The sequence below is a fragment of the Leptinotarsa decemlineata genome, unplaced genomic scaffold, assembly GCF_025532065.1.
Source record: "Leptinotarsa decemlineata unplaced genomic scaffold, Ldec_3_MD MMD2_tig00001019_RagTag_RagTag, whole genome shotgun sequence".
NCBI lineage: Eukaryota > Metazoa > Arthropoda > Insecta > Coleoptera > Chrysomelidae > Leptinotarsa > Leptinotarsa decemlineata.
This window is the reverse complement of record NW_027412557.1, coordinates 6,632,608-6,704,696: the sequence shown is the minus strand read 5'-3', so window position 1 is coordinate 6,704,696 and position 72,089 is coordinate 6,632,608. Positions and strand designations below refer to the sequence as shown.

General features: G+C 34.2%; 2 protein-coding genes across 3 annotated transcripts; one reads left to right on the top strand and one right to left on the bottom strand.

The window, feature by feature from the left end:
- Positions 1-17,650: 17,650 nt before the first annotated feature.
- Elp2 (Elongator complex protein 2) lies at positions 17,651-38,749 on the bottom strand. Its single transcript, XM_023161439.2, has 11 exons — positions 38,318-38,749; positions 37,965-38,262; positions 37,686-37,910; positions 35,327-35,635; positions 32,306-32,559; positions 31,363-31,561; positions 31,157-31,309; positions 27,642-27,807; positions 24,929-25,173; positions 24,294-24,540; positions 17,651-17,807 (listed from the first exon to the last, which is right to left on the bottom strand). Exons 1-11 carry the CDS (start codon positions 38,438-38,440, stop codon positions 17,654-17,656), a joined length of 2,373 nt encoding a protein of 790 aa, XP_023017207.1. The 5' UTR covers positions 38,441-38,749; the 3' UTR covers positions 17,651-17,653.
- A 3,105-nt stretch (positions 38,750-41,854) lies between these two features.
- Positions 41,855-52,236, top strand: LOC111506384 (peroxisomal membrane protein 2). 2 transcript variants are annotated; one of them, XM_023161440.2, is made up of 5 exons: positions 41,855-42,049; positions 42,098-42,193; positions 42,253-42,535; positions 44,011-44,125; positions 51,915-52,236. In XM_023161440.2, the coding sequence occupies exons 1-4, from the start codon at positions 41,961-41,963 to the stop codon at positions 44,113-44,115; spliced, it is 573 nt and encodes a 190-aa protein (XP_023017208.1). In that variant the 5' UTR covers positions 41,855-41,960; the 3' UTR covers positions 44,116-44,125; positions 51,915-52,236. The 2 variants fall into 2 exon arrangements, with proteins under 2 accessions (XP_023017208.1, XP_023017210.1); XM_023161442.2 differs by lacking the exon at positions 44,011-44,125 and having other exon boundaries at positions 41,861-42,049.
- The last annotated feature ends 19,853 nt before the right edge of the window (positions 52,237-72,089 follow it).

Below are 72,089 nucleotides of genomic sequence, written 5' to 3'. Positions count from 1 at the left end.
TATATATATATATATTATATATATTCCGAATTCTGAAGAAACATAACGTAAAGACAGTATTCACAGCCAACATTCAAATCTCCACTTTGTTAAGAACACCCAAGGACACGATACCCAATGAAGCACAGGGCATATACGAAATACCATGTTCAAACTGCCCCAGAACTTACATCGGCCAGACCAATGAAAAGTTTCCAACAGAGCCTAGGAACATGAACTAGCTGTTCGCAAATCAGATCCAGCATCATCTCTCTTCAAACACCACCAGGAAACAGGCCACACAATAAGCTTCGAAAACACCAAGACCATTAATACGGAGAAAAATCTTCAGGCCAGGATAATTCACGAAGCAATCGAAATTGAAAAACGCCCCAACTGCCTTAACAAGCGAGATGATTCGCAGAGACAAGTTACAATCCTCATGAGATGACTAAATTCGCTATTTAGAAATGTTTTATACTCGTACATCTGAACGAGCCATCTCCTTATACACTGAGTGTCTTTTAAATGAACTCCTAGTATTATTATTTTGTTAATGCATTGTACTCCCAAATTTGTTTATGACTGCGTTTTATGATATTTGCCTATTTTCTACAAGTGAGTAGAGTTATCAAGTATTTCAGTCTGTTTTATAGAAAATTAGTATACAGTACCACCATCTTACCACACTTTACTTTTTGTAGTATCATTTCGTACATCTCCTCCCAAAATTCAAAATCTCAAATTTTTCCAAACCGGGCAATGAGACAAATTTTGAGATGTCTGTGATGTTGAAGAGATAACAATGAATGAATATCAATGAATTTTTCATCAGACATTAATTTTCATACATAAAATTGGGAAAGAAAAGTTTTGGCTTTCTACTTCTCCATCTTTAAACAAAAATAAAATAAGGTTTCTTGAAACGAAAGGAAGAAATCAATTAATTTCAATATGAACTCTTCACAAAAATGTGTAGATCATGCAAAGAAGTAACTTTCAGACACAAATTGGAAGAAAAACCCCTCTCGAAACAACTACTTTCCTGTAAACACGAAAGAAAAAATACTTTCACATAAACATTGAATTGGGTATACAAAAAAAATCTCATTCAGTTCGTACTACGAACATTCGTTATGGGATTGAATCAGATTCATTCACAAGATTACTACACAATATAGTAAATGAAAGAGGAAAAATTTCACTTATATAGAACACTGTCATCCTCAATGGCGGGCATCGATGTTCCGAAATAAGACACTTGCTTTTTTCATCAATCTTTTTCGGGTATTTTTTACCTTTCACAATCTGAAAAATATAAAAATTGTAATGGAGAACTTTATACAAGTGTAGAAAAGACAAACTTCTTAGTTTACCCCGATAAGTTACTGCGTAAAATCAAAGTATTTTTCACAAAGAAAAATGTTCTATTCATTAGTAACTTGTCGTATTCAACAATTTTGCTTATCAAAAAATTGCTAAGAAATAATACAATACTTATCTTTACGTTTCAGAGGCCAAAATCTGCCTCCGTCTTCAGAAATGGACAACAAAAAAATTCTGAAATATTTGCAGTTATTCCTTTTGATTATTTATTCCTTAACTTCTTCGACAGATGTCAAAAGAATTTTGAAATATATTTCAAAACTCAATTTATTGATAAATAGAATATTTTTCTTTGTGAAAAATACTTTGATTTTACGCAGTAAACGGGTAAACTAAAAAGTTTGCCACCATTAGTTTTACAAAGTTGTCCATTATAATTTTTATATTTTTCAGACTGTGGAAGGTAAAAAATACCCAAAAAAGGTCGATGAAAAACTGATTTTCCTCCACAAAAAATTACTTTCGTTGAATAAGACACTTGCCTTATTACCTCTTCAGCATCAATCTGGATATCATTACGAGATAAAACACGCCAATTGTTGTTTCATTTTCAATATATTGTCGAAATAATTTGAAATCTTCGAAAGTCCGGTGTGAAATAATAAGTTCATATGAAGTTTTATCTATACTTATAAATACGAAAGTCATACTTATAAATACGAAAGTCACTCACTTAACACTCACTCATTCATCTCTGTTTCTCCGTACTGGTAAGTCCTAAGAAGCTTAAATTTGGTATATGCGCACTAAGAGAGGATTTTCAAATATTCCAACTGGAGCCCCCTCGCGGGGGTAAAAGGAGAGTGTTCACATGTGAAAATTACCTTTTCATCACTGTTTCTAAATCCCGCTAATGTTTCGGTAGCCGAATTTTTGTACGTAGGTTGTATATATGCAATATATGTAGGTTGTATATGTGCAATAAGAGAGGATTTTTAAATATCCCAGGGGAAGCTCTCTGGTTCACAGAGATAGTCTTGTCTGGCCATGAGTGGTGCCATCAGTACCACACTGTCAGCGGCCATGGAGATCCGTCTAGATCTACCTCCTCTCCACATTTTCCTGGAGAGAGAGGCTAGATGGGCTGCATATAGACTGGTGCACACTGCCAATTGCACAGAGAGTGCAACAGACTGTTAGTTGACACTGGAAGTCACAGCATTCTAGAAATGACCTCTGACTTTATGCCTCGAACTGTCAACTACGAACTGCCTTATAAAGTACTATTCCCGATTAGAGAAGACTGGATCCTCCAGGAGAAGTAAATATTAAGAGCAGATAGTTTTTGATTAACAGATGGATCAAAAACACCTTCCGGTTCTGGTGCAGGTGTATTCAGTCGCAGACGCAGGTCAGAGATATCAACCTATCTAGAAACCTATGCGACTGTATGTCAAGTGGAAATTTACGCTATTGAATAGTGTACGGAGAGATTGAAATAATCCAACCTAATACACAAGATACACATGTCAATAAAAATATTCTCGAACAGTCAAGCAATGTTGGAAGTTCTTGGCTCCTAAAGAGCAACGTCTAAATTGGTAGCAAATTACGAAAACGCAAACTGCGAAAATTGCAAATTGTGAAAACGACTCTCCTCGATAGGAAGACTCAACAGATTGTCTCTGGTCTAGATTCCTAGCCATACTGGCCTGGAAGGCAACGAAGCTGCTGACTCCCTTGCAAAAGAGGGTGCTGCAAGCAGCTTCATCGGACCAGAACCTGTCATTGACATCGCTTTAGCTTTAGGCTTTGCCAAACAAATATTGAACACCCTTCGAAGCTTGATACCAAACAGTTGTTGGACTACAGTAGGGATGAACTACGATGTCTAATAGGCCTTCTTACAGGTCACTGTCATTTGAATCATCATATGCAGAGACTCGGACTGTCGGAAGACAGTGTGTGTCGCCTCTGTTTGGAAAATAATGAAACAACAGAGCGCATACTTTGTGCCTGCCCCGCTGGGGAACGAATCAGGTTTTTAGAGTTTGGCGGAGCCGTACTCTTAGCATTTGACCTGAAAGACCACTCACCATACAAACTAATCGGCTTCGTTAAAAAGCTGGGTTTATTTGGCCGAGTATGAATAGATGTGAGCCACAATAAACCTTTGCTGGACCTAACCTAACGTAACCTATATATTCGAACTGAGGATCCCCCCTGGGGATGAAAGGGGCGCTTTTACATATGAAGATTACTTACTATATTTTCGGAGGCTAAAATTTTGTGTGTAGGTTCGTTTTATGTTGTGGATGTGCAATACGATAATATTTTCAAATATTCTAACTTGAGTGCCAGTTGCGGGGGAACAGGAGCGTTCATAAAATAAAGTTACCTTTTAATCAATGTTTCTCTATACTGGTATATTTTCGGAGGCTGAAATTTTGTATGTAGGTTCGTTTTATGTTGTAGATATGCAATAAGAAAGAATTTTTGAATATTCCAACTGAGGCGCCAGCCGGGGGAGAAAAAGGCGCTCACAAAATAAATTTACATTTTCATGACTGTTTCTTCGTTCCGCTATATTTTAGGAGGTTGAAATTTTGTATGTAGATGTACAATAAGAAAGGATTTTTGAATATTCCAACTACAGCGTCCCCCTGAGGATAAGTTTGGCACGTTCACATGTGAAAATTACCTTTTCAACACTTTTTCTGTACCGCAATATTTTTGGAGGCTGAAATTTTGTCTGTAGGTTCGTTTTGTGTTGTAGATGTGCAATAAACAATTATTTTCATATATTTCAAAATAAAGTCAACTTTTTATCAGTGTTTCTCCGTTTCGCTCTATTTTCGGAAGTTGAAATTTTGTATGTAGATTTGCAATAAGGGAGGATTTTTTAATATTCCCATTGAGGAGCCCCCTGAGGATAAAAGGGGCGCTTTTACATACGAAAATTACTTTTCATCACTGTTTCTCCGTATCGCTATATTTTCGCAGGCTGAAATTTTGTATATAGGATTGTTTTATATTGTAGATGTGCAATATAAGAAATGAGTTCCTACTGGAGCACCAGCCGGGGGGGAAAAGGGGCGTCCATAAAACAAAATTATATTTTCAACACTGTTTCTCCATGTTCTTAAATTTCCTGTGGATGAATTTATATTTAATATCAGCATTGCCCCCGTGCGAACCCGGGGCAGTTCACTAGTGTAGATATATGGCAATGTAACATATTGAATTCAGTAAATTACGTTCCTACATCCATACCTACCCTAAAACTAGAAATCATGAGGAAAGGTGGGAATTTTTTTACTCGGTTTCAATAAAAATTATGACAATGAATATTTTACTTTCAGATGGATCAGAGTTCATTTATCATGAAAAAATATATTCTCAAAAGGTATGTGAAGCGACGTTAAACACATTTATGATATACAAAATCGAGATCAATGTCATTCAGAACCAAGTTATGATGTGGAGTTTGTAGAAATAGTCGGGCCTTTCTATGAATGAAAAAAGTGTTATCTATGACTGTTTAAAAAACGTCAATAATGTGATCGTTTCCTGTTGAGTAAGTAGCCAAAATGACAACTTTAAACCAATCACCGCTGATGAGATTCATAACTCACAATTCTCAAATGATTTCTTGTTTCATTTTTTCACAATCTAAGCTAATAAGCAGTTGGTTTGAACTACGAGATGGAATTACATTTTTTCATGTATCAATATGTTTTGCAATTTCAGCAATAGCAAAGATTATATTTTATTCCTATAAAACTGAAGTGAATTGCATTTAATTCACTTTATCGTTCTGATTCTTCCAGACATCATCAAATTATATTCGAAGAAATAATGCCAATCTCAACAACTTTCCTTAATACAATTGTTCTATTTATGTAAATATAAGGGTTCTTTACTCATGCATAAATTTTTTAATACTTATGAAAGATTCCCCTTCAAGTTTAATGTCCGTTATCTGAGTTTTAGATGATACTGAGCCTTTAATAAATACTCACATTTTCTGATAAATCATTAATCAATAGGTATAGTCTATCCATTCCCAATTGGAACGGCAATAAACATTTCTTGCCTGTGGCCCCTAGTCGCCCAGATAGTTAGCTATCAAATGTAGTTGAGGAGTAAAGGCTCAGCTAGCTGGACTGGCTGAATACTAATTTTTTTGTCCGTTTCACAATATTTCTTTATCAATGCCGTGTGTTCGTGGGGTTAGGTGAGGTAGTGAGTGGTTTTGCAAACCGATTTTTGAAAACTTTTTCCAGAGATCAATTACCCTAACATCAAACTGATATTTTTGCACTCGACGCGCGATTTGCTAACAAGGTTAGCATCTTCAAGAGAAGCAAATTGATACTGAATCTAAAGACGAGGGTTAGCTGTTTATATGCCTAAAGTTTTTTGGTCCGATATGGACTTTCTTTGTTAAATGATGATTATCCTAATTGATTTTTCGGTAATTAACTAGTGGAACCCCTACCTGCAAATCAATTTGTCAACAATAGTTTAAAAAGCGGACAATTTGGGGCACCCTCAACTTAGAAATTTGAAAAACGGACCTGAATTCTGTAGTTTTTTGAGGATTATATACACACAATATCGTTTGATTGACGTTTTGCCGATATTCTCAATAATTTTGATAATCTGATGATCATCAAATTTTTTGAAAAGACCCTGTAAGGGTCCTTCCAGAAGTTTTAGAAAAACTTTCCTGTGGCTCTTGCGGTGTTTATTCAGGAGTGAGTTAGTAATAAGATACAAGTTATTGGTTGCTAAAAATTAGCCGGTATTGACCTCAAACTAAATGGATTCATTTTTACAAATTTTTATACATATAACACATATAAATTTCCTGAGGAAATATATAATAATATTCCAAAAACTGATAATGTTTTTAGTTTCGAAAGATGCTGCAGAAATGAAACTATCTATCTGATTTTTCTAATATCAGCTATCTGATATTATTTTGGTTAATTTTTCCGACTGAAATTCAAAAATTACAGTGTAGACTCAACACCAGCTCTTTTGTCTCATATTTTCAATGGTTGAAACCAGAGCCTTTAAACAAAGCATTCGTTATCCACGGGCTGCTTCAAGCTGCATCAAGAAGTTGATGCAAAGTCTGGAGACTTTGCTGGCTACCTCACCGGCCCATTATTTCTTATCCAATTATCACCAAACCTTTCAGTCAGGTAATTAGATACTCGTCTGGTAGTGTGCGGTGGAGCACCATCATGTTGAAACCGGTGTTGTTATAGTTTGCCAAAGGTAGATCATCCAAATAGTCTTCGAAAATCGACATTTAAAACTGGTGATAGGTTTCTCCATTCAAAATTCTGCCAAATGAATGAGGACCCAAATTCTATCTTTGTAAATTCCAGCCCACACATTATTACTAAATCGCCCTTGAGGTCGAATTTCTTGGAACTGCATGGGATTGTTCATGTTCCAAATGTGTTCGTTATTTTGGTTTAATATTCCACAATTCGTAAAAGTGCTTTCATCTGTCCAAATTACATTTTCCAGGAAAACAAGAAAATCAGGTCTTATTAGCCAATTACAACATTCTAATCGCCTTTCAGGATCATCTGGATGCAATTTTTGAGATATGTGTATTTCATATGACAAATATTCATTTCGGAGGAAATTTGACGTGTATATTTCCCCGGGTTCATCTGCAAATTAGCTGCAAATCATTAATTTTTTATTGAAAAGGACACAATGTCTAACTTACCTCATACATACCTCATTAATCAAATTTTCTTTAGTTTCCTGGTCCCTTCTGTATCCGTATTTTTCCTAGGCTTTTCAAATGAACCAAACTCATTTTGAAATTTTCATCCAATACCTTGACCATAGTTCGATGTGGTTGTCGTCTTTTGGGATACAAGTTTAAATACATTTCCGAAGTCCAACACTGTTTCTATCGTATTTGTAATAAATTTGTACAATGTCTCTTTTTTCTTCATTCGTAAAAGCCATTTTTCGCCAAAAATTCAATGACTTGTACAATAACAAAATGTCATTGAGTGTAACAAATTGGAAGTCAAATTTAGAAACATCAAACTCAAAGCCTATTATGATAAGAATGAATTTTGTTCAATATCAATCAATTTTTTGATTTGAAGAATGATAACTTAGGTTACATCATTGAAAAGGTAAAATCTGGTTATATTCAATACAGAAATAATCCAATGTAGCGCCCATAAAAAAAATGTTAATGATGTCGGACGGAAGACGAAACGTTCGGATGGCAAATTTGAAAACACCATTATGAAGCAGGAAAAAGTGTGGTGGAAGTGCAGTTTTTTTTCGAATCCTTCGAAAAATAAAACCAGAAAAAATGAAAACAATTTTCCGAAATTTCTGATTTTCCGGATATCTCCGTATATACTCGGAATTTCGTAACTTTCTCAGCGGCATATTGTTAGTCAGGTACATACGCAACTCTGCCTCAATTTAACCATCTACGTATCTCTCATAGTTTCCGAAATCCCAATGGTGAGGATCGAGTTTGAAACACCCTGTATAAACATTACTAATGAGAAAAATTAAAATAAAACTTTCTATTTTTTTTTACCACTTTCATTTGTTCAGTTCTGTCGTATATGGATATTTCCAAACTAATACAGTTGTATTAGTTTTAAAATGTCTAATACAATTGTATTAGTTTGAAAATGTCCATATAGGACGAAACTGCAGTAACGTTAGGTACAAATAAAAGTAGTAAAAAAACATGACAGTATTGTTTCTTTCAAGATGATCTACCACGTAGTAACGGCTACATTCCTTAATACATTACTGACAATACGTACATCGTTGAAATTTCAAAATTGAGAGTTGACAAAATGAAATGACACCTTGTATAGAGATTTTATCATTATATTCTGATATTCCAATGAAAGTTGCTATGGCGAAGTGTTGACGAATTTCCATCAAATGTAAGAATTTCCAAATTTTTTCCGTATATTTTAAGAACCAAAAAAAACTAGAGTACATTTTTTGGTATCATTCTTTGTAAATTTGCCACAATTTAGCGTTTACGAGAATCACATAGACTCGAATTTGAAAGCCCTGTAGATAGTCCAATAGAAAAAGAATGCAAAATTCTTTCTTCAGATTTGCCTTTTAGCTAAGATAGAGCTTTTCTCTATATTATATAGAGATTGAAATTGTCAATATTTATTGTTTCAGAACTTTGTTTCTAGTACTAATAGTTTCGGAGATATGGCATTTCGAAAAAAAAATCTCACTAAGTGAAAATTTGTCAAACTGACAACTTTAGATCGGGAGGTTCATTTCGGTTATAGCCTATTTGAAGGAAACAAAGGTATCCAGATAAAATACTGAAATTATTCACTCACACAACGCATGTACAAAGTTGGCCAAATTGGGCAGTTTTAAAAGGAAACTCCTGTTATCAAACTAGATAGATTATGACGAACTCAATGATGAAAACCGCATATCGATATCTATCATCGTTTCTGAGTTACAGCATGTTTTTAGAAAATGTGCATTTTCAAAAAGTTGCTGCAACTCTGACTGCCAAAAATTTTTTGTTTCTATAAAAACATTTCCAAAGCACTTTCTCATGTAGAACTTAATGGTATAAAATACTTATTTTTTCAAATGAGGTATTAATAGTTATTGATGAAAAACTATTTTTTTATGAGACATCATGTATATTCCTGCATATTTCGATAGAGATTAAAATTACCCTTTCAAAAATGTATCACACTTGTATGGAAAGCCGTTTTACTTTTTATTGTCACAAATATTCATTCCTCAATTTATTCAACTAGCGGAAGGTCATCTTGATTTCAGACAGGTTGGAGCCTGGCTCCCTTACCCTTTGGACTGATTATTCAACTAGCAATTTATTTGTTTGAATTTAATTGATTCATGCATTTGTTCGACACATTGTTCGACGATTGTTCGCAAAATTTGTTCTATTTTAAATGACACTTGATTTAAAATGTTAGGTACATGAATTGATTTGTTTGATGAAAAGTTGCGAACAGTTATAATATAAATTCATTGTTTGAAATTTTTGGAAGTAAATGTTTGTCATATATACTTTTTTTGTAACTATCGAATAATTTACTACAATTTCTGTGAAACATGAATAAAATTGTTTGTTAATAATTATAGTTACATGAATTAAAACGATTGTTGATAATTTTAATTCGGCGCTAGCGTTGAGCGGATAGTAACACAATATTCCGTCCGACCGCAGCGCCAAATAAAAATTATCAACAATCAATTTAATTCATGTATCACCTAAAAGCAACAATCAAAACAATTTATTTTTACAAAATATCAATAGAAAGTAAAACGGCGTGCCACGCCGTTTTACATTTCATTATTATTCCTGTGCAATGAGCTGAATTATTTTGTTTGTTGAATTTCAGTGATACATGAATTAAATTGATTGTTGATAATTTTTATTCGGCGCCACGGTTGAACGGCGTTTTGTCGTACTATAAATGAACTAGCATGTTGCCATATGTAACACTTGAAGTTCTTGATAAATCCGCTCGATACCGGCGCCGAATTAAAATTATCAACAATCGTTTTAAATGTATCTTTCAAATACAACAAACTTTGTAAATCATCAAAAAATTTAATTTTTTGTCAGGAATCAGCCTTTTAAAAAGATTGATGAAATAAAATGATACTTGCATATAATATAACATATAATGTTTTGCACAAAAGTTGTAACCAAATTTTAAATTGAATGCATTAAAGTGAATGTTGGAAATATTCAACACTTTCAATCAAATTGAAATATAACAATCTTTATTATTCATAGAATAATATTTAGTATGGAAAGTTAATTTGCTATATTTTCAGACAAACGAAGGTCTATTTTTATTACCTACAGTGTTTCATGGGAAAACTTTGACAGCCATTCAAATATATTCATTGAAATTTTATTTCCAAACTTACTTTTAGAAAGTGAATTTGAAGTTTCATTATAATTCAACAGTCATATAAATAACTATAACATTTTATTCAAAGGTCAAAATTATATGCGGAATTGAAACGTTTGTTAAATTTACTCGAATAATACATTCCATTGACTGTTAAATAAAAAAGTTTGTTCATTGCTGAGTTTAACTATATGTATATAGATTATTTTTCAACATAATATATAGTAAATTGGCGTTCCATTTTCCAATACTCAGAAACAATATTTTTCTTGGAAATCAAAAAAAGTTTCAAGTTATTTCATTAGTCTTTTTTATTCAAATGACAATTTTATTCATGTAACATTTTAAATCAAGTGTCATTTAAAATAGAACAAATTTTGCGAACAATCGCTTTTAATGTCTCCAACAAATGCATGAATTAAATTCAAACAAATAAATTGTTAGGTGAATAAATTGAGGAATGAATATTTATGACAATAAAAAGTAAAACGGCGTTCCATACACTTTTTTTTGCTGTAGACATTTTTGAAACACAGAGCTTTTAGGTTTTTTCATGTCGACTTTGAAATGCACACTTTGATCAAGTAGGCTTTGGACGACGTAGCGATAAAACAGAAATTGTTCACTATATAGTAGCTATAAAATGTTGAGAAAGCTTTTCACTGCAGAAATTAAAACGTACAGTTTCAATAAAACTGATTACAATTTATAGTATGTATATTTACTACTAGTAAATGAAACTTTCACAAATTTAATAGTAACATTTTTGAGAGGAAAAAAGTTAAAGTTACTCTTCGAAAATGAACATTTTTGAATAGCATGCTGTAACTTAAAAACGAGGATAGATATCGATATGCGCGTTTCATCATTAAGTTTGTCATAGAATTTGACCCCCAGACACAGACATCAGTTTTCATCTAGTTAGTTTGAAAACAGTAGTTTCCCTTCAAAATTGTTCAATTTGGCCCACTCTGTACTCAAGTACCTACTTTTCATTTAGTAAAAAATAAAACACCACAACACTTCTTTGCTATTGTAACGCTATTTCATATCTTAAAAAAATACCGATGACTATCCAGTTTTGGCTTGAATTTGAATTATATACCAATCTAGGGAGTTTTCAAGACAATGGCAGGGCATTTCGCATGTTGAACGCTTACTAACCATCCTAGACAGCATAATAAAAATTCAGAACTACCAGATCTTATTCTCTATTGAATGGACTAATATCTACGTCACATTTGCAATAAAAAAATGTATTATGAAAATGGTATATGATGAAATCATATTTGAATTAGTTTGAGATCATGAGTGTAGAATGTTAATATAAAAAGGTATCTGCATAAAAAAACTTCATCAGAGTTATTATAGCTAGGAAGTAGGTTGTTAGATTAGATACATGGCTACTTACTCGTGGGTACGCCGGACGGCTATCTATATAACTGGAGCATACAGAACCGCATCCACTAGGGCACTTTTAGTAGTAGCACGGATTCCCCCCATCCACATATATGGGCTAGACAAAGAATGGAAGAGAGGTCAACTGAGAAGACCAACGCTAACACGACTATGCTCGAAAGATGGCAGGAATGGTGGCAAGGAGAAGCAGACACAGGACTGTGGACGCGCAGACTTATCCCGGATATAGCTCCCTGGTTTTCGAGGAAGCATGGTGATACCACGTACCACCTGACACAACTACTAACAGAGCACGGGTGCTTCCAGACTTACCGCAAACGCCCCCATGTAAGCAATAGCGACTCATGCATATACTGCGAGGAAGGTGACACCGTGGAACATACATTCTTCACCTGTATGAGATGGCATCAAAAAATACAAGAAGTGGAAACGGTCACAGGTCAACTAACTACAGACAATATAATAAACAAGATGCTGGAGGATGCAGAAATTTGGACTAAGATAAGCTTACTGGCCAAATACATAATTGACACGAAGGAGAGAGACATCCAGGGTGAGAGAAAATAGACAGCGATGAGGAAAAAAAAAACTAAGAACAATAAGCATCCTCTTTCTGAAGTAATGCCCCAAAGCAGTTCCAGAAAGAGCCACTTGAATGCTGAAGAGGGGTTTTAGTGGGTAGGCTGTGACAGAGTCACTTCGAGCAGGAGCGTTCCCCTCAGAAAAAAAGAAAAAAAAAACTTACTCGTGGGTACACATTTTGAACTTCTTAATCACATACGCATTTCGAGTTGAATAGAAATGTCACCTGCTCATTATTTGTTTCCACATTTCACTTGAAAACGTACCGATCACTAATTTTATCACCTACGCACACGAACTTGCCCTAATTTGTAAAAAATTCAGCAAACTTACAAATGGACGCTACGCGAAAGAATTTATGAAGTGTAGAAAAATTCACTTGTCATTATGCCGTCCACAGTTAACTTAGCAAATAAGTAAATTCGGTGATGTCTGACATCAGCCATTGTTGAACTTACCCGTTATTATTCGCTTGTCATAATACCGTCCACAGTTAACTGAGACTATAATTCCAAAATAGTAGGCACTAAATTCTCATAAATGACTGACGTTTTTGCCTTAATCTGTTTCTTGCAGTGGCGTACGGAAATGATACTAAAAAGTTGTACCCATTAACGTATTTCACTTTTACAGTCTTATTTTCCCACTTCTGTTAACTCCGTTTGGTCAAGTTTTATTCTTTCATCAATACTCTTTCGCTTCGCGGAATATTTTAAATAATGATTTCTTGAAAGTTTTTCACACAATCAAAACGAAGTCGAAACATGAATGAAAGTTGAATAGTCTGTGAATCAGTGAAGCGTAACTCAGTCTATGAGGCTGAAACTGTTTCTTAAAAATTGATTACTAAGAATCAATGTCAATCAACTTATATAAGAGTCTGCTTGTCTGCTGAGTTTCATAAACAACAGTATATTGTTGAATAAATGTATTCAAATGTCTCACTATACCTATGACTCCCAAAGTGTGCGCCGCGGCTTCCCAGGGAAATTCCAATTCTCGAATTTTTGCGCCATCAATCGTGTGTGCTGACAAAATTTCAAGAATTTAGCAACGTTCGTGATTTTAATTGTTTTATTTCCTATCTGTATCCGAAAGTTTTCCAATTTTTCAAGAAAGTCAAAAATTCAGAAATAAAATCTGGAGCCACAAACTTATAATGATTGGGAATCTTTGCTCTATACAATGGCTTGAATGTTGGAAATTCAAACTTACTTTGTTTGAAAGTATCAAAAGATTCGAAACTTAAAAGTTGAGAAATGAATAATGGAGAAATATGTAAGAACTGCAAAATATTTAGGTCGATTTCTAAAGTTGAAGTGAAAATTATATAACAAAATTGATTGTTTGACAAACTGGGATCTTCCAAAACCCAATAGGTTTTTCATGTATTTCTTTATTCTTTTCTTTCAAATCTGTTGAAACTTTTGAACAATGAAAGCCTGTGTATACATTGTTATCCAAATAATAATCTCATAAGAGCATGAAATATTTCAAAAGTAGGTAATTCATTATGTTATCCTTACAAGAAGTATCATGATGAGGAGCAGCATTTTATGCTAACCTCTTTTCCTAATACTTACAGGATATCTCATACAAAAGATAGATCATTATTTTGAAATAAAATGATATTTTTCAAATATCTTCTCGATAATCGAACACAGCGTGTTATTATCAATAATAACACATCATCATAACTAAACGAAATAGATAGTGCACCTAGGGCTCTCTACTTGCATCTCTCCCATTTATTATTTAGACCTCTGGTTTTTCTGATATACTGAAGAATTTTCAAATGCATACCTATGCTGATGACGTTAGACATTATTTGAATAATGATGTGGATGATCTATTGAAGATATAAAGAAATCACTGTTTAAACGTCAACCCAAATAAATCATCAGCCATAATTTTTGGTAGAGGGACCAGAGTAGAGCCATAGATAATTTGTCAATGTTTTTCAATAATTACAAATTGGAATATAGCGAAATAATAAAATGATTGGGCTTGACAATAGATTACGATTTGACCATTAGCCACATTAACTCTCTGATTCCGAGAGCATATGGTCTACTGAAGCATCTGTACTCTCATAGACATTACCTGACTAAACATCTGAAGATTCAACCACGTAATACACTCATTTTATCAATTTTCAACTACGGTGATATTGTCTATGTGCCCGCCCATACCTTGATCTAGAAACTTCTACCAGAATCCAAAAAGTTCAGAATGCCTGTGTCCGGTTGAACAATCTTGGAAATATCACCTTGTATGCTTCATTCATAAATTATTAAGAAACCAATGTCCAAATTACCTCTCTATGAAAATATTCCACGTCACTTACCCTCCCGTGTCATTCTCTTATTCTTTTTCGAACGTTGTTCCTCTTATAGAGCTGTAACTGAGTACATCTCTTAACTTGACGAATCCAAATTGCTATCTTTTTCTGCGTTCAAAATTAAAACGAAAGTCATCTTCTTCAGTAAACAATGTATCTGACTAAATTGAATTAAATTAAATTGAACCTAATTGAATTTTACGATTAATTTCACTCCATCGTGTTTTTTTATTGATTTACCTAACATGTACTTCTGTTATATAATGTTGAAACCTAAACCAGGTGCTAGTTTCAAGTTATGATACCGAAAGTATTACTATTTATGTGTAAAAATAATCTTGCTTGAGTGGTAGAATATCATTATTAATATATAGAATTTGAGTATGTTACACTGGAATATTATAAAAAGTTTTGGAAAACTTCCTACATAATTTTGTATGAAGATGGAAAAGTAATACAGCTATTATAGGTATTTGTAACATACCAAATTCAGTTTTATAGAAAAAAAAAGGTTTTGGCTTTCTCTTCCCTACTTTATACAATATGTAGTTCAAACAGAAAAGAAACTTTCAGATACTAACTGGAAGGAAAAGCCCTCTCAACTACTTCCATATTAACATTGAATTACACGAAAGAGAAAATACTTTGGAAACAATTGATTTTACATGAACATTAAATTTTACAAAAACACTCATACAAAGGGGTTTATTTTTGGGAAAGAAGGCTTGTGGCATTGTTCCATCCATATACAAAAAAAATGTAGGAATTTTCCAAAGAAAGGAAGAAAGCAATCAATTTTAAAATAAATTCTATACAAAGATGTATAGCTCGTGGAAAGAAGTAACTTTCAGACACAAACTGGAAAAAAAGCCCTTTTGAAACAACAATTTCACTATGAACATTGAATTATACAATGTTTATATGTGTAATTCAATGTTTATATCAAAGTACTTGTTTGGAAAAGGTTTCTTTTCCAGTTTGTATCTGAAAGCTATTTCTTCGCATGGTCTACACATCTGCTGCTGACGGAATTTTCGGTACAATTCGTCGATTTCCTCACAATAGGGGTCTGCTGTGATGGTTTAGCCTGGTTGCAGAAAGTTATACCATAACCCCAACCAGTAACCATGGTCTATTTTTGGTGAGTTTTGGCCTTTGGGAAGTGCCTGGGTGGATTGGTGGTTGTGCGAAAGCAATGAAGAACAAACCTCAAAACGTAACAATTTCTGTCTATCGTACGAATCTTGGGCACCCACTTTTCTAGCTTTTTATCCTATCCAATACGTTTTAAGCCATCAAAAACTGAATGAGAGGTGACGCCCAGTTCTTCCGCCATTATTTGTGATGGGTCAGTCTCCACCAGGGTCTTCAAATTCTCGTCCTGGATTACTGTAGGTCACCCACTTTTGGGCTCATCTTCGAGGCTAAAATCTCTGGAACAAAATTTGTCAAACCAAACTCGAACAGTACTTTCATCAACACTTTCATATGCCTGGTTAATTTTTCAGGTTGTTTATGCAGTGCTTTGGTTCAATTTGAATTTGTAGCGAACAATTGACGGAATATTACTAACATCATACAGTAATAAGCTGAAAAAAGCAAAACTTACAAAGCTTTCTAAAAAACCTAACAAAATACAAATATTTATCATTAACATATCATACATAATGCATATGAAATTTTTACATAATCAACATTGTGCCCTTGTTCCGTGGGTTGAGCTACCTATCGGGCGCGTCCCCAGGTGGCGGATAGGGGAACGGCCAGGGGATTGGAGGCCCTGTCTGGGAAGCCAATGTGGCCTTACGGACGGGGTCGCCGGACTTCTGGTCAGTGGTAGAAATAGAAGGGTGACGGGAACCAAAACTCCCCAAAAGCCTTTGCAAAACATGCCACCGTGGACCAGCCTACTCAAGCTAAGGTGTAAGGAAACGTGCCGACAGCTGATGACCGCAGGGTGATATACGGTTACGAACGATCCCCTTGAGGAACAGGGGAAACCTCATTGTAATCAGACTACCTCTGGTAATGCGGGGATCTGCCATAGGTGACCAACTCTTCCCTTGCTACTCGTGGGAACACACATGAATGAAACAGAAACAACAAAAACCAATCCCGAGGCTGAACAGAAGTGCTCGCCTCAATCTAAGGCGGTGGCTGGGTTTGAACAGAAATGTCCTCCCCAATCCACCGCTTAGAATGAGGCTGGACATAGCAGTCACCTCGTGATGTGATACAAAGGCCAAGGGATAAGCGTATTTGCGGCGCCGAGGCCAAAAGGAGAAAGAGAGCGAAGGAGGCAGGAGTGGCAGTAACTATAAGTGCACCCTCGTCCTCCCCCACTCCACCTCCAACACCCAGGGCATTTTCTGTGGCGGGCGCTAAGAGCTCCGCCTTGAACAAAGGCAAGGAACCAGCTGCCCCTGCAGGAAAGCTTCCTCATTTGTGCACCTCCACGGAGGGAACTCCAAGAAGGTTGAAGAAGCCGCGCAATGACAGTAATGTGGCTGCACCCTCCAAAACCTTCGCGGAGGACACCGTGAGACACCTCAAGAGTGTGTGTTCGGCGAGTCTTGGCCTATACCTGCCTGCCAATATAAAGATGTCTCCTAGTGACCTGTCCACCTTCCTGGAGAGGACATGATGGACGATGACCTAGGAGGACAACTCCTCGGGAGGATGTACAATGGGTCACATGTGGCCTAAGTGCTGTGGGTCTACCACTCACCCTCCCTCTCTACAGATAAAGATTGTGCCCTTGTGCAAAAACAATTTACAATTCTACTAGAATTAATTGACTTCCCAAAATGAAAACTGAAGTATTTGTCACAGAACACCTAAATATTCTATGCCTGTGATATATAAAACCTTCTACTGAAAACCAATAGTTCAATAGTTCATCTTTCATAGTGAAAGTGGAAGTAAAAATGAGGATAAAACTTGATATGGCATAAAGCCATCTTCATAATTAGCAGTGGTTTTGTCATTTGATATAAATTTTTATGATACATGTAAAATCATGTGATGAAATATTAAATAAAACAACACATTTTTATACTTTGTCAATATAAATATTGAAAATTTTAACACAAGTATCGGAACTGCAACTTGCTAGTTGTAACACATTGTCATCACAATTTTTGTATCCTGTTCTTCCCAAAACTGGACGAAACACCAATTTTTTCACTGTTAGGTGATGAGCCATACTGAAAAAAAAAGTTGATATCAGAAAACTGCTATCATGAATTCATGACACATTATACAATAACAAGGTTTTCAAAGGGTGGATATTTTCGAGTTATATTGATCAATTCTTATATCTGCAAATTTACAAAAAAACAAGTGAAATATATGCCACCTGGAAAGCTGGAGTAAAACCATCAGGCACTTGTGCAACGTCTTCCGTTTTGAAAATTTGTTGCCACAAACTTTCTATATATGAAAGGCTGAGATCAAGTGCATTTGAACGGGATGACTACCGACAGACAGGACTCGGGAGTACTAGTCATAAGCTCTGCCTGGAGACAAAGTTCCGAAGCAATTCCACAAGCACATACTTCAGGTAGGAATACAGAATAATGAATTCGAGTTTCAATTATCGGAAATCATCGACTTTATGTTGAGGATAGACACTACCTTGCACTGACCAGTGTCCAAACAGCCTGAAACCGGTCTGCAAGTGTGTTCCAATAATCTAAAATCTATTGCGGCAGTTGTATCGCCAACAGCACATACAGTGAAGAATCCTGCAGTGACACCTGTCGGATATAATCCAACGCCCTTCGAGGTATTAGCCAGGGAAGTAATTGTTTTCTGATGGGTGGCATTCCATTAACCAAAGTGTAGGTGATTTGAGACTGGCTGAACGAATCGTTCTTTTAGCTTACCCATCTCAACCAAATGCAACTAATTTCAGCCTTTTCATATGCAGGATGTTTATTAAACATGTGACAAAAATTTAAGGGACTATTTATTCTTTGTCCTTTGATGATTTTTGAAGATACGAAGCGAAAATAATTTAGACAAATACAATTTATTACCAAAAATTAATAATAATAATATGTTTATCATCGCATACACTGATATACATTACATAGACTGCTATCGAAAATAAACAAGATAATCACAGAAGCCGTAGAAATATATAGCTTGTTCGTGTTAAGGATACATTGTAATTAACTGTATAAATACTTAATCTAACATTGAAAAATAGTGAATGATCAATAATTCAATAACCTTATTAACAGAAATAGTAGTTTCAGACAGAATACATAGTTATTTTCGTCTGCTCAACAAATGCTTAAGTTAAATTGCTGTGCGAAAAAGTTTGATTAATAAAATCAGAAAAAAAAGCCATTCAGAATGAATTTCTCTACTTCTCTCTTAAACATGTGAGAACTGTTGATATTTTTATTTTTTCTGGTAATATTTGGTATAAGCGTGGTCCGAGATATGTTGCATTTCTTTGTCCTATGATTTTGTCATATCGTGGTGCATTTAAAGAGTTTTCTTTATTCCTAGTATTGTAGGAGTGGATGATTGGTTCTATTTTGATGTTTACTTTTTTTACATTACTGAGTATGCTCATACAAAAAAGTTGTCGAATATCACATACACTCGCTTCTTTAAATAAGGCAGCAGTTGGATGAGTTTTTTTTTTCTATTAAATATAATCTTCAGTATCCATTTTTGTATGACATTTAGATTCCTAATATAACAATAATTCACTCCTCCCCAACCTATTATACCATATGATAGTTGGGATTGGACAAATGCGAAGTACAACGTTTTCAAATGTTGAATGTCAAGAAAGTTTTTCAAGTTATTGAATTTAGAAAGTGTACCTCTTAACTTTCTGATTATTTCTTTCATATGTAGGTGCCATCGAAAATGTCTATCTGAATGGATACCTAGATATTTTATTGACTCGCCTTCAGGTATGTGATTATTGATTATATTTAGGGGTCCCATATTGGGTAATGTACTGCAGTATGATGTGAAAGGCCAATATTTGGTTTTTTCGAAATTGATCGTAAGTTTATTGTGACAGAACCATTTTTCGATCTCAATGAAATCTTTTTCTGCAGACATTTTCAATTGGTTCCATGAAGAGTCGGTACACAAGACAGCCGTATCGTCAGCAAAGCTCAAAATTTTACCTTTTGTTGATATCTGCAATAGTTCATTCAAATATATTATAAACAGGATTGGTCCTAGAATCGTTCCTTGCGGAACACCATAAGTAACAATTTTGGGATAACTCATAATTCCATCGATACTAACTCTCTGTTCTCGGTCACATAGATAGCTTTCGAAAATATCTTAAGTTTTCCTACGTATTCCGCAGTTCTCTAATTTTCTCAGGAGTTTTGTATGACTGACGGTATCAAAAGCTTTGGATAAATCAACGAAGATGCACATTGCTGAATTTTTTTTGTCAAGAGCTTTGTAAATACAAGTAGTTAGATTTTGTATTGCATCTTCCGTTGATCTTCCCTCCCTGAATCCGTATTGCTGATCAGATATCAATTTGAATTGTCTAGTAAAATTCACTAATCTTATTTTTAGAATTTTCTCTATTACTTTGGCTATGTTTGAGATCAGTGATACAGGCCTATAGTTACTCACTATTGTTTTGTCTCCACTTTTAAAAAGTGGTTTTATTATTCCAATTTTGAATATTTTGGGAAAGCAGCCTTCCTGTAAACATTTGTTGATTAGGTGAGTTAATGGCGTTTTAATTTTATTGACAATCAATTTGAGCGTTTCTGAGCGAATTCCATCATGACCTGGAGATTTCTTCTGTTTTAATTCCATAATAACTTTGTAAACCTCCTCTTCATTAGTTTCTGATAGATATATTGAATTCTGTAATCTTTGTTCATTGTAATTGTAATTAGCCGATTCTTTAATTTTAAGGGCATATTCTTGACCAAGATTTGCATAGTACTCATTAAAATTATTGCAAATTTCCAAAGTATTTTTTATCACTGAGCCATTCTCTGATTGAATAATCGGTATTTTCGTTTCAGGTCTAGATTGCATATCTCATCGACACATTTCCATAGTTCTTTTGAGTTTTTCCTGTTATTTATTATTTTCTGAGCATATTTTTTCTTGGCAGCTTTCAGTAACCTATTTAATTTATTTTTTAATGAATTATATTCTTCTCTGAGTGTTTTGCTCCAGGGATATTTCTAGTAAAATTTGATACTTTTTGTTTTTTATATTTGAGCTCTGTTAACTCCCCAGTAATCCAGGATTTTTTTACTTTGTTTTTTCTAAGGTTTAGTTATAATTGTATTCTTTTCAATAAGATATCGTAATCTATTCACAAATATTGTTGCAGCATTATTGGCCTGTTCTGTTGTATACATTTTTACCCAGTTTTCTGATAATAGATTTTGTTTAAGTTTTCCGTAATTAGTGAATTTTTTTGTTTCCGTTCCTTTATCAATCTCTGTCTTATCCAAATCAAGTGTTATGGCAATTGTGTAGTGATCGGTTATACTCGTTTTGAAGATATAAGAATTAATTTGCAAGTCACTTTTGAATTGTTTCGCACATATACTCGGGGATCTATAAATGGCATCGATTTTTATTTTGTGTTGTTTCATTATTAAATTCATTTCTAAGACTCTGATATTTTCAATGTTTTGTACTTCACACTTATATTTAATACTTTTCTTGATATACATTATTACGCCATCATCATACTAATTTTGTCGAGGTCGTGTATCTTAAAGGTTTCTGTTAGAATAATTATATCAAATTTTTCATTGAATTGATTCAAAAATATCAACAATTCATCTATATTTTTTAATATACTACATATATATTCAAATGTAAACATTTCAATCCTTTCGGTTTAATTGAGATGAGTTCTGCATCATTTTCTATAATTTTAGCAAAAATCGGTTCATTTGTATATTCCCTAATATAAGGATCCATACTGGTATGAATCTAACGTTCTTATAATACCCTAAAAACAATGAAAGTTTTCTTTACACTAATCACCAAAGAAATCGTAAACAATGAAGATCTATTTGAAATATTCTAATGTCGAAATAATTGTTTATTAGTACGGGAGATAGCTTATTAATTTAGGGTTCGGGTTATTTATTTGAGTTTTCGAGCGAAAATATAGAACATATTAGATAGTGATACAATACTTAAATTATATGTTGGAAGATTCAAAAGAAGTGTCGAGTATTTATCTACCTCCAGCTTTACTATCGTTAGTATTACTTCTCTGTCTGGTTTTTGGTTTATCTGCTGGATTATCCGTTTTCGAGTTTCTTCGTATTTTTGGAGTATCTTGCAAAATAGTCTTTTCAATATTAACGTGTATTTTTTATGGTTATGGATTTTCAAACGCTAGTTCCGATGTATAGTTTGGTTCAGGATTGGGCGTGTGTGGTGCACTGTTTGGTCTCTTGGTATCTTCTTCTTCTGTTTGTTCCAGTTCTTCTATTGTATACGCAGTACCGTTTACGACAAGTTTTTTTTTTAATAGATGCTCTGTTGGTGGCAGTTTCCCTTGCTTTCTTCAAATATTTCCTCAGAATTTTACTTTCTTCTCTTTGTGCCTCCATTTGATCATGGACAAAGTATATTTTCGTCCCACTAAGTTTGCTGCAATTTCTAAAAATTTCTTGTTTCTTCAAACGAGATACTGGTACAACTTTAATTGGTCTCTCAGCGGAGCGATCTAAAGGGTAGATATCGTTAAAGTCTTGATGATTAAGGTTCACTTCCAGTAGGTCGTTGATGGTATTACATATGTTTTCAGGAGTTATTTCGTTGGATTTTTGCTTCAATCCAAATATCAAAAAATTGTTTTTTTCTGGAGTGTTGATCCAGAATTTCTACTTTTTTCCTAAGTTCTATGTTTTCTCTTTCTAATTATAGAACTCTTGAGTCTCACTCTTACTTCGCTTGCTTCTATTGCGTTCTTCAATTCGTTCTTGCTAGAGAGTATTTCAACGTTGAACAGTGTTTCAACGAATGCGTACACACCGTATTTTAACAAATGTGTTTTATACAAATAACTTTTCACTGTCCAAAGCTACATTTTTATTCCGTGCTAACTTCATATTGTCTGCATAAGATAATGAATGAGAAATATTATATATTCCAGCACTATTTAAGGTTTTCTATGGAATACCGAAACACACGTCTGTTCTGTACAAAGTGTAATACAAATTCCATGTAATGTTTCTTAATCTACAAGAACTGTTAAAAATGACTACCCCTCGCTCGGATGCAAGAATCCAATCTTCTCCTCACCGACTCCCGAACTCTTTCAAAAACACCAGGATCGTTTCTAATTGCGTTCCACCCAGCAATTATTCGAGTCCTCAAATCTTCCACATCTTCCACTGGAGTAGTATAAATTAATGACTTTAGGTGGCCCCATAGGAAATAATACAGGGGGTTTGAGTCCAATGATCGAGAAGGCTATAAGTGAGGTTTTTCTATTAGGCACATTATGATTAGGAAATCGTTCACTGTACAACTGCCTAGCTTCTAATAAATTGCTATCAGCGAGTTCATAAATGAAATGCATGTCAGCCATCTCTGCGATGGCCGATAGCCATTCATGATAGAGGACTTCGCTAACAAGACTTTAAATATTAAACACAGAAAATGCACGTTAAATAGAGAAAGTCAATCAGTTTCAACCTATTCGATGCATACAAATGATCACTTACGAGACATACTATTCAAATTGAATGTCTGCAGCTGTTTGTAGTAATCGGAATGTTGTTGATAGGTACCAACGGAATTGTTAGATTTTTCATTACATGGTAGGTCCAGTGTAGTACGCTATACTTTTATATTGGCAACGTTAATAATTTAAAAATTACCAAAATTGTTATTGTCGAAATTATTTTTCGCTCCGTATCTTCGAAACAAAGCGCCCTATCAAAAATCATCAAAGGACAAAATATACTTAGAATAGTCCAAGAAATAGTCCCTTAATTTTTTGCCGCATGTTTAATAAACACCCTGAACGGAAAGTTACTTCCAAACGGAAAACGTTGCACAGGTGCCTGATGGTTTTACTTCAACTTTCTACGCGGCATTAGATGGTTTAGCTGTCTTTTCCTGCCACACGTACCTACAAGCATGCTAATTAGCTTGCTTTGGAAACAGATGGAAACAGTTCCTGACTAATTGGTTTAGTTTAAATTAAGCAGTAACTTTTCGGAGTGAAATGTTCCGTTTACCTTTTTTAAGCTTCAGTAGATTATCTATTGATTTGGTTCAATTGTTTTATATTGTGGACTGTTAAAACCCCTGATGAACAGCAAAATACAGTTTTGATCAAAATTTGAAACTGAAAGATTCTGTTCATTTAATTGTCAACATCAATTTTATGATTCCTTATACACCACTGAGTTCATATTTCTATGAAATTAAACAGCATAACCTTCGACCAAGATGAATGAAAATAAAATTTTCAAAATATCTAGAAAAATGTCTTTTTTTTCACGCCAGTATTCAGCAGCCTGTATCTCTGAAACTGACAAGTTTTGAACAAATTTTCATAGGAACTATTTTTCTTATTGTACTACTACCCCTGAAATTAATGACAGTAGTTAGGAAACACTCTTTGTATTGAAAGATCTCACAAAGAGCTTCATGGTTATAAACATGAAATATCTAATCAATTATGCAATGCATACCTGTCTGACAATATCAAGATTTTATTCCATTCCTGTTGACACCAACCAAATAAATGAATGATGCCAGTTTCAAAACCAATGGCAATCAAATACTTCTCAGAAACTAGAGTTGGTGCAAAAGATACAGCTGTTACAGATTCATTTTTGAATTCCAGTGGTTTGCCTGAATTCTCCCACTCTCCCAGAACTGAAGTTTTTTCTTTTCCTCTGTTTATTGTCCATATGATTACTTTGCCATCCCTTGCACCTGAAAGTATCAAGTTTCAGAAAATAACAAAAATATTGTTACAACTTTGGATTGGGGGTTGGTGAGGGGTGAGGGAAATACAATTAGGGAAATACCAGAATAATTAAATACTAGGTTTATTGCCTAGGAGTTGTCCTTCCCCAGGTCTCATTACCAACCGTCTTATTATAATCTATGATAACATCATCAAATATAATACATGTTGACATCATCAAAGTTGTCAAGTTGAGGAATCAGCTACCACGGTCCCCTCTCGCTCCATACGCCTCGTGTTGGTCATAGTGACATTACGTCGCCATATCGATCTAAGGGTAGAGTCCTTGACCAACATAGGTCGTCATCCCACCATAATATATATTTAAAATATGTATTACCAAAACTGCCTCACCTGTAGCAAAATATTTAGAATCATGTGACCACGAACATGTCCAGATTATCCTGGAATGTATAGCAGTTTTTTTATCTGTTGTAGCTGCAAGTGTGAATTCACAGTCTTCATTCTTGCTGAAAATTGACCATCGCCTGTCTCGTGAAACTGAGAGTAAATGTTGAGAATTTGGAGAAAACTGTAGTTGTACTACAGTCAGACTGTGTGACATCAATTTTGTTATTAATTTCCAATTGGAAGTATTCCTGAAACAGAAATAGGTGTAGTTTCTGAGCCTTCTGTCCATGTTACATTTGAGGGATTTATTCTCTTACAGCCAGTAAAAGTAATTACTGAGCGAGAAAAATTTTTCAATATGTAGAAAATTTTCAACTCGCTAATTTGTTAGTCAATCTAATTTCAATATTTCGTTCATATCAATATTACTGTTTCAATTTAGTACCAATGGTGTATGAAGGCACAAGAACATAGCACTAACAATTTAAAAGAAGGTAATGACTATTTTAATATCTATATATATCTATATATAAATATATATATATATATATATATATATATATATATATACAAATATACAAGCTGTAACCTAATTATAGTCAATCTGTCAAAGATCTTTCGTTGGTACACGGTTCAATAGCACATACAATATATCTAAACGGATTTCTGAACCACAGTCCCAAGTAAGTTGCGTATTTGGGTATTTTATACACAAAACTCATGTATGAAAGTTACTGGTCAATTAGACTTTCTCTGCAGTAGTTTATATTATGCCATATCATCAGGTTGTTTCAAAAGTTTTATCAGTTTTTATTAGTCTGCTTCAAACTGTAAAATAAGATGAATGTTCAAATTTCGTGGGCGATTTTTTATTTTTTTTATGTACGCTCGTCTCGAACATATATTCACAGTATCAACTGTTAGCATGTTTAGTTTGTTGATGATAGGTATGAAAGTTAAAAGTGTTTTGCTTGTTCAGACTTTCTGTTATCGAAAAAATGAATTAAAGAGTTTGCATCAAATTTTGTGTAAAAAATGGAATTAGGTGATCTGAAACACTTTGAATGTTGACAGAGGCATACTGTGAAATTTTTTTACAAGTGGTGTAATCTTTTCACAGAAAGTCGAGAAGATGTGATACCCCAGCATATCAACAACCGATGAAAATGTAGAGAAAGTGAAGAATACGGTTACGGGGAATCATCAAATCACTATTAAAGAACTTCTTGAGGGTATCGGCATATCTGTTGGCTCATGCCACGCAATTTTTTTGTAAATTTTGGTCAAGAAGCATGTGGAAGCGAAGTTCTTTCCAAAATTGATCCAATGTCTCAATGGAATAGCCCAGTAGAGCCAAGACCAAAAAAGCACACCAAGTTCGATTAAATGTCAGGGTTTTGTTCACTGTTTTCTTTTATTATCATGGTGTAGTGCGACAGGAGTTTTTGCCACATGATCGTACAATCAATAAGGACTATTATCTTGAAGTTATACGTCGCTTGCGATAAGCATTAAGAAGAAAACGTGCGGTATTGTATTAAATCAATTCATGTCTTTTACATCACGATAATGCACCTGCTCACTCTTCATTGCTAGTTCGTAATTTTTTTGACAAAAAAAAACACCTTTTCATGCCTCAGCCACCGTATTCATTAGATTTGGCCCCCTGCGACTTTTTCTTGTTCCCAAAATTGAAGAGACCCATAAAAGGACGGCGTTTTGCGACAATTGAGGAGATGAAAACGGAATCTCTGAGAGAGCTCAAGAACATACCGAAAGGTGCAAAATCAGAACTGCTTCGAGGATTGAAAAAAACGCTGCCACAAGTGTATTATATCTGAGGGAGACTACTTTGAAGGGGACAACATAGAAATTGATGATTTAATAAATATTTTATGACAATAATGAAAATTCCCCTTATTTGTTGAAGAGACAGGGTATAGCCCATAGAAGTAGATTTTTTTATTGTTCACGTTATTCATTTTGTTAAAGCCATCTGATAGTGATGAAATAAGGGTCCTGGCTACCAGGGATTAGTATGCCGGATGTTGTCCCTGATAATACTTATACAATGTTCGCACTATAAATTTTATTCAATACGCATTGCATTGCACTATACTTTACTTTCATCGGTTGGACTGGTAGATCAAATTATTCTACAATGCCTCGTACCAGTCCAACTGATGAAACTACTGTGAATTGTGACACAGCTCAAATGAAATTTATAGTGCAAAAATTAAAAAAAAAATATGTTTTTCCGTTAATCAGTTGTCGCCCCCATACGAACGACAACTCTCAGAGGTTAGAAAATTGTGCGAGCTGAGGACTAACGAGGTCTTACCTTTTAACGTGTTCCTAACACGGTTGCAGAATCATCCCAGCTTCAACCAGATAAATTTTCTCGAGAAAAATATCTGGTCGAGGCGGGAATCGAACCCACGGCCTTCCGATCGTGAGTCGGTGAGGCCACCTCGGCCAATTCCAATTAATATCATGGATAGTGTTAATAATTTTCATCAAGTAATGGGTCAGTGTATTTATAATCTGCTGATGATGTCAATAACCTTCAGTACAATTTATCGAGGCAATAAAAATAATGGAATATGTGTGTGATGAATATTCTAACCCTTTAAAATTAGTGACTTGAAATGAATAACTAATAACTCAAATGAAATAATTTTCAGAGAGGAATGGGTTCAAATAAGGGTATTCTCACCATAATAAAATAGCAGCATGTTGTGGTTGAGTTGATTTACAAGCTGAAGCCAAATACTTTCCATCTGGTGATGCAGCCAAACAAAAGACTTCATATCCATGGCCATACAATTTCATGGTCTCTGGCCATAGGGTGTTCTGCATGAGTGTTTCTTCAGTGGGAGGTTCTAGGAAATTAATTTTAACAAACTGAAATTATTTAATATAACCTTTCCAAAAATGTCTTACATTAAACATAGATATTTGAATAAACGAGATGACATCTTCACTAATGAAGACACCATTTATGGGATTCACACAAATATTGAAGATAAACGAGGCTCAACAAGGCAATCTGTTGCTTAGGCTTATCCTTTACTAGCGACCCGCCCCGACTCCAAATAAATAGGTGCAAGGCTGATAGTTACTAAATAAACATATAAACAGGTGCAGTTGCTTCTAATAATAAAGTGCTGCAGGGAGTAGCGCGGCCTTTGACTCGCTATTTATAGGCACTCGCCGCCGGCCCCCCAGCCGATACCACCGCAACCGTTATGTCCCTGCATTTTGAATCTGTAATATCTTCAAAAATATTCATTTGATTTACATGCTGTAAAGAGCCGTATTAATCTATATTAAATGCACGATGTATTTAAGGTACTTAGTTGGATAAGGATTATTACTGTATTGCTTAAAATGGTTTCGTAAATGAGTCATTATTTCTGGCGGATTGTGGATTATCCTTAAGAGATAGACATATACCATCGCAGTCTTTTTTGCAGACCTTTCTAAGGTGTACAATACTGTAGTACATTTTTTATATCTCGTAGGGTTCAGTCAGCGTTTGCAATGTAAGCGCAAAAATGTTTTTATTTACGACATCACATTAGAAACCTCTAAAATCGTCAGTGTCTCTCTACTATATTATAAACCAAAAAGCACACAATGTTCCTATTCTATTTGGTAAACGAGTCAACTACACAGCACCTTTTCAAATATTACAGATGAAGAGAGAAGCAGAGAAGAAGAGAAAAGCAATCCAGTATAAATAGCTGTACTTATGAACCGGAAAAGAACAACCTGTTTATTTTAAACCAAAATAAAATGATGATATTGAAATGTTCATCACAACAAAAGTCAACAAGACCTTTGCAAGATTAAAGACTACAATGAGATGTCATCCTTCATGAGAAAAATGTTCAACATTTCAACATGGAGGTGGTTGTATGTACTCTGCATAAGAGCAATACTTATAGTAAAAATAATCTTTATTTGAAATTTGAAATAGAAATCCTAATATACAACAATTTTAATAATAACTATCACATAATTAATCGATTAAATGAATGAACATCATCTGCCATTACTAAATACAATAGTTTGTGAAACAATAATATATATATATATATATATATATATATATATATATATATATATATATATATATATATATATATATATATATATATATATATATGATGGTTATTTTTTATTGATGTATCCCAGAAGATTACATTTGAATTAACTCAGTGTTGCACTATTCTTGATATGAATGGGTAGATTATTATATTCAATCAATCCTTTGTGCAATAAAGAATTCATGTTTTTTTTTTGTAATTAGCTCTATTTACATGAAAGTTTGAACTTCCTCTGGTCTGGTAATTGTGAATTTCATTATTGAATGTGATAAATTGATTAAAAAAAAATCATTCATACAATAATTCATAGAAAATGAGGAAATGGTAAAGAAAAGTATTTAAGAACAATTTCCAATATCATGTATTGCGTGGCATCATCATTAACTAATAACCACACTCCACCAGCATGCAGTGAGCCATCATTGGGTTCAAGAATTATCATACTTGGCGAATCAAAAATGATAGCCTTCTGTATTTTTCTGGCTGGGATTTGAAATTAGAGAGTAATGGAAGCATTATTCCAACTAGGACTCCTATAATCAGAACAACCATTTCAACAGAGTGGTCTGAATAGAGGAAACACCAGCGTCTCTTCAATATCGTGAGAGTGCCGAAGGTGGTAGTAAAGCATTTTTTGGACCGCGTTATGTCAGTGGATATAGGCTGAGATCGCTTATACTGGAATTGCCGACTAAAAGTGCATTAGAGTATCAGGCGTCTCGTAACAGACTCTGCACCTGGTGCAGAGCCTGCCATGCAATTACGTCAGACCAAAATGTTAAAGACACCATTCTGACTTGACGCTTGACCTAAAGAAAGCAAATATCTTCAAAGAACACCCTATGCATCGGCTTATTATTATTATTATTGATTTGATCATCATCATTACAACTATTTAATTTTTTCCCAAAGTTTGAACTGGTCTGGCCCTATTCCCAAAGCCTCGACACATTCAGAAGGGCGTGCCTGCATCATCAACCAATGACCACTCCCTACAACGTGAGGTTAGTGATCTCTGAGTATCAGAATTATGTGCCCATTGTCGACACAATGAGTCCAGTCTGACAGCCTGATGCATTTGTCTGGCCAAGATTTCTGCCTTAGTGTGTAAGCCGGCATGATCTTGAGATTTGAAAGTAGATGAGACATAATTCCGCCAATAATCAGAACAATTAGCTTAACAGAGTTGTCTAGATCGAGTCTAAGGGGTTCAAAGAGAAAATCTCGATATATCAACAGGTTTGTCTCCTCTTTCGGACAATTTGTCTCATTTGGAGCTGAATACTTCACGACCAATATGGTCTTGCTCTAATGTTGGATGAACTACATAAGGCTCAGCAATTTTTTGAGCCTAAGGGTGGGAAATAGAAAGTTTGAACAAATTCGGTCAGGTGCTTTGATAAGGCGAGATCATCAATGTTGTTGAAGAAGACTCCATGCATCGGCTTATCCTTGTGTTGCCGCAGGAGTGAAGTGTATTCCAACTCAGTGACAGATTTGTGGTCACCTCATACAGTGTCAAAAACTAAACTCAGTTATCAATGTCTACTCTCATGGTAGCGGACCATGCAGAGAAAGGAATCTGAACTCCTGACAACATTACAGGCTCCATCTAGTACCATTGTCATGCAGACACTCCCAACTCAAAATGCCCATGGAATCCCTGTTATTAGAGGAAGAAAATGTAAAATACCCAAAGCAATGCCGATGGTCAGTTTTGGCAAAACCTAAAACTTACAAAACCTCCGCTGTTGGCTATCATTTGTTTCAATAGAATAACAATGTACCTGATGTGATAACTACATTTACTTCAAAGTCCCAATTTCTTTCTCAAATATTTTTTGCAAAACTTCTTTTTCAACTTTCTGACTTTTTTCGGTTCAACATATTTATAGAAAATAATGGAATTTGTAAAAGCATATCACAGAAACTAATGGAAAAAAGGAAATAAAATTAATCATTAAAAATTGCATTAATTGATATTCCTTGTCATCTATAGCAGTCTTTGTGCCGTTTTGAAAAACCTTGTCTAGAATACCAAGTACAAACAAATTTATGAACACCATATGTGGCAAAATCAAAATGTTATAATTTTCATTTGAAAATTATATAAACTTACCTATCAAATCTGTAGCTGTGAAATGGGATTCTTCTGGATAAGGATTTTTCTTATCCAAGGGAATAGTCAATTCTATGTTGTCCTCAGTATGCACAGCTTTATTCGATAGACCCAGTGATGGTACTGAAGCTCCTTTTGGTCTCATACACTCAGCTAGAAAGGAAAAAATTAGAAATAACGTTAAATGAAGTAATATTTTCACTCACATTTGATTAAGGAATCTAATTCTTCGTCTTCATTAATCCCACAAATCCTATGAAAATTTTCAGCAAAATTAGTTGGTGCATCAAATGTTCTTATTATTTTTTCTTCTGCACTGGAAGCAAATTTATACCTTGACAAAACAGCAACGGAGGTCATATCATAACCATGAATCTGAGGACGAGCTATTTCATGCCAAGTAACCTAAAATATTCAAATAAAAGAATTTAAGGAACAGATGGGAATATTGGATAAAAGTAACCTGCTCTATATATGTGATCAGAGTGAAAAAATCAATTAAATTGTATTCAATTTAAACAAGAATAGTCCTTCCATATTTAATGCCTAATTCAAGTTGTAAAATCACCAATATTTCATCCCAACAAAATAATGAAGAATTTTTATTTGAAATCTCATTATTGAATTTTTCTAACCCTACACTATAATAATGGTATAGGGGAATGTTATTTATTTTCATAAAATAAGTCAATCACCTATCTTAATTATAATGATAGTAAGAAAAGGTGATGACATGTTCCGCTACAAAGTCGCCATTTATGGGACCTACATAAGACTCAATGCACGAGATTCGTTCCCTGTCTTTCACTATAAGGAAACTATGTGAAACCAGACCCCAAAGACAAAGCATTCATAACTATAACTGGGAAATATCCAAACTTTGTGATATTTATGTGTCTTTCCTCAATATTGAGTGTTCAATTTTAGCCTGTCACATAAATTTTATTGACCAACTAATCACAGATATATACTCCACTTGTCTATACTTGTCAGTTTTCAGAATTGTTAACCATAGTTCGTTTTGAGGCTTTAACAATATTGAAAAAATAACAAATGCATCAGAACAAAATTCTCACTCAATTCATCACTTATTTCATTATTTTCAAAATATCAGTTTTATTATTTTCCCAGAATAGTTTCAAAACTCACCTCTTCATCTCCTTTTCTCCATGGTCCATGTATTCTTGTAGTTTGATCAGAACCAACAGAAATCAAAAATTCTCCCTTTGGTTCCCAAGCACAATCTACCACTTCTGAAAAATGTCCACCCACTGTTACACAAGGAATCCATCCTTCTGATTGATTGCTGTCCCTCCAAATGTGAAAAGCTCCTCGATAACTGTGTGCTAGGATTTTATCACCTTTAGGTGAAAATACGCCTCCATAAAATCCAAGAGTGTTACCTGAAATAAGAATGAATCTGATAAAATATGACATATCATAATTAATTATGGGAAAGTCAAGTTTCAGATGCGCTTCCCCAATCAATAAGATTGAGGTAAATGGCTGAAAAATGTTTTCTCGATAATTAAATATTATCAATCTGATTAGTTGTATTGGAATCTTATCATATATTCAATTCAATATATTCGAATGTATCAGTATGGAAATGTACTTAGATATATAATTATTGTCTTCATATTTCAATCATTTTGCCATTGTTGCATGATTTTCAGTTTTCTGTATTCTGTAAGTTAACCATATACTTGTGAATGATGAATTCACTTTCAGAATTACAACTACAATTTATTGCTATATTCTCGATTCCATATTCTATAGAGAAAAAAAGGATTGGAAATCTTTAGACCCTAGGACAGTTGTCATTGTCGAAAAGTCTGTAGGAAGTCCAATATATCTCTGAATCATATAAAATTTCATCTAAAAATATTAAATAGGTTGACAAAGTAACGTTTATGAATCGTTGATTTGTTAATTAAAACTGAAATAATGCATTATTTACCACGTTTGCACAGCACATTACAAAAAGATTTCTAACAACTGATGTTATTTAAACCAAAGTTAATTTCATCATAAAAAGTTATCAAACTAGTTTAATAATTTTAAACCCTTTGTAGAGACGATTTAAAAAATATGTTTAAAATGTTTTTTCCGTTAACCAGCTATCGCACCCCTACGAACGACAACCCTCAGAAGTCGAAACTTGACGAGCTAAGGACTAACGAGGTCTTATCTTTTAGCGTGTGATTCCTAACACGGGTTGGGCGATAGCAAGTGAAAATCCAGCGTTCATCCTGCGGCTTGAACCATCGACTTACACATCGGCTGATTGACTGCAAAGCACCCACGTTGACCGTCCGGCTACCAACCGACATACTTCAGGTGGTTTGATAATTTAGTGACATGAAAATTCCTGACATGTCAGAATGTGAAACATTTTTGAAATGATAACTATTCAAATGGGACAAAAGGCATAAAGATAAGACCTCGATGCCTGCTATGAAAAAGTCAAGTAATAGATTAAATTAGAAGAAACTATGTAAGAAATGGCTACTCAAAAACTGGCAAATATATGCAAACAAGTTTCAGAACGAATATTACTGGAGTTTCTTCCCAACATTAAATCGTTATTTTTAACACCTCGACACGTATTTCGATCACCAAGTGATCATCCAGTACTATTCATTACTACACCAAAGGTTCCAAACAGTGCATCACAAGTTTCAGAACATTAAAACATAAGTTTACTATGGATGAAGACATTTTTTGTTTCCTTTAAGAAAAAGTAAAATAAGAATGTTTGGGACAACTGCATTTTCATTTCTTTCCAGAATATAGCAACACTAATACAAAAATCAAAATAATACAGCCTCTAATTAATGAGAGCAATATCTGAGCTGATAGGCTGTGGTCAAATGGAATTTGAAATACCAAACAATTCATTTGCTACTGAGGCAGACATCATCAGTGGTATGACACCTGCCATTACAAAAGGTATTTCCTCAAAGTTTTCCATTTTATAAAAAAAAAAACTCATATTTCTGGCAGAGCATATTTGAAATTCATGAACAGTCCATTCAATGTGTTCATTATGTTGGCAACGATGGTAGTCAGGGACAAGTTTTATAAATGTAGATGTGTAGTTACACTTGATCCATGTGAATACTTCCCAGAGAGTGGATGTTAGAACAGCAATTGTTATAACAAAGGATATTATATGGTCGTGTGAACATAGTCACAGTTTTATTTTTGTATTGTATTGAAATATTACAAGTATAAAAGAAATTAATTATTTTGTGAAAGAAGACACAATATAATAGGTATAATAATAGCAAGTTGTTTTTATTGATGAAGAAAAAAAAAATTATTTCACCAACATATTAACTGAATTAAACTGAGAATAGAAATGTCAGAAGCAAAGAGAAGAAAGAAGTTCATCATCTCACAATCTCAAAACTGAGTAGAAATTAATCATTCAAATTGAGAAAATGAATTTATAAGTATTTCTTAGCACTGACATAAGAATTAAAGCAAAGTAATGCTGATAGTAAGAATTCGAACAGAATCTTATTGAATTTACTTTGAGGAGTATAATTGAATTATTTTCATATCAACGTTACTACATTCAAGTTTCAATAAAAGCACATAAGGTCACTTTCAGTTTCATGTCTGTCTCAATATTTGTTTGAAGGTGGTTGACAATAATCTTACCATTTAGTGTTATTTCATTTGGATATCAGACTTTACTCTTATCTTTCAAAGATGAAGATCTGTCAAGAGAAAAGAAAGAAAAACACCTTTTGGAAATAATTATAAATCGAAGATATCAATTCAGTCTTAAAATCAGGAATTTGGTTATAGATGAATCAAAACGAGTTTATGAGAGACATAATTGCTATGAACAAAAATGAATTTGCCTTATGTATAGTATAGTTGGACGGTAGCCGGTCGGTTGAGGTGGGTGATTTACTCTACTCACACTGCAAGGCCGGGCCATTGATTTTCACTTCCTATCGTCCAACCTATGTTAGAAATCACACTTTGGTAGGTAAGATCTCGTTAGTTCTCAGCTCACATAAGTTTCAACTTTTGAGAGTTGTTGTTCGTAGTGGGGCAACAGCTGGTCAACAGAAAAATAGATTTTAAACAGAAAACACTCCAGAAACCTGTGTTAAACTCTCATTTACTAGCTACTACATATAATTAACTTACCTCCAACTTCTCCTACCCTCAATTTTTCCTGCCACACATCCGAACCGGTATCGAGTTCCCAAATAATCATTGATTTATCTATAGATGATGATAAGAGTTGCAAACTTTTAGGATTCCAATTCACAGAATAAACCCATCCTTCGTGTCCAGTCAAAATTGATTCTAGGTGAACATTGAATATCTTTGACCTAGATTTGATCTGAGCTTTTTCAGTAGTTTCAAAATGAACTTTGGATACAAGTTGTGAGGATATACGCCACAGACGTATGAAATTATCTTGTGAACTTGAAGCAAGTAGTAGATCTGCACCTATCAGATAAAAAAATAAGATTCTGTTAACAGTCTAAGATTATGATGTAAAAATTGAATAACACATAAGCACTTATCAAATAAAAATAATTTACTAATTTCAAAAAAGGATTCGAAAAATAACACTTGATTTTGAAGTGGGAATACCAAGTACTCTTTCTTGTGAATCAACATTTCTAATGGTAATTATTGATTCCAAAAATATGTATTGCTTCTTTTCAATATCTACCATATATAGTATCCATTTTGAATTAGGGAGAAACAATATAAGATGAAGCAGACTTGACCCAACCAGTGCCACAACCTCAGCTTCTATAGATATGATGTTTAGGTAAATATTCATTTTTTTCTGGTTTGCATTAGTTTTGGAAACATTTTAATTAGACTTAGTATTTTTGTGAGATGATCACAAATCTGAAATCAAAACTTGGAGCTTTCAGAGATGCAGCCACTCAAAAAATGAGACTATTTGAGAAACTTGCGGTACTAATGGAAGCTTATAAAATAACACTTTTTTTCATAATCCCCTGCAGTAGACCTTCATTCACTTGCCACTTCCATTTTTTTTTCAAACAAAACATACAATTTCTTCAAAATTGTAAGATTTCTAGCAAACTGCATACTTTATTTGGTTCTATTGAGAGTCTTACAAAATTAAACTAGAAATGAATGCTATGTTGAATGAATATGCCTGTCGAAAAGGTAAGAAATGCCACCTTTCTATTCATTCTGAAACTACCTTCCATAATTGGAGTTTGTGCATTTAAAAGCAGGTTGAATTGACATGTTGCGTTCATTTGTGAAAATTAACAAACACATTTGTTTTTCCAGGTCGAAGCCAAGTAAAATTTACAAAATTTGGCAACATAGATAAGATAAAATAAGATAATTTATTGATCTTTTAGATGTATACAAATAAGATAAGTCACATATACACAGATTCATTACTACCCAAGAACGAATATTATACTGTTTTGCCATTTATTTGTGTTTCTCTGGATAAGACAGCTATATACTCGTCAGTAGAATAAACATATTTTGAAATCAATAGATATTTCAGATACTTTTTGAACAAGTATTGATTTACCTTATTGACATAGAGAGGTGACATCAATAGAGTTTCTACTTGACTTTTTCAGTCTGAATCTATTGGCCCTTCACAATTTCTGTTTAATGTTAATTCATTTTTATGAATATCTATCAAAAGTTGACACAGATAAATAGAAGGTACTGTCATTATTTTCATCGAAAGGAAATGAGGTCTACAGGAGTCTAAGAAACCAGCCCCAGATAATATCCTCACGCTCTTTTTTGCAACATAAATATCCTATTTGCGTTAGTACTATTTCCCCAGAGAATTGTTCCATATCAAATATGAGAATGGAAAAAAGCATAATAAGCTGACAATAGCGCCTGTTGAGAGATTATATCTTTCAATTTCCGAAGAAGAAATGTATATTTCAACAGTTTAATGCTAAGTTGTTCAAATTATCATCTAGATGTATGCCTAAGAGTTTAACACTGTGTCCTTCAACCCAAGAGATGTTTGATGTAAAAATGATGTGTTGAGTTTTATTTTCATTTAACATTATATTATTTCTTTTGAACCATATGTCAGCATTCTTTTGAATTTGATTTATATTGCACACAAAATTATTTTTTTCCGGATGTCGTAAAAGTAGTATCATCGGCGAAAGCAAAACAATTATGAGGTGACATGAAGAAAAAGAGATCATTTATATAGAGTATTATTTTGGAGAAAAAATTCCTTATGTAAAAACATTTGTAAAGGGTGAATAAGCGATTATCAGAAAAGTGTCATTTCACAAGTTCTCACTGCCAAAAGTAAGTGGCCTTATCTCCGGAAGTAGACTGGAGCACCAGGTTTTAACTTCAGATTCGTGAGCAACGGACAAAAATACATAAGTCTTATTAATTATTTTTTCAAAAACTAGTGCAATCTGAAAAATTATGTGTACTAAAGTTTAACCGAAAGGCTGGAATATGAATCCAGAGTGGAAACTTTTATTTGTGTTGATGAAATTTTTACCATCTACTGTGAAGTCAAGGCCTCGCACCCAATCCTCATGCCCAGCCAGTTGACAAGAAGATTCCATTTTGAAATCTGCATCTGATGTCTCCACATACAGTTGAATTTTAGAGTTGTCCAAAGCACAAGCAAGCAGAATTTCATCAGTATCGGGTAAGAATGACAGTTTAATTCCAACACTTATATTGTAACCCAAATTAACAGTTTGGCTGCAGATAAATTTATCTGAAATGAAACTTGTGAAATCCAAGAAACCTATATCTTTGAATCAGAGTTCACCTGTAGCATTCCTCCTCCACCAGATTTTGATGCAGCAATCCATTGAAATACTAACAACAACAGTAGAATTATTTTCTTTGTACAAACCATCAACTATATTTACATTGGAGCTATGTCCCACTAATGATACTTTTGAGTACACTTTTCCATTGGAAGACCAAACACAAACAATACTATCTGCTGATGCAGACAATAATTCTGTTTCGAAGGAAACATTTCTGCCACCAAGCCATTTTACTGAATTCACACGTTTAGAGTGCCCCACTAGAGTATCAATTATTTTACCTCCACTTCCATACTGAAAGGGTTTATTGTATAATTCTATTTTCAAAAATATTATATACACTACTTACATCAGGGTCATATATTATTACAGAATTGCAGGCTCCATAACAAATTAGGTTATTTCTTCCCCAATGTGCGATAGTTGGCGTCTGGTTGGAATTGCATGAAGTGTAACAATTTGTTATTTTCATTTCAAAAAATCGACAGAAAAATGTTTAAAATTCAAATGTTTGTGTTTTGTTTTGACTTGAATACTTGTTCAGATTTTAGGTTAAGGTGTAGTGTTGCCAGATGATATTTTCAAAATTCTCTCTCTGTCTTCTTTATTGGCTCTACTCAATAGAAAACATGCATGTCTTCGTTTTGGAATCTTTTAATTTCAATAAGTGCATTATCCCAAATGAAGCTACGGAAGGTACTTGGACTTTAAAAAAGAATTTCAATTTCTTCATGATACAAAATTATAAATGCCGAATTTTTAAACCCGTCAAAAGTACTCTCGGCGGTGACTGGTAAACAAATTGATTGTCACTTTTCTTAGTTCAAATTTTTCACAAAAGTCATGACTGAAGTCGCTTGTATTATTATTAATCGTTCATTATGGCTGTAGTAGTTTTTCTGAATGTTCATAAGATAACCACAAGAGTGGTGCTAGGGTTTTGGAAAAGTTATTCGAAATTAAGATCAAATCAAGATCAAATTCTAATGAAACGGTTCGTGATCGATAATAGACATTGTGAACCAAAGGGTCCTTTCTTAAAATACGTGATAATAGATCTTTTCTAAAAAACATTACTATATTGTTTCCAAGCCTGGTGTGAAAATTGAACGTATATGGTTACAATATTCCTCAATACCTCAGAAGGCATATTGTGGTTATTCTCAAATCGGACATTTAAAAAAATACAAAATGTTTGGATGGAAGGCTATGACGACTGGAAACATATCGTAGACGCCACAGAAAGACATGAGACATCTAAAATTCATATGGATTATGGATTCTTGTCTTACGTATCAACAATGGCGGTTACAATGTTACATGGAACATTAAATGGAGGTCAAGTGTCCATGATCAAGAAAGAAAAATCTTTTTGGTGCTAGGTACTCTCTAGACTCCTCAATGTTACTCTTACGCTTTCAACATGAAATTTAGCATTTCGTGACCACAGAGAAAAGACAGATAGCAATGAGGAAAGTTTTTTATTGTTGAGTTATTAGCAAAAATCGATCCGATTTTACGAGAATTGTTGAGTAATCCAAAGAGTTAGATAGAATACTTGAGTCCAAAAATACAAATTGAGTTAATTTCTGTTCTGGTTTCAAAAGTAGACAATGCACACAAAAATGAAATATCCGGCTCGAAGGACCAACGTTTTGATCCACGATTATTTTATCGTAAATATGAATGCTCAATGCACACAAGAATTACAATAACTCCTGTGAAAACATAGGACAAGAAAAATAATTGGCTATATGTAATGTAGACAAGATAAGATTTATTCCAACTGTACTCTTACAAGGTTTGAAACGTAATGAATTTTTCATAATTTGTAAGAGATCGCTGGGCAACTCCACGTTTAGTTTTTATTGCTTTAATTTGCTCGACAGCAATGCTTAATCAGTTACTGAACAAGAAATAAAAAATGTTTATAAAATTATTTATATGGATGTGTTTTGATCGTTCAAGTTTGATCTGATAGAGTTTATTCTAATAAAAAAATGAATTGATTGAGTGAAAATGATAATCGAAATGATATATTGAATAATGAAAGAATATATGAGTAGGATAAGATAGGATAGTCCAAATGACTTACCGTGACCACTGACGATTTTGACAAGATATCGATGCTGCTGGCCGTGAATTCATTGGATAGAATAATAAACCGCTGCTTGGGCTGGTGTACGCAATAGATTTTCAGAACTTGAAATCCTGGAACTGGTACGCTGCTGCTTCGGGTTGTACAAGATTGCACTGATGTCGATAGTACGATGTTTACTGTTCACTTACAGTATCAAGTAAAAACTTGAAAATTATCATGAATATTTTTAATTAATTTTAAAAATATCCTGCTCGAAGGACCAATGATTTGACCCACGATTGTTATATAAACGCTGCAACATTTTATTCTATCATATTCGATACGACTCAAGATATTTCAAAAACAGATCAAATGTGCGAACTTTACCATTATTATATGACTGAGAAAGACGAAAACGGAATCCAGAAGTCGCTCGTCATTTTGAGATATCTGAAATTGAAGACCAAACAACCTCAGCAATGTTTAACAAAATTATTAAATACATACATACATACATATACATACATACATACATACATACATACATACATACATAAATATACCTTTAAATAGGTGTCGAGGATAAAGATATGATGGTCTTAACACAATGAAAGGCACTTATGCGGTATATGTTCACTATACTCAGTGATGCAGTAAGAGAGGTTATTGATATGCAACATTTTTTTTTGAAATTAATCAACAATTTTTTTTGGCATAGCATCAAAAGATGAAACATCTCATAATGTTTTATATCTGATGAAGGAAGAGTCTTCAACTCTGATAACAATAAAAACATTGAACCACACAAAGCGAGCAGAACATTATGATGCTATTTTTGCTTTAAAAATTCGGTTTGTTGAAGTCCAAAAAGCGCTAAGGAAATGATTCTGTCGGATTGTAAATCAGATGAAAGGAATGAAGTTATTCAACGTAAGAAGAAAATTGAGAAAAACAAATGTTATTCGTTTCTCACTGCAAAATTCTACAAACATTCAATTCATCAGTCTCTAAAGCATTTCAGTCGAAAGCCACCGATCTTTCAAATATGCCTTAAAACGTTTAAACATTTTTTTGAAAGAATAGGAAAGGTATTAACATTAAGTTTTCTAAAACGCATCAGAGGAAGGTGAAACGCCATTTTGAATAACTTTGCAAATATAAGCGTCTTCTAGATCCGGAAAGTTTGTTTGAAGTGAACATATTTTATCGAGTATTGACATCAATATTAATTAACTGAAAGCGCGTTTCCTTCCAATGAATGAATGCTTTCCAATTTCACTCTTTTGCAACGTGCTACTTTGCTGAATTCAAAAGATACTGTTCTATTGAATGAAGCCCTAGAGTTTGACAACAAATATAAAAAAGACATCTGAATGATTTGCCAGGAAAATTATTAGTTTTTAGTCCATCTACAGAGATGAGATCAAAAAGTCAACATTTATCAAAGAACGTGCTGATTTATTATTAATAGAAAATCATTTTGTGTCATGCAGTTTTTCTGAAGTATTTACTATCATAATGTTATTTGTTGCAATCCCTGTGACTACAACTAGTATTGAAAGATCATTTTCGAAACTGACTTTAAGAAACTTGTGTACAAAACAGGCTACATGCCTTGGTTATTCTGTCTATTAAAAATTCAATGGATATGAAATATGATGTAAATATATAAATTCAATTAGTTTGAAAACATGTACACCCAAGTCTCTGGAATTGAAATGATGCAGAATCATTGAGGCTGCATATCTTTCAATCCCACTTTTTTCATATTGGCAATTGGTATCACTGTTTGTCATTTATGTTTTTTTATTTATTTATCTAAGTTTTAACCTTTAACCTCTTTTACTGGGGTCAAAATTCATTTTTTCGGATAAAACTTACAACTCACATTCCCGCATTAACCACCATAAAAATGGTCCTCTCAAAACCTTTAGTTAATGCTCTGAGCTTTTATTTTGGACATCTTTACGAACATCCAATAAGAACTAAAGCCATAACTTGGTAAGTAAAAAATACAAAAAAATGTATTCCTTTACAAATATCTTTTAGCTGTGCTTTGGCGACGGCTGGTAATTATGCTTCCCAGAGGTTGGCTGGTGCTAAAATACTGAACTATCAAAGTCTTATTGCTTATGGCATCTATGGGTAGGTCAGCCAATAGAAAAGTTGATTCTATACCTTTACATTGCAATAATTGTTTTTAGATTGTTTCTTGGTGGCACCATACCTCATTACTTCTACAGTTTCTTAGAATATGCAGTACCAGAAGATGCAGCCTTTGCATTGGCAAAAAAATTATTCCTTGAAAGGCTCGTATATTCACCTCTTTATCAAGCATTCACACTATATGTACTAGCAAGGCTTGAAGGAAAAGATCACAAGACTGCTGTTAAACAGTTACAAGATCTTTATTGGGTGGTACTCTCTAGTAGCTGGAAGTATTTAACTATTATTCATTTGCTCAATCTCAGCGTAGTGCCTCCCATGGTAAGGAAAATTTTTTTTTACACAAAACTTTTATTCTTTTATAGAAATATAATGACATTTCAAAATATATCAATTGCAGAAAGTGAAAGATGTTATTTATCTATTTTTGGGGCTTTCAAATAAAGTGAAAGGTTTCGAAGCAAAATTCAGCATATCTTGATTTTAAATTGTTGAGACTGAAAGATTTATTTTCAAACTGCAAAAATGAATACACAATTGAAATTGAAAGGGGAATATTTTTTTTAAAGAATGATTTTTGGCTTTCTATTTCCTCACTTTCATACAAAAGAAAATATGGGAAACTTACAAATGAAGAAAGAAAGCAATTAGTTCTAAATAAAATTTTTACGAATTTGTACAGATCATGCACAGAAGTTTCTTTTAAATACAAACTTGAAGAAAACAACTACTTTCACATGAACATTGAATTACTTGAAAGTCACTTTTCCATTCTGCTTATACTTCAAACCAGTGGCATTCACAGGAACGCCACACTACGTAATATATAAAAGGGTATTGATATAAAGTTTTGCTTCAGGTTGAAAATATTTGTCTTCGACACCTCGTCAGCACCTATTTAAACTTTTGAAGATGAAAACACACATTTCTCGCACACAAATATGACTCTATGTCATCGTAAGAGACAAATCTGCTCATGTTACGCTGACATTATGTCAAGGTTATTTGATGCAATCTCAGCCATAGGAACTTTTTTGAATTGAAAGAATATTTTTTAGAGAAGATTATTTTTTGGAGAACAGCTCTATCGCTTTCTACTTCTCCATCTTTATACAAAAAAATGTAATATACTTCCAAATAAAAGAAGAGAGCTAAAAAGTTTAAAATAAACTCTTCACAAATATTATAGATCATGCAAAGAAGTTTCTTTCAGATACAAACTAAGAAAAAACCTCACGAAAAAACTACTTCCACAGGAAAATTGAATTATAGAAAAGAATAAATTGTTTCATATAATTTTTTTCCACATTTTTTTGTATAAAGATGGAGGAGTAGAAAGCCTGAAATTTCCCAATACATAATTTGTTTTTAACTAGAATTTTTGAATGCTGCACTGAAAACATTGTCTCTAATCAAAATCAGTATGATTAAATTTCTCAATATAGGAAGGAGTAGTTTATTGTAACAAAAGGCAAACTTTTCAGTTCATCCCAATTATTTACTGAGTGAATTCAAAGTATTTTTCACCAAAAACCAAAAAATAATTTGTCTATCAGTAACCTGTCATATTTAATAATTTTCCTATCAAAAAAGAGCTAAGAAATTATACAGATACTTATCTTAACTTTCAATTATATGTCACAGTTGTCAATATTTGTGAGACATATTTTTTTGAAATCTCATGAGTTCAGTGGAAGGGCAAAAATTATCTGTTTACAGTGAAATAATTTTTAAAAAATCTGCAAGGCAACCTGACAACTATTTTTTATTCTACTTATTCCTATGAAATTTTTTAGCCTTACATTTTCATTGAAATGCATCGTTATATTTTGAGATATGAGAAACTAACATCAAAAAACAAATCCTTTCATAACCTTCTTCTGCCAATGATCTGTAGCTGATGTCTGTCTAGTAAGTAATTGATTTGATATATCAAATTGGAGTTATACATTTAGTTAATTCAAGTGCTGGGTTGAAAATGTATGTGCTTGTCATGCTCCTTGTATATATATATATATATATATATATATATATATATATATATATATATATATATATATATATGTATACATCACTTATGTTCTACTGATCAGAGAGAAATATTTCATCTTCATTGCATGGCTTGAGCTTCACTCTATATGATTTCATAGAGAAAATATTGCTATCATTGGGAATAGCAAGAATTCACTATGACAAAAAAGCTCAAAGAAGGGTTATTAGTCATCATGCTTTCCTGGATTTTTTACACATATCAACATTTTTCATCACGTCAAAATGAGGAACACATGGTTATTTATGTCTCAAAGTTTTTACCAATAGGGACACCATAGCTTTTTGTAATTTACTACATTATCCTTGGTTATATGCTGTTTTTTGTGACAAAAACTCTGATCACAATCGTTTTGGCTAATGTAATGATTGGTTATATTGGCTGAAAGTTAGCTAGATTTTCTCTAAGCCGACATTCCACACGATGCTGAAACCCAGGAAAGGAAATTTTTGTATATCTTAAGGTTCCTTTGAATATATTATTATTCAAGGTAACTCCCATTTTTTATTGTCTCTTATTGATCAGTACGTTATAATAATAATAATAATAATAATAATTTTTTATTATTTCCGTGTTAAAAAGTACATTGTTATACGTACAGTGGCAAGGAAAACGTCTGAGGGTAGGACACGTTACAGAGTATAATGTTTGTAGTAATCAATAATCTAAAAATATGATACATATAGGTATATACATATAATTATTTGTTTGGCTTAGATTATGTAAAAAAATAACTATAAATAAATGAAAATCAATTTTATCACATAGTTGTGATATTTTGTCATTAAAATATAAAAAAACAGTTTAAAATTCGTCAAGTGTGTAGCAATTTTTTTCAATAAGTGCCTTTTTCAGTCTTGATTTGAAAATGTTAAGATTTGGTGATATTTTAATTGATTCTTCTAATTTATTAAACATTTTTGGTCCAAGATAAAGAAAACTTTTCTGATAAAAAGTTGTTCTATGAATATTGGGCATCAGTTTGCCTCTAGAACGAGTTGGATAATTATGTTGCTAGAAAGGTGTATTATGCTTGTTTCTACAAACGTATATACACAATTCATAAATATAGAGACCAGCAACAGTTAGTATCTTGAAATTTTTAAAAGCATTTCTACATGATTCTCTCCAACCAATACCGGCAATGATTCTTACTGCATATTTTTGCAAAATAAATATTCTTTCAGCAGCAGATCCGGTACCCCAATTCAAAATTCCATATCTCAAGTGGCAGTTTATGGTCGCATAGTATAAGCTCAGTAAAATCTCTTTACTACAAAAATTAGCCATGAATCTCAGAGCATAGCAGTTTTTTCTCAATTTAATACAGAGGGTCTCAATATGAGGAGTCCATGTGAGTTTGTAGTCCAAGGTGACGCCTAACATTTTTGTAGAAGTACAAGATTCAATTGGCAGATCCCCATTTTCATGGATAATAAAATGTTCGGGCCACTTACTAATTGTGAACTTCATCATCACAGTTTTAGATGTATTGAGTGTTAAGTGATTTTTTTCTGCCCATATGTTCACTTGTTTATGTACATCCTGGGTTCTTTCCTGTAGGGTCATTACATCAATTTCCTTCACTATGAAATTTGTGTCATCTGCATACGCTACTGTGTGAATAGTTGACAATCCTTGAAAATATTTCATCAGGTCATTTGCATATATCAAAAATAGTATAGGTCCAAGGATTGATCCCTGTGGGACACCCTGCCTAATGGTTGCCAACTGACTGAGAGTGTTTCCAACACTGACACGTTGCCCTCTATTTTCCAGGTAGGATTTCATTAAATCTAGGGCAACTCCTCTTACACCATATCTTTCCAATTTCCCTAATAGCAGGTCATGATTAACGCAATCGAAAGCTCTGGAGAAGTCTATGAACAATCCGCAAATATGGAATTTACCATCAAGTGCATTAACCACATGCTCATTGAACTCATAAAGTGCTGTTTCTGTACTTTTGTTCTTTGTGAAACTGTGTTGGTTTTCTGAAAAAAGGTTATTTGTTGTGAAGAAAGACATTAATTGATTTTTTAAATTTAGTTCAAAAATCTTGGAAATACTTGAGAGTAAGCTAATTCCCCTGTAGTTTTCATAGAGGTTTCTATCCCCTTTTTTATAAATTGGTGTTACTTTTGCTAGTTTTAGACTATCCGGAAAAATTCCATTTTCAGTAGACAAGTTTATGATATACGTCATTGGGCTGCAAAGTTCATAAGAACATTTTTTCAATAAATTGTTTGATATCTCATCATAACCACTTGCGTTTGAATGCTTTAAGCTCTTTATCAACTCTATAATTTCGGGTTCCGTTAGTGGACGCAAAAACATTGATTTTTCGCATATTGAGATTTTGCTATTCATGTAATCGAAGTCTACATTTCGCGGCTGTATGAAATTTGAGAACTCATTATTGAAGTTGTTGGCCATGTCTATATTTGATACTTCAATACCATCTTGTTGAATTTTTATTTCAATTACCACGTATTCTTTTTTTTGAATAGTATGTACCATATGCCACATTGATTTGACTTTGTTGCTGGAAATAGACATTTTGTTATTTACGCACTGTTTATAACTGGCTTTTAGTTTTTCCCTATACGTTTGGGTCACTCTCTTATATATCTCCTTATAATTATTATCAACTTTAGCACATTCTGAATAGAGGTTTACTTGGTGTTTCAGTTCGTGAAGTTCCGGAGTGAAAATGTCAAAATTATGCTTTTTTGTCTGCTTTCGGAAGCGTTTCACCGGAAAAATCAATTCAATATAATATTGAAGAATATTGTTGAAACTTTCATAAGCTTTGTTTGGGCATATTTCTTTATAGACGTCATCCCACGACTCCTTCTGTAGGACAGCCTTGAAGTTTCGAATGTTTTCTTCTGAAAAAAATCGCCGGACGTTTTGAACATTATTATTTGCTTTTTTTATATCTTCTACTTGAATTTCAATGATTTGAGCATAATGATCAGACAGCCTGAAGTCTTCAACTTTTATTTGGTAATCAGAATCATCTCTGATAATGAAATTATCTAAACACGTACTTGATTTAGCCGTTACTCTGGTTGGTTCTTTGATAGTATATATCATGTTGAAACATGCCAGCTGATCACTGAAGAGATTGAGTTCTCTGCTTTCAACTCCAAAATTTATGTTATAATCCCCGCCTAGTATTATGTTTTCATATTTGTCACCTAATAATGTCAGTAACCCTTATAAACAATTTAGAAAACATTTAAAGCTACCCGATGGAGGTCTATAAATACATGCAAAAACCGTTTTGTTTTCAGATAACGCAATGCCACAACATTCAAAGACCCCTTCAATGCAGAAATTGGTTAAATCAATTATTGAAATTTCTAACCTGCTTTCATCATTCTTGTAAATTGCTACACCACCATTTTTAAAAATAAAAACAGTGCAAAACTACTATGGAAAACAGTAAATGCTGCTTGTTCTAAACTATCAAACACACGGAAGTAACAGAAATTGAAAATGGGGATAACAAATCCACAACTAACCTTATAGTGATTGCGGAATTTTGTTTAGAGCATCATACTAAAATCGGTGAGGACCTAGCGCTCAAAATAGAAACTCCTCGGAATTATAAAGAGCTCAGAAAAGTTAACCAAAATTCAATATATTTAAAAGAAGCAAATAAAGGTGAAGTTGAAAAATCTTTAAAAAACATAAAGCACCAGGAATAGATCATATATCGTTAGAAGTCCTTCGAAATATTGAAGAATATATTAAAGAGTCTCTAACACTACTCATCAATAAAATACTGACGACAGGATATTGGTTTAAATCTTTAAAGACAACAGTTTTACTAAACCCATTTTTAAAAAAGGAGAAAAATTAAAATGCATCAGTTATAGACAGATCAATTTCTCTAACCACTGGTATAATTAAAATTTTGGAATATATTTTGAAGGGAAGGTTAACAGATTTTCTTGAGAAATATACTCTCTTCTCATCTAGACAGTTTGGATTTAGAGGGGCCGGGTCAACACAGGATGCGATAAAAGTATTAAACTACCAAGGCGTTCGATACTGTCAGTCATAATAAACCCCTGAAAGCTCTAAAAGATTTAGGTATTCGTGAAACGTTTTTAACTCTCATGAAAAGTTATTTGAGTGAGAGAAAGCAGTGTGTCAAAGTAGGTAATACTTTAATGAAATGAATTAAAACATTTTTGTCTAATTACCACTGGTTGATTTTATTTATAAGACCGGTTTCGGGTTTGACCTCATTATCAAGTATATAACTTATAAATGGAAAGCATAATAGCTTGGGAAGGAGCCTATAATAATATAAAGAATGTTGAAATAATTCAAAAATGGATTTTGAAAATAATATTCAGAAAACCAATTACCTACTCATCAGATGACCTTTACAAGTTTGGCAATATCTTAGATCTAAAACAAATATTTCATTTGACATTAGCTGTTGTTCAAAAAAAAAACTTTAATAAAATATTTCTGCTTCACTAGGTCAAAAAAATGTACTATTTTGGTTCCACATGTGACTGAAACTATATCCCAGAGATCTAGCATGTTTCTTTGACCAAAGATATATAATGATCTGCCAATTGGATTGAAACAACTGAACTCATCTCTGTTCAAGAAGAAATTATGGCTGATTTCAAGATCAAGAATTTTAACACATTGAATTATTGATATAAAAAATACATATTATGATACTAATTAAGTGAAGGCTAACTACAATAATCACTTTTAGACACTCGTGTCAGACTTTTTGTGTGGAAACCTGGGGCATGCCATCATCACATCCACACAAGTCATACTTTCCTGAATTTGGTGGTCACGCTTGCCTCATATTTCATGATTAATTTATTAAATATTATAAGTTTTGATACGATTCTTTTTGTAATATTCATCCTTACTTCACGACAACTGATAGTTACAATTCGTATATCATCCTAAATACTGTCAATCTTATTCTTATTATATTTTGAATAGCAATTTTATTTTTACGAAATTTTGGCTATTGTATGTTACTATTTAGTATTATTACCGCGATAAAAATTAATTTTGTTTACTGTCTTAAGCCCTTTTCGTTCCAAGTTTGATCTATTGCTCTGTTTATAATTAAGCTATATTTGAAAATCTCAACCTAGCTGAAAATACATCGTTCTGGTTAATCTGTAATCACACTTTTTCTCGGGTTTTTTCCCATTTTTTTGACTATTCATTTGATTCGTCAACATCACACCCTAATAATTAGCTTTTGTGCGAATTACTTTTCCGCGAGTTCGTTCTTCAAACACTTCAATAAGGCTATATAATAAATAGTCACCGTTGATGGTTTTTCCTTTTCAAGATAGTCGAAGAGTATTATAATATGGGCATCCCAAAATACTGAACTGATACAATAACGTTACCAGCCGACTGTTGAGTGCACGAGTTGGAGTGGGTTCACCACGTGCAGTCCACTTAAGTGACAATTCGTTTTTATTCTGGTGTGAAATGATGGAGCCACGTTTCATCCATTGTCACATATCGACCCATAAATTTGGGTTTTTTTCATGGTGGAACAGCTTCAAACACTGCTCAAAATCATCCATTCGTTGTTGTTTTTGGTTGACTGTGAGCTCGCGCGGCATCCACTGTGAACAGAGATTTCGCATATCCAACACGTTCCTTTGATATCTTTGGAGCCTCAGCTATCGCGATCATCTACACTTTGCAGTCATCCAAAATCATTTTGTGGACTTTTTTGATGTTTTCGTCGGTAACAGCCTCTTTGGGGCGTCCACTATTTACATCGTCCTCGGTGCTCATTTCACGTCGTTTAAACTTAGTATACCACCTCTCAACGGTTGATTTTCCTGATGCAAAGTCCGAATAATGTTTATCAAGCCAAGCTTTGACTTCAACAGTATTTTTCGCCAAAAAGCAATGCTTTATTAACACACGAAATTCCTTTTTATCCGTTTTCTTCAAATTAACAACAGTTGCTCCTCTCAAAATGTTCTATCATTCCACAAACTAATAGTCTGACCGCTGTGAAATGTGCACACGAGTCTTCTGAAGGTTAGTTTTAACTAAAAGTCATATGGATGTAATACTAGTAGCGCCATCTGTGTGTTAGCCTACGAACTTTTCAGTTCATCTAATATGTGTATTCTCCTAATCATTAATTGTTATTTAATGCCAGGTGTATTATTTATCATCAACCATAAACCTGAGAATGATGGATGGCCAGGTATATCAGGTGGTTATTTGTTGTGATATTAAATGCATATACCATATATACCAAGAAAGTGAATTATCTGAATCATGGCAGTTAGGAACTGCCCATTTCAAATGCAATTTCCAAAGCATTTTGCAGCAATCCACACCTTACTCACATGTTTATTTTGGAATATTTGTATATTAGAAATTGAAGATTTTGTAATGTAACCATTCATAATAACTAGTAAACAAATCACATTAAATGTTTTATATAGCATGGTAATTGATATAAAATAACTCAGATAATTGAATCTTTTCTTTTCAATATTCAGAAAAATTAATTCAATTTCAATTCAACAAGAAGTACATATAAGTGATACAAACTGTACCTACTAACAGTTTTCATAAAGTTTCTTTATGTAGGTAGGTAGGTAGATCTAAAGTGAGTGGGTCTATTCGACCCTCCACCGCAACCCATAAGGGTTTATTGTGGCTCACACCTATTCACACTCGGCCAAATAAACCCAGCTTCTTAACGAAGCCGATTAGTTTGTAAAGTGAGTGGTCTTTCAGGTCAGATGGTGAGAGTACGGATCTGCCGAACTCAAAGAACCTGATTCGGTCTCCAGCGGGGCAGGCACAAAGTATATGCTCTGCAGTTTCATCACTTTCCAGACAGAGGTGACACACACGTCTTCCGACAGTCCAAGTCTCTGCATGTGATTATTCAAATGACAGTGACCTGTAAGAAGACTGTTAGACATCGTAGTTCATCCCTACTGTAGTCCAACTACTGTTTGGAATCAAGCTTCGAAGGGTGAATAAATGGCTTGGAGTGAGCAAATCCTGGAAGATTTTGCCAGAAGTCCATAACTCTTCTTGCCATTCAGGTGTTCAGTGTTTGTTTGGCAAAGCCCAAAGCGATGCCAATAACTTTATGTAACTGGCAATAATAAATGTTGTACATTGAATGATGGAATTAGTTTATTTGTATACATATTTCATCCTCTATTTGAGTAGAGCCATAGCTAGGAGGTGCCAAAATGTGCACAGAGGGCGCAAAATTAAACAGACTGGTGAGATGTATCAAGAAATATAAATTCCACTTTTATGAAAGATTTATTTCAGTATAATGAATCAAAACCAGTCTATTTAAAAGAAACCAGCATGTCTATGAAGTATAAAATGAGTCTGGGTGTCTTTTGTCAAATTTTTATTGTAAATTTTTGTCCCTGATGGGCTTTTGTCATTTTCTCATATTCTTTAATTGAATTATCATTTGTACATTGTTGTTTTTGTAAGAATTATCTGTGAAGAAATAACTTATATTTGTTCTGTAATTTTTTACTACAAAACCATGAGAAATACTGCAAAACAACCGAATTTTTGCTAATGACACGGGATATCTCCAACTTTAAACTAATTTTAATTTTTCACTTCCAGTTGCGAGTTCTCACCACAAACTTAATGGGGTTCTTTTGGACTATCTACATAGCAAATCAAAGGCGTCAACAACAAGCTTCAAGTAAATCAAAGTGAAAATGATTTTTTATGAGGTTAATATAATATATTTTATGGGTTTTTGGGAGGAAGGATGGTTACTTCATAACTTTTATTCACGGTGCTTTTGTTATTGATAAAATGATATACAAATAATAATATTTTTTAGATAATATTGTTTTACATTCCTTAGTAAATATAAAGAGTTTTGTTGTGTATATTATTATTAATAAAAAATATATTGTTATTAAAAAAATATGTGATATTTCTGTTTTGCTGTTTTTCGTTTTAAGATATGTTACTGCAGGTAATTATGGCAAATGAACTTGAAAATAATGAGGTTGTTGAAATATAGTTTAAATATATTCAAGGATTCATAGTAGATGGAATATGAAAAATTGTTGAACAACAATTTGAAAATTATTATCAGACCCTCGTCTTTTAGACGTCCAAGTCTCCTGCAGCCCCTAATAGGTGAAATTAATCTGTTTGGTAGATTTGAGAGTTGGTGACAGTTTCTTGATAATAATATGCACCTTTTATGCATTGATGCTAATTGACCCTTCATATTCAATTGAAGTTGGTTACTTGTCAATGCAAATTTTTTTCTTTAAAGAAGACTTGTAAGTTTGTATGAAAACAACCCCAACCCTCTATAACTGCTGACACAACTTGAACGAAAAGTAAATGAGTTATTTCATTTTCAAGTAACATTTCATTGTGAGATTTTCAACGAACAGTTTACAAAACCACATTAGGTGTTTCATTAAACGATAGTGCTTTATATCAATCAACATTTTGATTAATGTGGCATCCTACCTACCTAATGACTAATAATTTGACATGAGTTTAGGTGAAAACTAATTAAAAATTTTAACTTCTGCAATTTTATAAACAAATTCATTTTATTGGACATGTAATAGAAGAAAAATCACCTGAAGGATATACAAGTTGACATATGGTTTTTGTCCGAAACTTTATATTGATCAAACGGAGAGAACTTTCTTCCAAAGAATAAAAGAAAACATATGAGTAGTTTCTTGATATGAAAACTCAAGTAATTTTCCTTTCATTATATATGCATTCAAATGAGTTTGTAAAATATCTTTTCACATGTTTGAAATTGTAATTATTTCATTCCTAAACTATGATAAAATTATTCAAAATGTTTTTTCAAGCGGTTAATTATCGGGCAGTTCAGTTTTAACGAACATGTCTGATGAAGCGATTGTATAATGAAACAAATGTTACGGTTTTGTGAATGTTCAGTGAAATCTCACAATGAAGTGTTACTTGAATACCTACATTATGGATTTTCACCAAGTATCGGCCAATTCCATCATAGGTATTTTGTAATTCTGATTGACGCCAATAATGATTTTATTATGCTGTTTCAAAATTTTTTTCTGTTTTAATGTCATGTGTTTTCGTAGCTTCATATTTTAATAAATATTTACTTTACTGTGTCCTGATATACCCTATATAAATTATTGCTTTTCTTTTTTTCTAATTTTTAGTTTTTTGCCTCTATTTAGCCAATAACTATATGATGTCGTTAAGCGATTTTCGGCCAGTTTTTCTTAACGAATTCAGATTGAACCAAAGAGCTGCCAAGCGGCCCGCAAAATTGACCAGGCATTTAATGAACGCACTGTTCGAAGATGGTTTGCAAAATTTCATTCCGGAGATTTTAGCCCCGAATATGAGCCCCGAAGTGGTCAACCTAGAGTATTCCAGGACGAGGATATGAGGATCTGGGGGACCTGGGGTCCCATGTGGTTTTTGATATTGAAAATGTCAAAAAGCTCTATAAGTGGGTGCCCCACGATTTGAACGATCGACAGAAACTGTCACGTTTCAAAGTATGTTATTTGCTTATGCCTCAACCACTATACCCCCAGACCTTTCGCCAATTACCATCTTTTCAAGCACTTTCTCATCGGTATAACTTTTACCAATCAGGATCAGCCAAAAACGGTCTTCGTCGATTCCATAGAATCCTGAGCACGCAATTTTCAAGCTGATGGAATCAATCGACTGATGTTACGTTGGCAAAAGTGAACTGATTCAAATGGCGCTCATTTCGATTAAATTAAATAAGTATTTACCGAGATATTACTGTTTAAAATAGACTCGTAAAAAAAGGACAACATTTTTTAAACAACCTAATATGAAAGTCCAAACTTTTACTTGACCCACCTCATATATACGTCATTGTCATTCGAAGGTTAAGGAATTATATAAATTATATTCACTAAAAGGAAGTTCTTGTCAAAGCCAACGCCACTAATAGCGCAGAGTTGTGAATTTGTGAATTTATGTGAAATATTGGCTATTGGCTTTTCTAATCCATAAAAAATATAACACCTACTCAAACCCTAGGAAATAATACATGTTAGGTAGCACTAATACATTAAAACACTTCACTCTGAACAACTAATATATTCCCCAAATAATGTTTCCCCACAACAAACGTATCCTACTCTAGTCTACTCAATAATGAATATCTCCCGATAATAGCTGCTTCCATGAATCATCCCCATTACGCATAATTGGACTATCGATATATAGGGCAGTTGCTCTTAACATACACTATACTTTTCAATATTAAACTCGAATCCTCTTACAGTGTCTTGCGTCAATTGTATCAAAGTAGAGATATGGCCATCTGGACTAAAATTGAAACTATGTCACTCACTTATTGAGTCAAAAATATTATATTGTGATCATATTTATGGCGGTGCATTGATACAATCTGAGATCAAAAACTTTGGGACAGCTGTAGATTATTTGTACCTTTCTTGGAGAAGCTGGTTGAAAAATATTCCAAAAATTATATTCTATGAGACCCAAAACATAATGTAATTTTTCCTTTTTTTCAATATTACCATTGAAGTCATAATTTTGCTAGAATCCATCTGATGATGGAATCAACTATATTCGCAAAACGTCATTCTGTGAGGAGACTAGTTACACTTATAAAAAGAAAGTTATCTCCAGCGTTCACGGCTGGAGATAACTTTGTCAAAGTTCTCTTCCGACTTTGTTCGCCGTGGTCTGCAGGTCTGCAGGCGATGAGGCAACACACAAAGTGCTCGAGTTGTTTTCACAACACATACTATTTGTGTGGACAACTATATGAAACACTTCATTCGTTGCCTTATCTCCGGGTGGGGCTGACTACCACTTTTTCATTTATGACATTCAGCAGGGTCTTCTTAACATCGGTCCACAGGGAAATAGCATGGTAACTGCAGTTGCTAAGAGGCCCACTAGCAACTTCAAAATCGATTTCTGCAGCATCAGAGAACTCAACTCAAATATAAAATCAGTGCACCGACATCTGCAATCAAATAGTTCTCGTATTATTGCACTCACAGAAACCAAAGTAAGTGATTCAACAGACGCCGTCACTTTTATATATCCCGGCTATGATTTCCACTCCCGATTCAGACGTAACTTTGGAACATTTCTTTTTATCAGAAGCGATCTCTCCTGTCAACGAGAGGAATTGCTGGAACCCCGAAACTTTGATGTTATTTGGTTCAAAATAATATCACAGAAGATCACCAAATTCATATGCTGCATTTATCGACCACCTAGCGATACACAATATAGGACATTATTCTCCACTTCCGCAAACACCATTGATTTTCTGCAAATCAATCATCCCAGGGCAGAAATTTCCATATTCGGTGACTTCAATGTCAACAATATCGAATGGCTTAAATTTTCAAATATCAACGACGAACAAGGTCGTGAAGCTGAGGCTTTTGCAATAAGCAGCGGACTTACTCAGATTATAAAAATGAGCCAACAAGGATTCCTGACCGTGATGGAGAATATGCTAGTCTTCTAGATCTATACCTAAAAACCAATCCAGAAATTTACACAGTCACCGTAAGGTTTCCATTGGGATCTTCTGATTACAAACTCATCTCAGTGTTGAGTGAATTACCGATAAATGTTGGAGAACAATCTAAGCCGCGCAAAGTTTGGCATTACAGATCAGCTGAATGGGAGGATCTTCAAGATCAATCCGAAATTTCTCCTGGCTAGATGTTTGTTTCAGCTCTAAAGATCCATCAACTTGTGCTTCTGAAGTCACGGAAATTATTCTATAATCCATGAATCAATGAAAAGATCTTCTAATGGCAAGCCTTGGTTCAACAAAAATTGCGAGCCTACTGGCATTGGCGCAAAAATCCCAGTGCCGAAAATCAAACTAGGTTTGTTAATGCTCGCAACAGCTGCAAACTTAGGCTGAATGAAAACAAAGAACTTCACAATCAGGTAATAAACTGCTTGCCAATCCCAATGGGTCTAGATCCTTGTGGTCGGTAGCTGAAGCTGTTGATAAGAACTTTACAAAATCCACAATTCCACCACTAACACAAGCTGATGGTTCATTTGCAACAACAGCCATAGAAAAAGCAAATCTACTAGCTGAACAATTTGCGTCCCATTCCACCGTCGATTTTCTGGGAAAGGCACCACCCATTATTCCCACACAAAAATCCACAATGCCGGAAATTACTTTTCGACAGCGTTTAGTCAAGCGAATTTTGAAACAGCTCAATATCAATAAGGCGTCTGACCCTGATAAAGTACCCGTCATCGTACTTGAAAAGTGCCCAAATGAACTCGCACCAGTATTTTGTAGATTTTTCAACCTCTCTTATAAAAAAGGGGGTTTTTCTTCTTGTTGGAAGATTGTTCGCATTCAGATTATTCCCAAAAAGGGCAAGAAAAATCTTTCAAATAACTATAGGCCAGTTGCTTTGCCATCAGTGATGAGCAAACAACGATATTGTTGCAGAAAATATACCACCATTGACTGAATGGAAACATAATTTCGCCTACTCTGTGATAGAGGGCAGGAGATACTTTAAATCTGTTCTTGTACCTTTGTGAACGGATATTCTATATACAAAGCTTGTATTATATACCTTACTGAATATCAAAACGGGTAAAATGATTAGAAAAAAGTAGGTATTTGTAAGAGATTTTCAAATTGTCGTATCATATACTGTCAACTGTATCAAATATACCAATATGTCCTTATCGTAATTTTAGATTCACATATTTCTAGATTTATTACCTCCTTTCATATAAAATTCACCTAAGTGTATCAAAAGGATTGTATCTTTTCAACTCATTGGAGAAGTTTTTACGAAATGAAAGGTCAAAATAAAAATCGATGTGAAAAAATTCCGATCCACTTCCTGCGACTCCCACATTTACTCCAGTAATTTTCCGAAAGTTTTGCAGAAGAGCTAGTAACAATTCGAGTTGTTTTCTATAACTGTCTATGCTGAGTAGACAATTGAAATTAAATTGACCTGTACTCGTCTGAAAAATTCCGATCCACGCTCTTCAACCCCTACTTCAGTCTTGTAATTCTCCGTGAAATGCATTAGATTGAATTAGATTGTCGGAAGCTAGCCTATGTCCTGATTCACTGCGACCTTATCAGATTTATTGTGATGCTCCTTGGTTGTTAAACCTCTTTGATGAGATTCCATAGTCTTGACACTGACCCTTTCATAAAGCTGGCAGCCTCTAGTTTCTCTTCCCCGCATCTTGAGTGCCTCAGCCTTGCTATCGCTTTGCATTCACAGAGCATATGCAGTGCGGTTTCTTACTCTTCTTGACAGAACCTGCATTGGGTTTCTTCTCTCAGACCCATGTTGCTCATATGCTTCTATGCCCCGTAGACCCATCACTACCCTTATAAACTTACGGTTGTGGTTTAGCAGGTCTTCCGTGAATCTGGGCAATGGTTTCTGTATGAACTCTTTCGTCTGCTCCATTCCTGGGAGCTTATTTCACCAATCTATCGATTCGGCTTGCATCCATGAGTTTATGAATGTCTTTATACATGCTTTCGCTACACCGCAGAAGGGTTCTGGTCCAATCATAGCCTTGGATGCGCCTTCACGGGCTAGAACACCGGTCTCCTCATTGTCCTTGTGACCCTCATGCCGGGTACCCAAGGTAGAGTAATCCTATTTTAGGTACTTAGCTCCTTAAGTGCGCTCAGACAGCTTCCCACCAGTCTTGAGAAGACTTGAAATGAGCTGAGCGCTTCAATTGCCGCCTGGCTGTCGGAGAGAATGGCAATGGTTTTATTTCTGAATTTCTGCCTGTTTATTTTCCCTATACAGTGTTCAGTGGCCGCTACTTCTGCCTGGAACACAGTTGCATTATGTCTGAGGCTGAGTGTGATTCTCGTCTTTGCTCTGCCTCCGTATATACCGGCTCCCATTCCTTCTTGGGTCTTTGAGCCATCTGTATACCAAGTTTCTTCCGATTTTACCAGTGGGCCGCTTTGCCAGTCCTCTCTATGGTATGAAGATTTTGAAATTGAAGAAGTTATATTTTTAGGAGTGATTGATTTTTGGGAAAGAAAGTTTTTGGAGTAGTAGAAAGCCAAAAACTTTCTTTCCCAAAGATTTTGAAATCTATTTGAAGTATTTCAAAGTATTTTCAAGTATTCTACACCGTGTGACTGACTGATTGGAGAAATGCATAGTATATATATGAATTTTTCCAAAACGCATTTCTGGGAGTAGAAAATGAAAAACAAATCTGTCTATGTGAAGAAAATTCTGTTACAATTCTCCTAAAACCCCTACTTCACACTTGTCATTTTTTAAGTGTTTGCGTAATGGGTAATAAATCCAATTTTGATGCCTCAAACTCAAAATGATTTTTTTCAAAAAAAATCATATACTTATTTCAGGACTGTAGTTAAACGGTGACCCCGCCAAAGACTCAGGTATAAAAACAGCGCGAATTAACTATGGAAAATTCCCTTTTTTAGATTGGTGAAATTGTTCAAGCACTGAAAATTCTATAATTTTGGAAAAAGTATTTCAAGTTTATAAAAATCATGCATAAGAAAATTGTGTTTTAATATTGAAACAATGAACTTACAAAGATACGAATGCTATAGTTTTAAGTTCTGGTTCAATATAGTCTACCTACCTACACTACCTTTATGTAGTGAATCCTACTTGGAGACAGAAAGTGATTTTCCATTTAATATATCGAAGTTTAAGCTTTCGTAAAGACCGATGTTGGTTACCGTCGATTATCTTTGATGAAATGAGTTTGAGTTTACTGTCGATCCCAGAGATTTCATTTTCTCAGAAGATATATCATCATAGTCACTCATTATTCAGCTCTTTTGAAAGTTGTTGATGATTTACACTGTTCTATCGACAATAATAAACTTTGTCTTCTAGTATTGCTGGACTACTCCAAGCATTTGATCGTATTAACCACTCTCTACTTCTGGCAATACTGAAGTACCTGGGTTTTGCCTCTAGCGTGGTCACTCTGCTTGGAAATTATCTGACAAACCGTTCTCAGTGTGTCATATTCAATAACAAAAAATCGAATACCCTTAAAATAAATAATGGGGTCCCTCAAGGATCGATTTTAGGTCCACTTCTTTTTGTTTTATATACTTCTCAGTTCTCACACTGCCTTCGTCACACTTCTATGCATTGTTACGCCGACGATACACAGTTGTATTTACAATTCGATGAAAGCTCACTCAATATTGCGCTAGAACAAATGAGTCATGATCTGCACTCTCTGATAACTGAATCAAGTAAATATTGTCTCTCTGTAAACCCAACTAAATCTTGTGTCATGCTCTTCGGTAGGCCAAATGCAAAGAATCGTTGCACAGAGTTGATTAACATTTCCATTGATGGGGTTCAATTACCAAAAAGTGACGTCACGAAAAATTTAGGCCTTTATCTCGATAATTCTCTGCGTTTCACTACGCATGTTTCTCAGATTCTTAGGAAGGGTTATATGAATCTAAAATTAGTATACTCGAATAAAAATCTTTTGAACAAAACAAATAAAATATTACTCTGCGACGCACTGGTACTATCTCATGCAAACTATGCTGATACTGTTTATGGTCCAGGACTCTTGAAATCTGACAGGCAGAGACTTCAAAAACTGCAGAATTCGTGCATAAGACTCGTCACGGGCGTAAGGAGACGTGAGCATGTGTCTCAATACTTGAAACAACTCGGGTGGCTGAACATGGATGCTAGGCGCACACTACATTCTGCTAGTTTATTCCATAAGGTCATATCCACTGGGAAACCTGCCTACCTATTCACGAAACTGTCCTTTAGAACCGATGTACATAATCTAAATTTGAGATTTAAACATCTCTTGACTGCACCTAAACATAAAACTTCTTTTTTTCGAGGATCTTTTTCTTATAACATTGCATACTTATATAATCGGCTACCCATTGAATTCAAATCCCTATCACCACTTAGTTTCAAGAAAAATTTGAAGAGATTCATGCTACAATCCGGTTCTCTTCTTTTATAACAGTTATCAGTTGACACCTACACATATGTTTTTACAATAAATATGAAGAAATCATCAAATTTATCATCACATTTGTAACATGATTTTCCACACATAGAACATATAATTTTCATTTATTCGTTTATTGCCTCTCTTTTCTACTTTTCTTCTGCTTCTCTCCCTTTTTTCCTTTTTTTTTTTTCTTCTTTCTAGTTTTAATTAAGCAAACAATGTGTATTATTATAAGTTATCTCTTACTGGTTGGATGGAAGAGCAATTTCTGCCTTGATTCGTCATGCGCAGACGTTGAATTCTGCCATTTGTTAGGTTAGATTAGTATCCCTTGTACTGAGTAACCTTTCAATAAAAGCATTTATTATTATTATTATTATTATTATTATTAATATCTGTTATTAATTCTGGAGTTGTATTGTTTGGAGCATAAATAAATCAAATGATTGTTTTGAGTTTAACTATCGATTTGTGCCATAGCAGTATGTTATAACTATAATTATTACGACGTGTCCCGAAATTTTTGTTTTTTTTCATACCAAGGTTATTGAATAGTAAAAGTTTGATCCTCTTGTCCATTTATCACTCATATCTTAGAGCAAAAAATGGTCTACCTATATTATTGTAAATTTATTAATATTTTATGCTTCGTATTGTTTCGAAGTTATGCTAAATATCATGAAGCAGTGAAATCTTTGTGTGTTTTCAAATTATAGATGACAATCGTTTCGTATGTGAATGGTTGAAGTTTTATAATTGAGAAACATACGGTGATTGCCAGTGTACCGCCACCAACATAGCAATCTGATATGTCAATACGTCGTCTCCATCGTCTCTACCGCTTCTCGAAGACTAGCTCCGAGAGAAAGACAAGTTGGAACTGAAAAGAAAGAACGCCAAAATATGTTGCTAAAATTGGAACAAGAAAAAGTAAAAATTGGAAGAACAACAAAGAGTGCTAAAACCATTGATTTAACAAGAAATTGAAAGAAAAGCAGAGAAATAACAGCAGAAAAGGGAAAGAAAAGCAGGTAACGAAGAATGTCGTTATAAGAAACGTTGTTAAATAAATCAACAACGGAACCGAGGAAATGTTCAAACTTACTCTATGAAATCGTCCGAAGTCTTCAAATGGAAATGTGCAAAAAAATAGATTACATTGTAATCATCGTACCGTATACCAAGCTTCTTGAAGGCTTGTTCCGAGAACAAAACATACAAACGAGAAAGTGAAAGAAGGAAAGAACAACTCAGAATGCTAAAACAATCAGAATACCAAAACTACAAAGGAAAACAATGGTGCAGTTGTCAAAATATAGTGGGCTCAGTGGTATTCTTCACCCCTCCATAATGGTCTACGGTATCGCAAGAGCCTAGACGAGGCAAGAGAAGTGATGATGGTACCAAGAGCAACTTCATTATATTCGAGTGAACAGTGGCGGCGCGAGACTTAACTTTAATGTGGGCAAGATATATTTCGCGAGGCCTTCTTTCTGATGGTGCGAGAAGGGTTTATAAAATAAAAAAATGAAAATAAACAATTTTTTATTCATTAAGAAACACTTACCATAATTTTTACTTATGTACTTTTTTGGAATATTAAACAATAAAAAAATAAAAAAAAGACTCAAGAGTAATCAAAAACATCATGTCTAGGTCACCATATTAACCCCAGTCAAAGTAACTGACACTGTAGCTATTTACTCATTGATAACTTTGAAATGAGCCCAAACACGTCAGGTCTGTTGTAAGCTGTTGAGGAGTTGGTCCTTTGCAAACTGTTCTGGTTGTAGCATCAAGTCAAAGTACATACTCTTAAAAATATTGTATTTTTGTTCAAATCATTTTTTTCGTTTTAAAACTATGAAACACTATTATTTAGTCTCACGTCGAATACTTTTAGAAATTATAATATAGGAACATGAAGCGAGACTGCATTTGCATGCGATACTTTGATTGACTTTCTAGTAAGGGAAAGTTCCAAAGTCTCTCTAACCGGGGATTTCCCGAGATAGCAGCTTAACGCCAAGTAATGTTGCCAGACTAAATAAAATGGAATGATCAGAAATGACAAAGATGACAATTTTTTTACTTATTAATTCTATAAAATACTAAATTTTAAAAGGAAAAGAAACATATTCACGATTTTTTTTTCATATGCTTTCGTGCGTCGAAGAGTAGAATATCTTTCGGTTGAAATTTTGCTAATTCATTGTATATAAAAAAAATCATGGCGTGTACTTTTGGATTTTCCATAATTTTTTAAATTTATATTCGGTTTTGAGGCGAGAGGGCCTTTGCACTGCCAGGCCGTAGGCGGTGGCCCACACCGCCCACGCCCAAAAGTCCGTTTCACTATCAACCGAACCTTGATGCGGATTCGACAGAAGTACTGTTTGTCAACTGTTTCCGTGAAGAGGGAAATTGGTGTAAACGATTTGACGTTCCAGTTCGAAGATAGGATCTACAACTAGTTCATCGAATGAATCAGAGATCGAAGAAAAAGTCCATAAACTCAAGAGATAGCGCCTACGGAGTATCAGCGGACAACCACCGACTCTGAATTCAATCTTGTAATTGCACCAACTCTGAGGAAAAGGAATATGTCCAAATTACAAAAGAAATGGAAAGGCTTCCTGGTAGATAACTGACTTGATCTATCGCATCCAGCGAACTTGACGGAGCATACCACTGGTCGTTTATGTATAAAGACTGACTCCTTGCTAAGGTGACGAGCCTCCCAGATGGTTAACATAGCAGACTAGTTACTCAAGAAAGACATCGTCGCTAGTTCAACTTGTACCAAGCTTATCGAACAAATGAGGATCACAGATCTAAATCCGTTTTGAGATGAGTTCGAAAACTAGTTGTGAGAGTAAAACAAACTATAAGGTTAAAAGTGATAGTAGCAAGTTGAATCATTTAAAATTATAATCGAATTAAGAAGTGCTAAATTGTATTTTGAATTATCGAATGGGTTGTTGAAATGACAAAGCGTACCTACCACTTATAGCAGGGGAGCCCACGATGCAAAATGGGGATCTACTTGAGCGTCATTGAGACATATTAGGTTGTAAAGCTTAGATGATAAGAAGAAAAAAATGTTATATAATATATACCTTTTCATCGGTGGGGGAAGAGGCTATAGATTTTTGAACATGTAAAAAAATACTGTTGCATGGACATACTCGAGCGCGTCAGATATTGATAGCATCAATGTCCTACGTATTTTTAATAATGTTGGTATGTTAATCTGATCGTTTGTATGATGTGGGTGGTTGTACGTAAGGGTTGAAAGTGAAAAGAAAAAAAAATTAATCGAGCGCGTTAGATTTTCTAAGGAGGTGTTAAGTGCAACAAAAAAAAAGCTCTCATTCAATAATCTGACGATTTCGATTTAACGCAAACTCGCGGCCATTATTATACTGTGCAAAAAAAATTCGCCATTTTGAAATACTCAAGCGCGTCAGATTAAGATATATATGGTTCATCTTTATGTTTTAGAAGTGCTATCTCATAATCTGACGATTGTCTAGGGGGATTCGCTTAATCTGACAGAAACAATATTTTTAAAATTTTTTTTTAATTCATTGAACTTAATTAATTGAAAAGCTCAAGAAATAGCATGCAAATAAATAAGTGTATGTTCTTTAAGAAGAATACTTGTACTTGTAAGAAAATAAATTTAAAAAAATTTAAATCAATTAATTAATTAATGAAGAAAAGAGAAATCAAACTTTATATGTTTTTGGCAATTTTATTTGTAACTAACGTTACTGCAGTTTCGTCCTATAAGGACATTTTCAAACTTATATATTGTATAAGTTTGAAAATGTCCTTATATATTGTATAAGTTTGGAAATGTCCTTATATATTGTATAAGTTTGAAAATGTCCTTATAGGACGAAACTGCAGTAACGTTAGTTACAAATAAAGGTGGTAAAAACATAGAAAGTTTAATTTCTCTTTTCTTCATTATGATTTCCTACCACGTAGTAACGGCTACATCCATCAATTAATTGATTAATTAATGATCTTCATCTTCATCACGAACGAGTCTCTGTGATCAGCTGTGATGGCAACAGAATTCAGAGTGGGGACGGAGTGAGAGAGTAATAGATAGAAAAAAAGTGAATAGAGAATAGATAAATATAAACTCGGAGAGAGAAATATAGGTATCACACAGCTGCACGCATTAAACTTTATCGACGAATTTTTGTTATTTCGGCTTGCGTCAGATTATATATTTTTCGTTATCCTTGAATTATTTCCTTCAAAATGAAAAAAAATTAGCTACGCTCGAGAATGTCGAAATGACGTTATTTTTTTACAAATTTGCTGCCCTCCCTTTTCTTTACGTCACTCTCCCTACCTTAATCTGATGCGCTCGAGGATTTCTGATGATCAATTTTTTTTAATAATCTGATCCTTTATCCCTCACAGGCGGCCTTATCAATATATGGGGCTCATATTTGGTGGAGGTACTTAACCGGGTACAAGGTATCCACCTGTATATTAATCTGCCGCGCTTCAGTAAATCCCGAAATCCACGCTTGGGCTTCCCTATCATTACGTTTTGAATCCACTCAAATCAAAAAAGTATTCATCACAATCTATTTGAATGAATTTGTGACAAAAAATGAAGGAATCTGCGTTTTCAGAAATCACTCTATACAAAATTGAAACACGCTTCTCAATTTTTGTATCGTTTCCGCTCTGATACTTGATTAATTACGGCTGTCTATAGATCAAATTCCAACCGATGGAAACCTTATTGGTAGTCAGATAAATTGGACATTCGGTTTCTATTATCATACGACTTAACAATGAGCAATTATTTGGGTTAGAATGTGATTTCAGTAGGCTGGTACGTTATCTCTATGATCGCATCTTCAATCAATCAATCAATCACTTGAATTAAAATTTGAGGATTAACTTGGCTACCGACGATGTTGATAATATCTATGTAGAAACTAATCGAGACATAGAATTATAGGCCGATATGACCAATACTGGACATTATATGTTGGAAAATGTAGCAAAACTCGCATTTCGTGAAACACACAGTCAGTATTTACGAAAGAAACGACTAGCCTGAATGGAATAATTCAAAGAGTAAAATTTCGGAAGTTTGTTGCTTTATGATTTTGGCATCGAGTACACTCTTGAGTGAAATATTTGATAACATTTCTCAATGTATTAGTTAAACATTTGTTATTGAATTGAATGAGATGTCATTCACACGAAATACTCAATTGAGGATGTCAGACTCATGTAGGTAAGTGGAATTTCATCTCTTTCATATATTATATTGTGTACGTGATACAGCCATATCAGTAGGTAAATAATAAAAAAATAATGGGTACTTCTGAGGTAACTAATCATTAGAAGTTAAATTAAAATGATCTGAAAAAAAATTGAAATAAGTCTAAACTATTAAATTACTAGCGAACCACCCCGACTTCGCACGGGTGCAATGTTGATGCCAATGTGCGATCGCTGCTAATCATAAAGTGCTATAGGGCAAAGCGCGGCCTTCGACGCGCCATTTTTTTTTGGAAAAAGACCTTTCAGTGAACGATATCAATTTTTGAACTGTTTTCTTGAAAATGTTGTTAATTTTTTAGATTACAGAAGGTTAAAAACACAAAGAATTCAAGATACAACTAATCAAAATACATACGTTCGTCCTAACGACTACCAGAGAACACACATTTCAACCAAAATATATTCATTCATGATATATTTCATTAGTTCGGACTTTCATTTTCTAATATAAAATGATTTGAAATCCCTGAAAGAACTAACGAAAAGAAGAATTAAAAAATGAATACCTGAAAGTAACAATTATATTAAGCAAAAAAAATCTGAAATGAAATAATAGTGGAATAAAATATAATTATAAATAAAACAATTAAACTAAAAATAAAAAGTTAAGAAATTCCAAGCCAAGTTACTTATGATATGTTTTTAAGGATTCATAATAAATCATTAATCAAGTTTCATTTTTCAATTGAACCTTCAATTACTTTTTGTTGTGCAGTAATAACTTCAATAAATAAAAGAACTGCGAAAATGGTTTAAAGTGTTTAAGAAACAGTTGACAGGGTTTTCATTCATGGCGAAATTCGAAAGTGAGTCCAAACGGAAGCACTTTTTTGAAGAAAAAAATTCAAATCGTGATGTTAATCACAGGTATGTTCTGAATTCAGTTGAAGAAAAATTAGCCCAAATTGAGGTTTTGAGAATTTTTTTCTGCGAATCTCATTACCTTTAACAGTGGTGGAACATACGTGGATATTCAAAATACTTAAAATATGTAATGAAGATGATTTTATTAGAATAATGCACTTTTGTTTGACCTTGTCTACCATCTCTATCAATCTCTACGATGAATGTGGATTGCTGTGTGAATAGACAAAATGGTTTGAGTTCCAGGAGAAGTGCAGGGCGTACATTTCGACATCACCAACCTAGGTCCTCTTTTGTTTTTATTGTTTATCAATGAATAATGTGAAAGTTTAGCTTTGAGCAGTTATGCTTCGCGGATGACTTGAAATCATTTCCTTTAATTAAGGAAGTAGGTGATTGTGTAAATCTTCAATCTCAATTAGAATTCCTTGTTGCTTGGTGCAGCAGTAATAAATTGAAACTCAATGTGGAGAAATGTAAAGTAGTGAGTTATAGTCGAAAAAATAAGGTATATACATTTCCGTATGTAATAAAAGATTTAGATCTGCTGAGATCAAAAACCTAGGGGAGCGGACTGCAATACTATGTTAACCATCTATCGGGCGCTAATAAGATCTAAAATAGACTATGGATGTATTGCCTACTCTACTGCAAATAAGTCAGCTCCTAAACAGCTGGATGTCATTCAACATGCCGCCATTAGGAGCCAGTATTAGTGTTTATTTTATCCACTGTTAAATTCCCTACATGTCTCCGTGGCTTTTTAGTAATACTGATAACCAAAATTTGAACTTTTTCGTAATGAATAATAGGCTCTTCATTCTCATTACTACATTATAACGAATAAATCATTGCCCTAGCTTCTCACTTAGAACCACTTAACTGAAAATCGGACTCGAATATGGAAATTACAAAACTCAAAATTTGAACTTTGCGTTGAAATTCGGTATATAGGATCAAAATTTCTAAGCAACTCTCTTAAACATTCTCGCGGGATCGCATGTGGAAACCTTGTAGGCTATGCGAATAAATGAGGGGATGTTGTTTAATGAAAAATAAAATTCATAAAATGAAATGAATGCTCGAGTTGGGATCCTTTTTGAAGAGTAGGCCTCAAGCTCTGCATCTAGTTCTTCAGTTGTAGGTGGCTTCCTCTGATTTCTCGCGTTCTGCGCACCTCTGAATTTTTTCTCTTTTTGGACTTCTATCTATAGTGAAACTTCCTTTCACCTACAGGTCTTCTGGCATAGTTAGTTGAATGTTCATAGACCGTCCATCCAGGGGAACTCCATTATACTGTTTCATTACTCTGATTGCATCACTTTTTTTCTCAAAAATCACATCAGCAGTTCCCAGCGGTCTGCCTGATTTGTCATAATGAACAGCAGCTTTTTTTAGGGGCCCAAACTCAGCGGAAAGTTCCTGAATATCAGAGTCAGATAGCCCAAAGTCTAAATTAGAAATCGCAAGCTTCGTTGGTTCCATCGTAGCTTGAACAGCTGCTTTAGCCGCAGCCACTTTACGGGGTCCGTATTCATCGCGAACAAATTCATTAATCAAGGTTTCAATTTTATTTACCAGAGTGTTTTTCCATTTTATAATAAATATTCACAATCTTTAGAAGCATTTCTTCAATACGCGAAACTATACGTCCCTTTTTTTTCGAATCGAAAATTACACGCTCATAGGACATCGTACAATCAAAATACATAAACCATCACTATCTTAGTCTAAATCTTATTATATATGTTACCAATATTTCAAGACGACTGACGACTAGACATATGAGTTACCTGACATTGACAAATTGAATTATCCATCACTTCCAACAAAAAATCAGTTTTATGACAAATTCAGTTGTGAACATATATCAGAAAATTATTTTGATAGGGCTAGAAATGTGTGGAATTTATTCGAGTGTCAGAATTTGGGTGAATACTCTGATTTGAATTTGAAGTCGGATGTATTGCTATTATGTGATATTTTTGAAAACTTTCGAATCACAAGTTTAGAGATTTATAACTTAGATCCAGTACATTATTACACTGCACCTGGATTATCTTGGGATGCTATGTTGAAGTATACGAATATTGAATTGGAATTACTAACTGACATTGATATGATTCATTTTTTTCAAATAGGTATACGGGGTGGAATTAGTCAGTGTAGTGAGAGGAAACATATGGCAAATAATAAATTGTTACCAAATTATAATCCTGATGAACCTTCCACATTCATTACATATTTAGATACAACAAATCTATACGGTCATAGCATGTCACAACCTCTACCAACAAGTGAATTTACATGGTTGACACCTAATGAAATTCTTAACCTTGATGTGATGAATGTGAGTGACTTCTAGTCCGTATGGATATATGTTTGAAGTGGACATTCATTATCCACAAGAGTTGCATGATGAACATTCTGATCTTACATTTTTAGTTGAAAAATTAATACCACCTCGTACACAATCGAAAATTCCCAAATTAATTCCAAATTTAAATGATAGAAGAAAATATATTGTTCATTATAGAAATCTACAGCAAGCCATCAAAAATGGTTTGATTGTAATGAATACACATAGAGTATTGAAATTCAAACAATCACGTTGGATGAAACCCTATATAGATCTTAATACTGAAATGCGTAATAGGTCTAACAACAAATTTGTTAAAGATTTCTATAAACTAATGAATAATGCGGTATATGGAAAGACAATGGAGAATGTAGATAACAGAATTGATGTTAGACTCGTTACCCATTCGGAAAATATAAAGAAAAATATAGGTGCCGGCACTCTCATATCCAGACCAAATTTCAAAAATTGTTCAATTTTCACAGAAAATTTCGTTGCCATTCAATTGGGTAAAGTTAAAGTCCATTATAATAAACCATTATATTTGGGATTTTCTATATTAGAATTATCTAAAACAGTCATGTACGACTTTTTCTATGGATGCATCAAACAACACTTTAGTGAAAATGTCTCCTTACTGTACACAGATACCGACTCACTCATTTTGAAAGTAAATACAGAAAATTTTTATGAATTCATGAAAACTAACATAAGTAGGTTTGATACATCCAATTACAGTATAGTTAACCAATTCAATATTCCAGTAACAAGTTCAATCTTGGGTAACTTCAAAGACGAATTTCCGAATGATCTAATCATGAGCTTTTATGGTACTGGTGCAAAAGCGTATTATGTGAAATCTGTTGATGGTGAATTTAAGAAAGCTAAAGGGGTGAAACGATCGGTTATAAAGAATGAATTGACATCTGAAGATTACCAAAAAATCGTGGAACATGGTGGTATGATATTCAGAAAGATGAATTCATTTAGAAGCGTGTTGCATGATATGTATACTGAATTGAAGAATAAAGTTGCATTATCATACCACGACGATAAACGATTCATCATTCCAAATACTACCCACACTCTTCCTTGAGGTCATAATGATATTGAATTTTATTAAAACGATCCGAATGATAACATTCGGTGGATAACTAATATTATTCAAGAATCACAAACTCAGGAGAGTCCACTGTATCAACTAACCAATTTATTGTCTGCCGAGATCAATAATTGAAATTCCATTCAATGTCTTTAAAACCGGAAAATCCAATATTGATGTTCTTGAATGTATTAATAAATAAATAATAATGTGATATTAATATGTATTGTGTATGTATATGTATTAGTTTGATGAATATGAAAATGATAAAAAAAATTGTTTGTATTATTTCTATTTTCCTAACTAATCAATGCAAAGTATATAGCATAATGTAAATGAAAGAAATATCAGTTTGAAAAGAATCATCCTAGAGTGCACAATGTCTAAAACAATCGATAAGTTTGGTAGAAAAAGAAAATGGGGTGGTAATGTCATTCGAGGTTCTCCCGGAAATGGATTTAAATTAACAAAAGATGGTCATTATGACATGCAAAGAAAAATATTGAAAAATACAAGTGAACCAATTGACAAGAGTGATTGTGTAACTGTATCATATGAAATTATTGGAACAAAAAAGGTCATACTTCTAGCCCTACAAGCTGCAATACAATCCACAATAGGCAATGTTGCTCATGATGCCCGTCATTCGACGATAAAATTGCAGAGGCTCGGATAACTTTCGCTTGTAAATATGACACTCTGACAAGTGATGTAGAAATAAAAATGTCTGACGTAACAGCGTCTACAATGAAAAAATATGATGGTTTGGAACAGGGAGTTATAGTTTTGGAGAAAAAACATAAACTCAAGTCATCAGGTGGACTTGGGTATCCAGGACTGGACATTAATCCAAATGTTAGAATAATAGAACCAAAACCAACAGATGATGTATTAATTGGACGAACATGGTGAATCTACTTCCGCGTTAAGTTAGGTTCATACATACGTTAGGTTAGGTTCATCCATACGTTAGGCTAGGTTCATACATACGTTAGGTTAGGTTCATACATACGTTAGGTTAGGTTCATACATACGTTAGGTTAGGTTAGGTTCATGAGGGGGACTAGGGTATCCCTGATAGGTTAGGACGCATTTCCCCCCATCCCCCCGGGGGCCCGCCCACCGCCCCGCCCAGGCCCACCATCATCCGCCCGGGGCGCCAAAAGGAGAGTAACTTCGCGCGCGAGCCTGCGCGTGTGTGGTGGCCGAAGCGCGCTTGCGCGCGAGCCCCCCCCCCCTGGGGGAACCGACCACCGCCCCACCCTCCGAACCCCGCCCCCCACCATCAGGGCCACACCCACCGCCCCACCCTAAGGACCCCGCCCACCACCTCACCCTCAACTCCCAACACTCGCGCATGCACGCCCCCACACCCATTGCGCGTGCGCGCCCCCGCCACATTCCCACCACTCGCGCATTCATGTATATACCCCAAAGAGAGCACTCCTCAACATTCAGTACAACGACTCAAGTCAACGATAGCAGTCCAGTCCACTCCAGCTCAGTCCAGAGCAGTCAACCAGCAGAATTTTGAGTGAGTTAACAATGTTATTTTTTTTATATTAACTAACTTTGTATTACTTCACATTTTCAGAATGGTATCCAACACACAGGAAATCAGCAACGCTGTGCCATCGATCATACCGGTGGTCAAGGAGAAGGCAGCAACTTCGAGCTGTAGGGGGCGATCTCTCAGCCCTGAGTTATTCGAGGCGGACAGGGTTGTGAAGAAGGTCAGCCGACAACCTACAGCTAGGCCGGAGGTCAGGGAGAAGGCAGCAACTTCGAGCGGTAGGGGCCGATCTCTCAGCCCTGACTTATTCGAGGAGGAGGACAGGGTTGTGAAGAAGGTCTGTCGACAACCTGCAGCTAGGTCCGGTCCTATTGAAAAGTACAGAGTTGCTTGCAATAGGACTAATCCTTATGCAGGTAGTTGGCCAACCGCTCGTAAGAGCTTGAGACCCTCCACGCCGCCGGCAGCAGTAGTGGAAACACCGAGGGCGACTTCTCCGGAGGAGCCCGTCGTATTGACTCCGTTGGCGGTGCCGCTTTCGCCGCTGCCAGCAACACCGGCGAATCCTCAAGTGTTGGTGCCATAAGTGCC

Excerpts from the sequence above, each read along its gene's own strand:
- LOC111506384 (XM_023161440.2), top strand. The coding sequence starts at position 41,961 with ATGGTCCTCTCAAAACCTTTAGTTAATGCTCTGAGCTTTTATTTTGGA. Across the intron at positions 42,194-42,252 it reads ATTGCTTATGGCATCTATGG|ATTGTTTCTTGGTGGCACCA; the intron begins GTAGGTCAGCCA and ends AATTGTTTTTAG. Across the intron at positions 42,536-44,010 it reads TCAGCGTAGTGCCTCCCATG|CCTTACATTTTCATTGAAAT; the intron begins GTAAGGAAAATT and ends GAAATTTTTTAG.
- Elp2 (XM_023161439.2), bottom strand. The coding sequence starts at position 38,440 with ATGAAAATAACAAATTGTTACACTTCATGCAATTCCAACCAGACGCCA. Across the intron at positions 35,636-37,685 it reads CCTTGACTTCACAGTAGATG|GTGCAGATCTACTACTTGCT; the intron begins GTAAAAATTTCA and ends TTTATCTGATAG. Across the intron at positions 25,174-27,641 it reads CATGCTGCTATTTTATTATG|GAATACTTCCAATTGGAAAT; the intron begins GTGAGAATACCC and ends TTTCTGTTTCAG.